The 72,089-nt window shown below is 43.7% G+C and overlaps 1 protein-coding gene across 1 annotated transcript; it reads right to left on the bottom strand.

Annotated features, from left to right (window-relative positions):
• Positions 1–37,817: 37,817 nt before the first annotated feature.
• REST (RE1 silencing transcription factor) lies at positions 37,818–63,884 on the bottom strand. Its single transcript, XM_075862737.1, has 4 exons — positions 63,747–63,884; positions 50,568–51,443; positions 47,788–47,871; positions 37,818–41,027 (listed from the first exon to the last, which is right to left on the bottom strand). The coding sequence occupies exons 2-4, from the start codon at positions 51,433–51,435 to the stop codon at positions 39,289–39,291; spliced, it is 2,691 nt and encodes an 896-aa protein (XP_075718852.1). The 5' UTR covers positions 51,436–51,443; positions 63,747–63,884; the 3' UTR covers positions 37,818–39,288.
• Between the last annotated feature and the right edge of the window lie 8,205 nt (positions 63,885–72,089).

The raw sequence follows: 72,089 nt of genomic DNA, 5'->3' as shown, positions 1-72,089 counted from the left end.
CCTCTGAGGGCTTTATATATTAGAAACCCCGAATAAGTCACCCTATTTTAGAAACGTCACCCCTCAAAGTATTCAAAACAGCATTTAGAAAGTTTCTTAACCCTTTAGACGTTTCACACGAATTAAAGCAAAGTAGAGGTGAAATTTACAAATTTCCTGTTTTTTTTGCAGAAATTCATTTTTAATCCATTTTTTTTGTAACACAGAAGGTTTTACCAGAGAAATACAACTCAATATTGAGTCTATAATCAATATATAGACTCCAAACAAGTGTGTAATAAGGGCTGGGCACTGCAAATAACAGAACGTACCCCCCATGTCACAAAAGCAGCTCCATAACAAATTCACATACCATAAAGAAACAACCAGAGCTTATGACGCCAATGTATATATAAAAGTAGTAAATTTTATTAGACAAATAACATGGACAATTAAAATACAGAAATCCCAGAACTTTCTCAGTTAGAGGTATCGATCGAGTTCACGGTGGCATCAGGGGGGGCAATGTGAAGAGGGTTTTAGCACAGAAAGAATGTAAGTGGATAGTCATGTTGGGATCCATGAAACCACAGGGACTGAATGAGAACCTCAGTTTTGTTCCTTTTCTGTAATTTTGATCTCTACCGTTCTCTTGCTTTTTAATATTTTGTGTACTAATTATGTGTTTTAAATGTCCTCTCTATTAGGTTCTATGTGCGATACATCAAGCACCCTATATGATCTTTCCCGGGATCGGCCTGAAATGCAGTGAATTTTTGTATTAAACACAGTAACTGGACTATGTGTGCTTCAATAATATAAAGTATATTTGTCAGAATTGGGCTATGTTTAAATGGTATATTTGACTATGGAATTTGATGTCTTGGGGTTGGTACACATTGGGTATCATCTTGAGAATTTCTGGTCTATGAGTATGTGTATAAAAATGTATATAAAAAATATAATCTTGAGTATATAATTAATGTGATAATCACACATGGGTTTTATTTAAGAATTTTACATTATTGTAATCCTTCTTTTGCGTGTTTATGGTTCCAAAGGTATCTCGTTTTTCCCCCTTTATTAGGGGGTGTACGGGGGGGTTTCTTTATATATATATATTGGGTCATTATGTACCCCTTAAAATGTCTGTTGTAATGTTTTTTTCACATTGTATCTGTATGTGTTTCTTTGCACACACACAAAAAAAGTGTTTTATTTATTTCGATAAATTCTCAGTTTTCACTCTTTTTATATTATTCGTACTTTCACTTTATTTCATCATTTGTGGCACTTTCTTTATTTGTCACTGACTCTGATAGACTTTTTCACTTATTTTTTAATTTAGGCACTCATTATCATGATTATACATTCTCTCTAGACCATACACTAATTTTCCCATAGAGGGTTATAAATTGGGTGACCATCTAACTACAATCCCCATAGATAGGCTGGTCCCATAGTTGCGAGCAAAGCAGGACCTTGTGGTCTCTGGGTTAACTTTCCCGACATAGCCCCAGTATAGTGTGATGATATATGATAGGGCACATAATCTCTGCATAACACACTGGCCGATGTTCTCACAAACCTTTGTTGTGATGTGGTGCGCATGTCCGCTGCGGCGGCTGTCTCCGATGCATCCCCCCTCCGCCTTCATGAGCGCATTGCGCATGCCCGGAACTCCCATGACGCGTCGGGAATCCGGGCACGTGCTGCCGCGCTTGGGGCCGGATGTGGGGCATGCCTCGTTTCCGGCTGCATCGGCGGAGATGCGCCGCGGCACATCCAACGAACTACACCATTTAGGGAATATAAAAGGGTAGCGACAGGACGTACATAACTACACATCCCCCTGAGGAAGCATACGTGGCGAAACGCGCGTCGGGGTTCATGTAGCGGAGCTGACACCACTTACCATTTCTTGCTGCTATCTATGGGTGAGTTCATGACTTGACATATGACTCGTTTGACAGCAATGTCACTTGGATTATACCCTCTTCTGGTATTCACTAGTTATTAGATCTGTATTTCACAGCTATTTCTTCTAAGAGAACTTTTCCTTCCTATGAGGGAGGGTATATTGGTGTCAAAAGTGTCTCGATCATTTTAGTTACTTATATGTACACCCATATATTTGAGCTAGCAACAAATATTGATATTGTCTCCGCAATTCACACTAGAGTTGTATCTTTCTGTATTTTAATTGTCCATGTTATTTGTCTAATAAAATTTACTACTTTTATATATACATTGGCGTCATAAGCTCTGGTTGTTTCTTTATGGTATGTCAATATTGAGTCTGCAGTTTTTAGAAATATCCCGCATGTGGCCCTAGTGTGTTTATGGACGGAGTCTTGGGGCCTCCTTTTTATTAGAAAATATTTTAGGCATGTCAGGTTTGAAGGGCTCTTGCGGTGCCAAAACAGTTGAAACCCCCCAAAGTGACCCCATTTGGGAAACTAGACCCCTCAGGGAAATTATCTAGGGGTATAGTGAGCATTTTGACCCCACAGGTTTATTGCATAAATTATTGTAAGTAGGCCATGAAAATTAAAATCTACATTCTTTCAAAGAAATGTAGGTTTAGCTAATTTTTTTTCTAATTTCCACAAGGACTAAAGGAGAAAAAGCACTGCCACATTTGTAAAGCAATTTCTCCTTATTAAAACAACACCCCACATGTAGTCCTAAATGGCTGTTTGGACACACGGCAGGGCTTAGAAGGGAAAGAGCGCAATTTGGCTTTTGGAGCTCAAATTTAGCAGGAATGGTTGTGGAGGCCATGTCACATTTGCAAAGCCCCCGAAGGAACAAAATAGTGGAAACCTCCCAAAAGTGACCCCATTTTGGAAAAAAACACCGGAATTCATCTACGGGTGTAGTGAGCATTTTAACCCCACAGGGGTTTTATACATTTTATTAGGATTGGGCAGTGAAAATAAAAAAAATCATTTTTCTTCAATAAGACGTAGCTTTAGCTAAATTTTTTTCATTTTCTCAATAAATAAAGGAAAAAAAAAAGAACCACAACGTTTGTAAAGCAATTTCTCCTGAGTATGGCAATACCCCATATGTGGTCATAAACTGCTGTTTGGGCACACAGTAGGGCTCATAAAGGGAAGGAGTGCCATTTGGTTTTTGGAGTACACGTTTTGCTGGATTGGTTTCTGGTTGCTGTGTCGCATTTGCAAAGCCCCCTGTGGGACTAAAACAGTGGAAACCCCCCACAAGTGACCCCATTTTGGAAACTAAACCGCTCAAGGTATTCACCTAGGGGTGTAGTGAGAAATTTGGCTCAACAGATGTTTCATAGGTTTTTGTTAGGATTGGGCAGGGAAAATAAAAAAAAATCATTTTTCTTCAATAAGACGTAGCTTTAGCTCAAATCTTTTCATTTTGTCAATAAATAAAGGAAAAACAGAACCACAACGTTTGTAAAGCAATTTCTCCTGAGTACTGCAATACCCGATATGTGGTCATAAACTGCTGTTTGGGCACACGGTGGGGCTCAGAAGGGAAGGAGTGCCATTTGGCTTTTGGGGTGCAGATTTTGCTGGATTGCTTTCAGGGCATTATATCGCATATGCAAAACCCCTGTGGGACCAAAACAGGGGAAACCCCCCACAAGTGATCCCATTTTTGAAACTACACCCCTCAAGGTATTCACCTAGGGGTGTAGCGAGCATTTTAACCCTGCAGGTTTTTTGCAGAAATTAGTGTGCATTCGACGTTGCAGAGTGAAAATTGTATTTTTTCCATAGATATGCCAATATGTGGTGCCCACCTTGTGCCACCATAACAAGACAGCTCTCTAATTATTATGCTGTGTTTCCCGGTTTTAGAAACACCCTATATGTGGCCCTAATCTTTTGCCTGTACTATCGACAGGGCTCAGGAGTAGTGAGAGAGTACCATGCGAAATTGAGGCCTAATTTGGCAACTTACACAGTATTGGTTCACAATTGCAGAGGCTCTGATGTGAAATAATAAAAGAAGTGACCCCATTTTGGAAACTACACCCTTCAAGGCATTTATTAAGGGGTGTAGTGAGCATTTTCACCCCAGAGGTCTTTTCCATAAATGATTGCGCTGCGGATGGTGCAAAGTAAAAATAACAATTTTTCCCTAGATGTGACCTTTCAGTGGGAAATATGTCGTGCCACTGGAGACACACACCCCAAAAATTGTTAAAAGGATTCTCTCAGGTATGGCGATGCCATATATGTGGAAGAAAACAGCTGTTTGGGCACGCTGTAGGGCTCAGAAGGGAAGGAGCGCCATTTAGCTTTTGGAGCGTGGATTTTGATTGGTAGTAGATTTGTTTGGAGTTTCACTGGTGTTTCAGTTTATAATGTGGGGGCACATGTAAGCCGGGCAGAGTACATCAGGGGCATAGTCAGGTGGTATAATAATGGGGTAAACAATGAAATGATCCATAGATGTGACATAGATAGTTCTGCACAGGCCAGTGTCGCACTGATAAATGGTGTCCTTACTTATCTCCCATTTGGTCCACACTCCGCACCTTTGCAGTCTGAGGAATTTTGCTGGGAAGTGTTGTCCTGATATAACACGGGTGCCCTCGCCTCCAGCAGATATGTTTGGGCCCTTCCCTTTCTGGTTCCCTAATTTTAGTGACTTGATAATTCGCCTCTTGAAACAGAAGAAATGTTCCCCTCGGGCTGGCACAACTGCATATTTTTCTTTCCTGACTTATTGGAGCCTTAACTTATTTTTTTTTTTCATAGACAAAGTGGTAGGTTGGCTGTTTTTTTTGCGGGACAAGCTTTAGTTATTATTGGTACCATTTTGGGGTACATGCAACTTTTTGATCACTTGTTATCCTTTTTTTTGGGAGGCAAGGTAATAAAAAAACAGCAATTCTGCCATGTTTTAAAACTTTTTGCACAATACGCCAAGTTGCAAGAGCCATAACTTTTTAATCGACGGAGCTGTCTGAGGGCTTGTTTTTTGCGAGACGAGTAATAGTTTTTATAGGTACCATTTTTGGATACATGCAACTTTTATTTTTACTTTTTTTTTACACTTTTCTTTAGTCCCACTAGGGGACTTGAAGGTCCAACTGTTTTATTGATATTCTAATACATTGCACTACCTATATAGTGCAATGTATTAGAACTGTCAGTTATTCACTGACAGCAAGCCGATCAGGCTCCGGTTGGGGCCTAATTGGCTTCTGTAATGGCAGACAGGAGGCCATTGTTAGGCCTCCTGTTGCCATAGTAGCAATCGCCAGCCTTGCCATTGCATGGCAGCCTGCCGATTTGCTACAAACCACTTTGATGCAGCGATCGCATTGGATCGCTGCATCGAAGGGGTTAATGGCAGGAATCGGAGCTAGCTGATGACTCCGGCTTAGCTTCTGAGCCGGGAGCTGAGCCGGCACCATCTTGCCGATGGTGCCGGAAGCCTTTTAGGCCCCGTCGCCGAGCGGGGCATAGGAGGCTCCCGTTGCTGGCAGACCGGGAGGTAAGTATTAGGCCTCCGATTGCCTTTGCAGCCACCAGCAACCCAGCGATCACGTTGCTGGGGTGCCTGTGTCTAAAAACTCCTCACATGCTGCGATCACTATTGAAAGCAGCATCTGAGGGGTTAATCGGCCGGATCGGATGCTAGCTCCGGTCCTGTCCGATACCTCCGTGTGCCAGCTGTAACATACAGTTGTCACCCGGCGGTGATGGTGCGGGCTCAGCTCCTGAGCCCGCACTATCACCGCCACGTAATGGTACTGCGCTTTGCGGGAAGACTTTCTCGATTGCGCCGTATATATACGGCGCATGTCGGGAAGGGGTTAAAGAGGCTCTGTCACCACATTATAAGTGCCCTATCTCCTACATAATCTGATCGGCGCTGTGATGTAGATAACAGTGGTTTTTATTTTGAAAAACGATAATTTTTTTAGCAAGTTATGAGCAATTTTAGATTTATTATAATTCGTTTCTTAATAGACAACTGGCCGTTTTTTTTAGCTTTTGACCAAGTGGGCGTTGTAAAGAGAAGTGTATGAGGCTGACCAATCAGCGTCATACACTTCTCTCCATTCATGTCAATTTGTACTCAGCACAGCGTGACACTTCGGTAAAGTTTGTGTGGGACTTAGATCACGCTGTGAATGACAGCACTGCGTGATCTCACGAGATCACGCTGTGCTGTGTGAGTAAGTCCCACAAAAACTTTACTGATAATGCACTATTGAGCTCCTGTAGTGTGAATGGGGATATCAGAGTGGCTTTCCGTGAGAGTTGGTAACACAAGTGAATCTAGGAAAGAGGTGACCAAAGAAGCCCTCTCTTGGAATGTAGGGGGAGTTTCTTGTGGCCTCAAGTCATATAATGACTGATAAAAGGAGCAAAACTCGTTGGCAATGTCTGCCGTATCTTTAATACGAGTACCAGATGTAGTTTGTATTTTGGTAATAAAGCTATTTTGTTGTCTCTTTTTTGCTAAACATGCCATAAGTTTGCTACTCTTATTGCCATGCATATAATATTTGTGTGATGAGGTAACGTACGCCTTTGCCGTACGAAGATTCAGACATTGTCTTAATTTTTCTCTACACAGGATTAGGTCAGAGAGGGCTCCCTGGGCTAGAGAGTGTTTGTGTCTACTCTCCAAATCAGCAATTTGGGACAACAGGGTATCCACTTCTCTATTGCGTTCTCGTTTCATGTGTGACCCTATGCTAATCAGATCTCCCCTAAGCACAGATTTATGTGCTTCCCATATGGTGCCAAGTGAGACATCTGTCGTGTTATTTTCAGTAAAATAGGAAATCAAAGTTCTATTTGTTGCCTTGTTTTTTGAGAGTTAAAGAGGCTCTGTCACCAGATTATAAGTGCCCTATCTTCTACATAATGTGATCGGCGCTGTAATGTAGATAACAGTGGTTTTTATTTTGAAAAACGATCATTTTTGGAGAAAGTTATGTGCAATTTTAGATTTATGCTAATGAGTTTCTTAAAGACCAACTGGGCGTGTTTTTACTTTTGACCAAGTGGGTGTTGTAAAGGGGAGTGTATGACGCTGACCAATCAGCGTCATACAATTCTCATTGTTCCAGCCCAGCTTCTTTCACTGCACAATCACACTGTGCTGTGCACCATGCTGGGCTGGAACAATGAGAAGTGTATGACGCTGATTGGTCACTGATTGGTCAGCGTCATACACTCCTCTTTACAGCGCCCACTTGGTCAAAAGTAAAAACACGCCCAGTTGGTCTTTAAGAAACTCATTAGCATAAATCTAAAATTGCTCATAACTTGCTCAAAAATGATAGTTTTTCAAAATAAAAACCACTGTTGTTATCTACATTACAGCACCGATCAGATTATGTAGGAGATAGGGCACTTATAATGTGGTGACAGAGCCTCTTTAAGGAGTGTCTCATTTAGCTTCCAGTTGTATTGTCTGGGTGGAAGAGTGTGTATACATAAGTATAGAGATATTGGTGCATGGTCGGATAAGGAGATATTACCAATAGAAGGGCCATCCACACATTGTAAATGGGTATTAGTAATAAAAAGGTAGTCTAAACTTTAATAAGACTTATGGGGGTGGGAGTAAAAGGTGTAATCCTTTACTGAGGGGAAAAAACACCTCCAGACGTCTACCTAGCGGTGGGATGTAAGAAGTTTCTGAATCATCCTAAGGGCCGAATGTCTGTGAACTGAGGTCCCCCTGGAGGAATCCAACAGCGGCTCCAGCGTAATATTGAAGTCCCCTCCTAAAAGTACTAGACCCTCTGAGAAATTAAAAAAGGTTTCCAACGTGTCAGATAACCAAACCACGCTATTTGCCTAGTGTTCAGAGCATATATGTTCTCTATAGATATCAGTGTTTGCAATTTTCCCTTTGAGGAATATAAATCTACCCTCACCATCTACTACTTGAGACAGCAGTTCAAAAGGGACGTCAGATCTAAACTCTATGCTGACAAGCATGATACCAAGCAGTGTAGAGAGACTTGGGCAAGTTTGGCACTTTACCTTTCATGAAGTGGGTTTCCTGGAGAAGCAGCACGGATGACTCCACACTCTTGAGGGAATGGATAACCTGGGAACGCTTGTCTTGAGAGTTAAGACATTCAAAGATATTATCTTAATTCGTGACATAAGTACAGAAAACACAAATTAAAAAATATAAAACACAATATATGCTTAATAGAAGAAGTGATGTCGATTGTAGTCGGGAACACCACATGCACTGATCAACAGTGCTAGGATAGTTCGTTTTTAAACCAACTATAGGTATATGGGGAGGGTTAAGTTGTCAAAGCTTTAAAGTAACATTTTACATGCGAGAACATACTTTTTTCCGGCTCAGGGAAATTCAAGTTTAGTATAATCTTGCATAGTAATAAATCAACTGGTCGTTTAGAACAGATAACAGAGGTAACACAGTAATGAAAAAAAAATTGTAGAAATACCTTCAGTCAAAAACAGGTCAGCCATGACCACAGCATCGTTTACAATACCTAGTTGGTGTCAAATGTAAGCTGGCGAGTCAAAACCCATCAGTAGCTTACAGTCAGCAAGCAAACATCATGGACAGTAATGAGCAAAAACAGTGATATCAGGGTGGAATATCAGCCAATTTCTTCTTAGGTGTGCGGCTTCTAGCCTTCTGCCAGGGTTCTGGTCTCGGTAATGGGGGAAGAGAATCAACATCCGTATATGGGAGCCACGAGGGTATAGTAGTGAGGTCCAGCTGCAGTTGTGGGCACACCTTTTGTAGCTCTTCAGGTGAACGAATGTTGCACATCCTTCCTTGATGATGAAACGAAATGCCAAACGGAAAGAGCCATTTGTAAGGAATTTTCAGGCTACGCAACCTATCTGTCAGGGCACCCAATGCTCTGCGTTTGATCAGTATTTGGAGAGATATCCTAAAAGAATGTCAAAATAGAGAAAGAGAGCAGCACAGTAGTACAACAACCTCCAGGGTAGCAGGGTGCAATCCTCCAGGAATCCGACTTTAGAATCCTCAGATATCAGGCAAAGAATAGAAATAGAGGTAGCACTCCAAAAGTAAAAAAAAATTCATTTTTATTCACCCATCTGTGTGATAGGCTGCATTGAGCAGCTGAAACGCTGCATTCTTTGTCAAGCAATGTGTAAACAGACATATTAGTGTATTTATACACCCCCATTGTGGGAGTAGTTTAACATAGTATAAAAAAATATATATAAATATAGAAATTCCAATATTATGAGTATTTACTCAAATGATCACAATCGTCATATGTGGATAATCGTGACAGCATCATAAAGTTAATAAAAGTACGCGGTGCAAATGTGATAAAGACAGATCAAATATTCACATTAGGGAACACCTGTGATCAAGAGAACAGGTGTATGTAATCATATACATTGTAGAGGAAACGAACATGAAACAGAGGCACTCCCCCAAAACGCTATACTAGCATCACTGTTATGGCGCCTAGGAAAGCCCATTGCACATGACCGCTAGCAACCAGATGAGGTCTGCGCATGAAGTGATCGTATATCTCAACAAAGGACATTATTATGTAATTACAGTGTTATCCCCTCTATCCTGGGGTTCATTTGACCTAACCCAAGCAGCCAATAAAAGGCATGCAAGATGGTTTGTTACAGCAGTGGGTTGCAATGAAACATCGCAATACAACCGCTAGTACCCTATAAGGTTCCACTGACCCAACATTGAAAGAGGAGGATAGATATCAGATTAAACAAAAGTCTTTATTATATATATCACATGTATGTAATTTCACATATAGAATCTAAAAATGTTGTTGAGTCCCTCGGTTTGGGTGAGTGTCCAATGTAGTAGTTCATATTCAGTTCAATGAAGATACCTAAAGAATACAAAAAGAAGAGAATGAATTCTCAATATAAAAACAACAATTAATAATCTGTCATAATATAAAAGTGAAAAATTCAAGTGTATAAAACTCAATAAAATTTAAGAAACCTTACTACATAAGAGGACAATACAATAGTATCTTTATTCCATATCACTCCAGGAACTCATGAAAAAGCTCTAAGATTGTACTCAAAGTTGAGGCCATTCGGTTGTAATGTGTTGAGTTTGTTAATCCATTCAAACCTCCTTTCTCTTAAGTAACTTTTCCCTATCCCCCCCCCTGTCCTGAGTGGTGGTATATGGTCAACAATCCAAAAACGGAGCTGATTAACTCTATGATGGGCTTCACAGGTAACGGTAATTCTATCTTTTTCGTATAAATCGTGGATTTATGTGTACTCAGTCTAGTTCTACATTCAGTCGTGGTCTCTCCTACATATAGAAGTTTACAAGGACACATAAGTATATAAATCACATAATCAGATCTACAAGTCAAAAAATGTTGTATCTTGTACATATTGCCTGTGACCAGATGCGTAAAAGGTGTCACCCTTACACATCAGTCCACAATTGACACAGCCGAGGCAGGGGTAACAACCCCTCCGAGTATGTGAAACATGTTTAGTAGATCTACCAGTACCCTTAGGGCCTATATCACTCTTCACTAATCTGTCTCTCAGATTCGTTGATCTCCTGTAGGAAAAAAGGGGTGGAAGTTTGAAAGAGGGGATATCATAGAAATTACCCAACATGGGCCAATGTTTCCGTATAGTACGCATAATAAGTGGACTATGTTCATCAAAGGTTGTAATGCAGGGAATATGTCTCTCTTTAGGGGTACATGTTATAGTTCTATCGCACCGTTCCATATCCTTCACTTTGGCGATATGAGATCTAACTAATTTGTTAGGGTAACCTCTTAAGCGGAACTTCTGGCCCATCTCTTCCAGACTATCATTCAAAATAGAATTGTCATTAATAATCCTTTTAACTCTCAGCATTTGGCTAAGTGGAAGGGACCTTACCATCTTCCTTGGGTGTTGGCTCTCATATTTCAAGAAACTATTACGGTCCGTAGTTTTTACAAAGATATAAACGGTAGTATCCAGAAATTGTATAGATTCCATAGAGTTGACCATAGTGAATTTAATGTCCTGATCCACCATATTGAGATTCGTAAAAAGGGCAAACTGTGACTCGGTCCAAATGAGGAAAATGTCGTCTGTGTATCACCACCACCCCAAAGACATTGGAAAAGTGGTGGGACACAGATGACAGATTCCTCAAGGTCTGCCATAACGATGTTCGCATACGTAGGGGCCACATTCGACCCCATAGCAGTGCCCCTAAGTTGAACAAAAAAGTCATCACCAAATAAAAAATAATTACATGTAAGTATCAGTTCTAATAGGTCAACTGCAAAACTCTTGCATTCAGAGGAATAATTTGTACTGTCTAACACTTTTTTAATACTAGACAGCCCTCTCTCAAGATTAATGGAGGTATATAATGAGACCACATCAAAGGATACTAAAATGGTACGGACAGATCACGGATCTTAGACAAAAAATCAGCTGTATCCCTGACATATGACCTGACTTGTGTAGCAAAACTCCTTAAAAGTTTATCTAAAAAGATAGCTGAAGGGCAAAATAGAGAATTTCTACCTGACACAATCGGGCGCCCTGGTGGATTGCACAAATTCTTGTGTATTTTTGGAAGACGATATATCAGAGGGGTAACCGGGTGTTTAGGTAATAAGAAATCATGTAACTCCCTGTCTATCACATCGAGAGCAAAGGCATTATCAACTAAATATTTAAGTTTACTCAAAAACACAAACTTAGGATCCCCATTAACTCTCCTATAGACATCAGTGTCGCCCAGTTGTCTTTCAAGTTCATTGACATATAATTGTCGGTCCATAACGACGATCCCACCGCCCTTGTTGGCGGGTTTGATGACAAGATCGCCATTATGGACCAATTCCTGCAGAGCCAAAAATTCATCATGTGTCAAATTAGGGTGTATCAAAGGTTCACCCTCACTGACAATATTAGATTTGAAAGTATTTATATTATTATTTACAGAAGGGATAAAACCCTCTAGTACATTAGAATTAGACGAAGGTGTAAAGTCACTCTTATTATAGAGACCAAAACTCTTCAGGTAAAGTTCAGATATCCCAGAGGTCACCGGTTCAGAAGAACAATCTTTTCCAGAAAACCATACTTTACGTTTAAGTGACCTAAAAAACGCATGTAAATCAATATCAAGTTGACACCAGTCAGTTGTAGATGCTGGGCAAAAAGAAAGACCTTCCCCAACAAAGAAATTTGTGTAGGGGAAAGGGTATATGTAGATATATTTAACACAAGTGACTGTTGTACAAGGTCTACTTTTTATGGATTCCCTCATTCTTGGGTTTTCCACTTCTTGTTCTTTGAATTTCGGTGATGGAGTCTCCCACCCCTCCTGGTAGGGAGTTTCTCTCTGTCAACTCCATCGTTGGTACTTCTAAAAAATCATCACCTGTAGCGGAGCAGATCACCTTTTTATTCCTATTGGATTTTTTATCATTATTTGGTTTCACACCTTTAGTATCATTAGCCTGCCAGCTATAGATATGTCCAGATTTGTAATCCTCCTGGTCACGATGCCACTTGTGCCTTTTAATTTCCTCCTGCTCAGTACGAAATTTGGACATCTGCAGTCCGACTTTATTCTTATAACTGAGTAATTCACTAGGTTCCATAAAAGACATCAATTTATGTTCGCTCTCACGGAGTTTACAAGTGATAAGTTCAATTTCTTTCTGCAAAAACTCTATATTCAAGAGTATAGTGTCCAAAGCATACTTATTAGATAATCCTTCAAAGCGAGAGCAAAATACAGCATTAATAGGAAAAAGATTGGGTCTCAGGTGTGATCGTAATTCACGTGGAATCATGTTGTGTTTGTAGTACTCCGCCAACTTTGACAAATGTAGGTTTAGATTAATCGTACGTTTTGACTCATATTCATAGCAGCGTTTGAGGTCTATCCTAGACGGGATACTAAGGAACGAGGTGTCGCCCAGAGAACCAGCCAAGATACTATTGATGTCCTCCACTGTGTAAGCAAACACATTGGGTTTGCGATGTTTCATTGCAACCCACTGCTGTAACAAACCGTCTTGCATGCCTTTATTGGCTGCTTGGGTTAGGTCAAATGAACCCCAGGATAGAGGGGATTACACAGTAATTACATAATAATGTACTTTGTTGCGATATATGATCACTTCGTGCGCATGCGCAGACCTCATCTGGTTGCTAGCTGTCTCGAGGGACACTAGACCGGGCTGGTCATGCGATTTGTTATCACGTGATCAGCTAGCGGTCATGCGCAATGGGCTTTCCTAGACGCCATAACAGTGATGCTAGTATGGCGTGTTCCTTCAGCGTTTTTGGTGAGTGCCTCTGTTTCATGTTCGTTTCCTCTACGATGTATACGATTACATACACCTGTTCTCTTGATCACAGGTGTTGCCTAATGGGAATATTTGATCTGTCTTTGTATCACATTTACACTGCGTACTTTTATTAACTTTATGATGCCGTCACGATTTTCCACATATGACGATTGTGATCACTTGAGTAAATACGCATAAAATTGGAATTTCTATATATTTTTTTTATACTATGTTAAACTCCTCCCACAATGGGGGTGTATAAATACACTGATATGTCTGTTTACACATTGCTTGACAAAGGCTGCATTGAGCAGCTGAAACGTTGCATTCTATCACACAGATGAGTGAATAATAATCCCTTTTTTGACTTTTGGAGTGCTGTCTCTATTTTTATTCTTTGCCTAAAAGAATGTCAGATTGTGACCTTCAAAAATAAATTCTGCCATTGCTCTTGCTTTCCGGAGAATCGCTTCCTTGGTAGTGAAAGAGAGCAATTTGCAGATTATATCACGTTCATCTTCTTTCGGTTTAGGGCGAAGAGCTCTGTGTGCTCTTTCAATATGCAAGTCAGGCGGCGAATCTTGACACAGAACAAATTCAAGGATTCTTTTTGTTACTGCAATAGTTTTAGCTGGTGGATAACTCTCTGGAACCCCTCTAATTCTAATGTTATTTCACTGTCAGCGATGGTCTTGGTTTTCTACGTAAGCATAGAGGGAATTCAGATGTATTCAGGGCCGAAGCTGTGTGTTAGGATAGCAAACTGCGTTTCCCCTAGGAGCTCTACTCTGGCTCCAACCTGTCGTACTTATTATTTAATATCAGCCAGTTCTCTTATGACAGATCTGAGAGCCTTCTCTATGATCTTTTGGAGGCCTGAGGAGGAAACCAAGACCATTGACGATGCACTTGGAGACACCTCATTGTCTATGTTGCTTTTAGCATCTGAGGTTTCAGTCTGGTCCCCAGTTTGTCGGTTGCGTTTAGTTACTGCAGCCGATTTTCGCGGCAAGTATTTTTGTAGGTATTTTTTCATATCTGGCTGTGATTTCCCCTGTTTAGATGTAGTTTGGGATTCCACACACTTTTGCTTGTCCAATTTTCAAAATGTTTGCAACTCTGATATGATAGAAGAACCAGGTGCAATATGCGCTCACATCAGCACACTAGATCACATAGTCAGTATATTAGCGGCCTGTAGCCAGTGTAGCAGCGAATGAAGTGAGGGGTTGCAAAATGGGCTTTGGATCGTAGGTATGGGAGTATCCCGGACGAGTACAGAATCGCAGTCCAAATTCAAGGTATAAATAAAGCTACTCAGAGACAAATGATGACGAGGCTCTATTGAACACGCCTAAAATTGGAAATTGTTTGTCCTTTCCTCTGGCAATATAATAGGAAAAGTCACAGTAAAGGAGGGAAGCCAAGGAGTATATGTGTGTAAATGAGTATTAGGAACCTCACCTCGAGCAGGGAATGAGAGATAGTAGGCTGGAGTAGCTGGAGCTCTACCTTCCTGCATCCTTCTGGTGTTCCTGGGCTGTAAGAAGGTGGCCGGTGACATGCAGTATGAGACAGTTCTGCTGGGCCAAATCCAAGATGGCGGCTGCGACTGTAAACTAACGTTTTTACAATAAAAAAAATGTAGTCCCACGTTGAAGCCAGGGGACAGGGCACATGGGGGACCCCAGCTCTAGATGGTAGGACCAGTGGTTTTGCGGTCCACTAAGGCACCGAAGCGCTATGCGGCCCAGAAACAGCACGATGGCCGTCAGAAATCTATGCCGCGGCTTCAAGCTGAAAAGTAGGCCACGATCCTAAACTGCGGCAAATACGGCCAGGGATGGGGCGAAACTGTGCCAGGTGTAGCAGGGGGTGTCTAAGAGAGCACTAGGGCCAGTTATTGGTGCTAGAAGAGGGTGGATTGCACCAGATTGGGCTCAATGGTGCGGAGCTCTCTCCAAGTGCGTCCTCGTCATCAAGCCCCCACGTCTCTGGTTTTTGAGAGGGATTTTGGGAAGTACTGCTCGCCTGACCCTTACAAAAACTGCAAGATGTCAGTGAATAGTAAAATAGTCACTGGGCTGATTGACAGTACGGGATCCCTGAGGAGGTCCAGATCAAGGTTCCCGGAGGTTGGCAGATCCTTTTACTCATCTCTTGAGTAGGAAGGAGCTAGATCGGAAAAGATGGCGGCTTTCTTGGCTGAAACCGTTCCTGAGCAAGGGGTAGACCCTTCTTTTGACCTTTTGACAGAGCCAATCAAGGAAGAGAAAGTTGGACTGGGAATTGACAGGCTTGACCAAAAAAAAAAAAAAATCGCCAGGTGTGGATGGCTTAACATCCGAGTATTATCGGACCTTTAAGAAGAGTTTGACTCCTCTGTTGACCATGGTAGTTAATAAATTTCTTTCCTCGGGCACCTTGCCTAGGTCAATGAGAAGGTTGGCCTTGATTGTCTTGTCGAAGTGTAAAGATCCGTCATGTATTGAGAATTAGCGACCCATAGCACTTCTCAATATTTTGGCGAAGATTTTGGCGAAGATACTGTTTAACCGGTTGGTCAAGGTTGCACCCCGGCTCCTTTCGGTGGCTCAGCACTGCTCTGTTCCAGGTCGCAGTACGTTTAGTACTTGGTGTCCGGGAAGCTGTGGAGCAGGGAAGGGCAGGCCACTGGAAGGGGTATTTACGGTCTTTGGATCTGGCAAAAGCATTTGATAGAGTTGACCACAAGTACCTCTAGTCTATCCTCTCGAGGTACGGCCTGCCGAGGGGGTTCGTTGATTGGCTTAAGGCCTTATATGCAGGGGCTGAGAGTTTCCCGCTTGTTAACGGTTGGTTAGGCCGCCCTTTTGAGGATGGGTCTGGTGTTCGTCAAGATTGTCCCCCCAGCCCTCTTCTATATGTGTTCGCGATTGACCCCTTTCTTAGGAGGGTTGATTGTGAATTGTTGGTCGGGGTGAGTGTCGACTCGGTGGCACCAGATAAGACTCTAAGGGTAGTGGCATACGCGGACGATGTCACGCTCTTTGTCTCTTCGAGAGAGGTGGTGGACTGTGTGATGTCTGAAGTTTAATGATACTCTGAGTTATCCGGGTCTAGTATCAATCGTGACAAGTGTGAGAGTTTCTGGGTGGGAGACGGAGAGCCTAGTTTTCATCTCCCAGACACCCTCCCTGTGTCCTTAGACGCAGCAAAAATTCTCGGCATCGAATTTGGCCATAAGGATTAGCCTACTTTAAATTGGGAGAGCAGGCTCAAGATCACTGCTCAGAAGGTAGGTCACTAGAAGTGTTGATCCTTAACCCTCAGGGAAAGGGTCAATTTGATCAAAACATACCTGATTCCTATTTTGAGTTATGTAGGTAGTGTATGTATCTTGCCAGAATCTCTCTGGACCCGGGTCTATGGCCTGTTTTTCCAGATGTTGTGGGGGGGGGGGGGGGCGGACTTAACCTAGTCAAAAGGGAGGATACTTAACATACAAGGAGACTGGGGGGTTGGATATGGTCAACAGCGTGGTATTCCTAATGAATACCTTTGTTAAGATCAATCTTGCAAACCTCTGGCAAGAGAGGGCTCCTTTGTGGGTAGTCTCCTGTAAGGGTTGGTTTCAGCCTTTCTTTCAGGAATGGGAGATAGGAGGGCAAGTGAAAGATCTTCACACACCATCTCCCGGATTATCTTACCCTAGCACTGAAGGTCATCCGCCAGTGGGGTTTGGTGTGTGGGAGATAAGGACCCTGTCAAGGTAACTCCTTGACTAGAGGGTCTTTTCGACCCATTTCCAAACACTGCTAGCTCTCAAGGATTGCCCAAGCAGGGTCCTAGAGGTTGGCTTGGGTTTATTTAACTGCAAAAGAATTCCCGTAAAGTTTTGGGACTTTGCTTGGCGCTGCTTCCAGTGGAAGCTGTATGTTAGGGGTAACTTGTGACTATTCTGGCATCACAATAGTAACCATTGTTACATTATAATAGTAATGATTGTGATATCACAATTTCGACCATTATAACATCACGATAGTAACCTTTGTTACATCACAATGGTAGTAACTGTGACATCACAATAACGACCATTGTTACATCACAATAGAAACCATTGACACATCACAATAGTGAACTTATGTTATGGAATCACTGGTTGAGCAATTCCCAGTATGGAAGTTTATGGAGTTGCTAGGTGAGCGATTCCGCAAAGGCTGCTGGAGACTGTCAGGACTGAGCATGCAAATAAATCCCCAACGCCAAATCCGTCACAACTCTGATCAACTGAGTCTAAGGCTACTCTATGGTTTTCGCTCGAGCCCACCGCAAGGCAGGATGGTTTTTGCTGCGTAGAACCCAGGTTGTATTTAACAGAGTTCAGTGTTGAATAAGAGGTGCAATGCAGGGAATACCAGAACAGGAAACAAGACAGCCAGAGGGTAAACAGAAAGTCCAAATCACAAAGCTAGGGGATGTCAGGAATAGCAGAGGTCAGTACCAGCCAGAAGCAGAAAGTCCAAATCTGTAAGCAAGAGGTAATCCAGAGACAAGCGACGGTCCAGTTCCAAGGAGTCAAAATAGCCAAAAGGTACATGATATAGTCAGTAGCTTGATCAAACACATGGAAACCAGGAAATTCACAAGCAAAGAACACAGAAGCAACCCAGGTTTAAGTACTCCACCCTTACACCTGATAGGAAGAAAGACAGAGAAAAGGGATAGGCTGAACAACTAAAACCAGAACCGCCCAGAAGCTAGACTAGTAGTCATGGTAATCTTAAAAGGGACGGACGTTTTCTAACACATTTGTGACATCACATAAATGACCATTGTGATATCACATTAGTATTGATTGTAACATCACAATAGTGACCATTGTGACATCAATGACATTAGGGCTACATTCACACGACAGTAAAAAACGTTTTTATTAACGGCCGTAACACAGCCGTTTTCAGAACAATGAAATTCTGTGTGTATTCAGATGGCCGTTTTTTTAACGGCCCTTGAATACCAGCCGTCAAAAAATAGGACGTGTCCTATTTCTGGCCGTTTCATGGCCAGACGGCTCCCACAGTTTTTACCGGCTGTTTTTCAGGAATCAATCCTTGTTAGGGTATGTTCACACGGCTTATTTTCAGCCAAACATCTGCCCATTGATTTCAATGGGAAAAACGCAGTTCTGTTCCGACGGGGCGTTTTCTTTGCGCAGCCGTTTTTCAAAACGGCCGCGTAAAAAAACAGCCGCGAAAAAGAAGTGCAGGTCACTTCTTGGGACATTTTTGGAGCCGTTTTTCATAGACTATTGAAAACAGCTCCAAAAACGGCTGTAAAAAACACTGCGAAAAACGTGAGTGGCTTCAAAAACGTCTGAAAATCAGGAGCTGTTTTCCCTTGAAAACGGCTCCGTATTTTCAGAAGTTTGTGTTTGCATGTGAACATACCCTAATAGTCCGTAAAAACTGATCCTGGCCGAGGACTCCCCGCACACAGCGCTACTTTGAGCTCTGAGCCCAGGGAAGCCCCTGACAGCACTGTGCATGTATGGACAGTGAAGTCAGGGCTTTCAAATATGGAGTCTCCATTCAGAGAAACGCAAGATCTCTGGCCGGAGACTCCTGTCTTGGGAAAGCCCTTGACGTCACATATATGGACAGTCACGTCAGGGGCTCCCTCTGACCCCCCTCTAGATAGCGCACCCCCAATAGATAGCAAACCCCCCTCCGGAAAAGAGCGCCACATTAGCTCTCTGGCGGCAGGGGATTCCGCTCTTAGAGGTAGCCTCTGACTTCACTGTCCATATATGCAGACAAGAACAGGAGGAAGCACTGCAAGTTGAAAGTATCAAATAGATACAGTGGCATAACTACCACTGTAGCAGCCATAGCGGCTGCTTCGGGGGCCCGTGCTACAGTGGTAGAGACACCACATTCAATAGTATCTGCGTCCTTGGGACGCAAATACTATTGTACTCGATGACAGAGCATGGAGGTATCTCCCTGCTTTGCCATAGGCTGAAGCCACATTGGGTCTGCAGCCTATCAGGCGCAGGGTCAGGATCCCTGCGCAGGCCAGCGTGATTATGTCACTGGATCATGAAGGATCGCGTCGGTGTTGAGGAGCTGCTCTGTACTAGGTGAGCATAAATGGGTGCGATATATCGTACTATATACAAGGGAGGTGGGAGCTGTAAAGCACGGTCTACAGGGGGGGCTGTATAGAACAGTCTACAGGGGGGGCTATATAGAACAGTCTACAGGGGGGCTGTATAGAACAGTCTACAGGGGGGCTGTATAGAACAGTCTACAGGGGGGCTGTATAGAACAGTCTACAGGGGGGCTGTATAGAACAGTCTACAGGGGGGCTGTATAGAACAGTCTACAGGGGGGCTGTATAGAACAGTCTACAGGGGGGGCTGTATAGAACAGTCTACAGGGGGGCTGTATAGAACAGTCTACAGGGGGGCTGTATAGAACAGTCTACAGGGGGGCTGTATAGAACAGTCTACAGGGGGGCTGTATAGAACAGTCTACAGGGGGGCTGTATAGAACAGTCTACAGGGGGGCTGTATAGAACAGTCTACAGGGGGGCTGTATAGAACAGTCCACAGGGGGGGCTGTATAGAACAGTCCACAGGGGGAGCTGTATAGAACAGTCCACAGGGGGGGCTGTATAGAACAGTCCACAGGGGGGGCTGTATAGAACAGTCCACAGAGGGGGCTGTATAGAACAGTCCACAGAGGGGGCTGTACAGAACAGTCCACAGGGGGGGCTGTACAGAACAGTCCACAGGGGGGGGGCTGTACAGAACAGTCCACAGGGGGGGGCTGTACAGAACAGTCCACAGGGGGGGGGCTGTACAGAACAGTCTACAGGGGGGCGGGCCTGCATAGCACCGTCTACAGGGGGGCGGGGCCTGCATAGCACCGTCTACAGGGGGGCGGGGCCTGCATAGCACCGTCTACAGGGGGGCGGGGCCTGCATAGCACCGTCTACAGGGGGCGGGGCCTGCATAGCACCGTCTACAGGGGGCGGGGCCTGCATAGCACCGTCTACAGGGGGCGGGGCCTGCATAGCACCGTCTACAGGGGGCGGGGCCTGCATAGCACCGTCTACAGGGGGCGGGGCCTGCATAGCACCGTCTACAGGGGGCGGGGCCTGCATAGCACCGTCTACAGGGGGCGGGGCCTGCATAGCACCGTCTACAGGGGGCGGGGCCTGCATAGCACCGTCTACAGGGGGCGGGGCCTGCATAGCACCGTCTACAGGGGGCGGGGCCTGCATAGCACCGTCTACAGGGGGGGCGCCTGCATGGCACCGTCTACAGGGGGCGGGGCCTGCATGGCACCGTCTACAGGGGGCGGGGCCTGCATGGCACCGTCTACAGGGGGCGGGGCCTGCATGGCACCGTCTACAGGGGGCGGGGCCTGCATGGCACCGTCTACAGGGGGGGCGCCTGCATGGCACCGTCTACAGGGGGGGCGCCTGCATGGCACCGTCTACAGGGGGGGCGCCTGCATGGCACCGTCTACAGGGGGGGCGCCTGCATGGCACCGTCTACAGGGGGGGCGCCTGCATGGCACCGTCTACAGGGGGGGCGCCTGCATGGCACCGTCTACAGGGGGGGCGCCTGCATGGCACCGTCTACAGGGGGGGGCGCCTGCATGGCACCGTCTACAGGGGGGGCGCCTGCATGGCACCGTCTACATGGCACCGTCTACAGGGGGGGCGCCTGCATGGCACCGTCTACAGGGGGGGGGCGCCTGCATGGCACCGTCTACAGGGGGGGCGCCTGCATGGCACCGTCTTCAGGGGGGGCGCCTGCATGGCACCGTCTTCAGGGGGGGCGCCTGCATGGCACCGTCTACAGGGGGGGCGCCTGCATGGCACCGTCTACAGGGGGGCGCCTGTATGGCACGGTCTTCAGAGGGGGGGTCGCCTGCATAGCACTGTCTACAGGGGGGGCGCCTGCATAGCACTGTCTACAGGGGGGGTGCCTGCATAGCACTGTCTACAGGGGGGGTGCCTGCATAGCACTGTCTATAGGGGGGGTGCCTGTATAGCACTGTCTACAGGGGGGCGCCTGTATAGCACTATCTACAGGGGGGGTGCCTGTATAGCACTGTCTACAGGGGGGCGCCTGTATAGCACGGTCTACACAGGGGGCGCCTGTATAGCACGGTCTACACAGGGGGCGCCTGTATAGCACGGTCTACACAGGGGGCGCCTGTATAGCACGGTCTACAGGGAGGGCGCCTGTATAGCACGATCTACAGGGGGGGGCGCCTGTAAAGCACTGTCTACAGGGGGGGGGCGCCTGTATAGCACTGTCTACAACAGGGGCTGTGTGTGGCACCCAGGGGAGGGGTGCCCCAGTCAAATGTTTGCTATGGGGCCCAGTGTTTCCTAGTTACGCCCCTCCCTGTATATGATGCCACACACCTCCCTGTATAGGATTCTACACACCTCCTGTATAGGATGCCACACACCTCCTGTATAGGATGCCACACACCTCCCTGTAGATGCCACAAACATCCTGTATATAATGCCACACACCTCCCTGTTTAGGATGCCACGCACCTCCTGTATAGGATGCCACGCACCTCCCTGTATAGGATGCCACACAACTTCCTGTATATGCCACACACCTCCCTGTATATGATGCCACACAACTCCCTGTAGATGACACAGCCCCGATGTATATGATGCCACACACTTCCCTGTAGATGATGCCACACAACTCCCTGTAGATGATGCTACACCCCTCCCTGTATACGGTGCCACACAACTCCCTGTAGATGACACACAGCCCCAATGTATATGATGCCACACACATTCCTATAGAGGATGCCACACAGCCCGACATGAATGCCCTACATACTCACCGATGGAACTGCGAAGGTGACGCAATGACACTCACCATTGCAGCTCGTCTTCACGGGATCTGCGAAGGCGGCGCGATTACGTCATCGCGACGCCTTCGCAGAACCCATGAAGACGAGAGAGCACACGTGAAGAGGTCGGTGCTGCATCGGTGAGTGTGTGTGTCATCGAGCCGCCGATAGACAGCAAGGGAACTAGTAGTTCCCTTGCCAATCCCCATCTTTTTAACGGTTGTTACTTGTATTGGCAGCCGTTAAAAACAGATCCATTGACTTCTATGGAGGCTGAAATGTCCTATTTTTTGCCGCCCATTATTCACGGGCAGTTAAAAAAACCTGCCATGTCAATACACCCATAGAACATCATTGTTCTGAAAACGGCTGACACACGGACCGTTTTTCACAGCCCTATCATGGTCGTGTGAATCCATCATGAAAAACGGCCTGTAAAAACGAATCTATTGACTTCTATGGGAGCCGTCTGGCCGTGAAAACGGCCAAAAATAGGACAGGTCCTATTTTTTTGACAGCCGGTATTCATGGGCCATTTAAGAAAACGGCCCTGTGAAAACACCCATAGAACTTCGTTGTTCTGAAAACGGCGATGCGACGGCCGTTTTTCACGGTCGTGTGAATATAGCCTTACTGTTAAATCAACAGCTTATTCGTGAGTGCAGGTCAGATAACCACACTGACGTGAGCCACTGTGGCTCAATTGGAGAGAGCACCTTAATGATCAGCCTCTCCTCAAAGGGAGTCTGTCACCCGATGTCCGTATTGAACTACCGACAGGCTATTATGGATTAGGCTCACCTGATTCTGACGTGTATTATGTTTTTCCACAGAATGCCGTTTCGAGGAGAAAAAGCTTTTATTACATTTATGCAAATGATCATTTTGTAGCAACGAGGGTGTGAGCGTTGCTCCAAAATGCTCTCTCGTCATTCCTCAGTTCTATAACCTAGAACAGCCTGTTGGTAGTTTAATACGGACATCTGGTGACAGACTCCCTTTAAGAATCCCCGGTCTCAGCATTATGGTGTCTGATCGCGTATGCTATGCGGGTTTGCTTTGTGTTTCACGGTTACCAGCCTAGTCTTGTGTTTTTCTGCTCTCTCTGGTATTTCATTGTTCCTGGTTTTTGCCTCACAGTTTAGTAGTTCAGTTTTATACGTTCTCAATTGTTCTTAGTTCTGCCTGCCTTGTTTCATTGGGTATGGATGTTTAGTTTTGTTATTTTTGCCTCTGTTCCTAAGACAACACCTGGAAACTAGGAACCAGGGTCTGCAAATTAAGGACAGTGTAAGTTAGTAGTGTCTGGTGTTAGGGTCAGTGCTTAGGGGGGTAGATATAGGGCGAGGTAGAGGGTCAGCTTGCTACCATCACTAATTAGTTACTATCGCTCTACTCTTATCACCGATTATCCATTTGACATTATCTTGCTATCATTCCTGCTTTCATGTATTCCAGTTGCCTGCTAGAGTTGTAATACTGCTCCGTATTTCCCTGTGACTATCCGGTTGGCTCACAATTTGGCTCTATCGTAAGGGGCCTTTTACACAGGCCAATATGGGCCATGAAAACAAGCGCCGATCCACGAGACAGCTTGTTGATCAGTGCTCATTTGTTCCTTTTACAAGGAGCAATGACTGGTTTTATATGGGGACGAGTGATCGTTACACAGGGAGATGTGCTGCCGACAACAATGTTTAGTGCTGCGTAAAAACATGTGATCAGCCGATGAATGAGTCAAAAACGTCTGACAATACGGAGCAGTTTTCAAGGGAAGACAGCTCCTGACTTCCAGACGTTTTTTTTAAGCCACTCGTGATTTTCGCTGCGTTTTTTACGGTCGTTTTTGGAACTTTTTTCAATAGAGTCTATGAAAAACGGCTCCAAAAACGTCCCAAGAAGTGAACTTCACTTCTTTTTCACAGGCGTTTTTTTTACGCAGCCGTTTTTCAAAACAGGGCATCGATTGGGAACAAGCGTTCATACATACGTACGTTTGTTTGCCCGATCATTGGCCCATGTAAAAAGGGCCTTAAAGAGGCTCTGTCACCAGATTTTGCAACCCCTATCTGCTATTGCAGCAGATCGGCGCTGCAATGTAGATTACAGTAACGTTTTTATTTTTAAGTTATGATCATTTTCGTATTTATGCAAATGAGGCTTGCAAAAGTACAAGTGGGCGTGTTGAAAAGTAAAAGTACAACTGGGCGTGTATTATGTGTGTTACATCTGGGCGTGTTTACTACTTTTACTAGCTGGGCTTTCTGATGAGAAGTATCATCCACTTCTCTTCAGAACGCCCAGCTTCTGGCAGTGCAGATCTGTGACGTCACTCACAGGTCCTGCATCGTGTCGGCACCAGAGGCTACAGTTGATTCTGCAGCAGCATCAGCATTTGCAGGTAAGTAGCTACATCGACTTACCTGCAAAACGTCGATGCTGCTGCAGAATCATCTGTAGCCTCTGGTGTCGATGTGTCCTCGCTCGTCTGACACGATGCAGGACCTGTGAGTGACGACACAGCGTGATCTCTGGAGAACACGGCTGTGTCTGCACTGCCAGAAGCTGGGCGTTGTGAAGAGAAGTGGATGATACTTCTATGCACAACGCCCAGCTAGTAAAAGCAGTAAACACGCCCCGATGTACGCACATAATACACACCCAGTTGTACTTTTACTTTTCAACACGCCCAGTTGTACTTTTGCAAGCCTCATTTGCATAAATACGAAAATGGTCATAACTTGGCCAAAAATGCTCGTTTTTTAAAAATAAAAATGTTACTGTAATCTACATTGCAGCGCCGATCTGCTGCAATAGCAGATAGGGGCTGCAAAATCTGGTGACAGAGCCTCTTTAAGTCCTGGGGATAACTAACTACTGGGAGACATGTTAATCTTCTAGAAAGGAGATTGCTATAGGTAAAGCCTAGTTCTGCCATCATGTGGCAACCCAGCATTGCTGCAATAAATGTCACAGGGGAAAAGATTTGTCAGATGAGTAAAATACTCTAGCTGCAAGTGGTAGAGAGAGTATTGGAATTCACATTTACCAGGGCCTCCCGGAGTATGAGGGTATGTTCACATGGCTTATTTTGGCCGTTTTAACATCTGCCCATTGATTTCAATGGGAAAACGGCGTTCTGTTTAGACGGGCCGTTTTTTTAACATGGCCGCGTTAAAAAATGCCCACGAAAAAGAAGTGCATGTCACCTCTTGAGACGTTTTTAGAACAGTTTTTCATTGACTCTATAGAAAAACCGCTCCAAAAACGGCCGTAAAAAAATGTAGCGAAAAACGCGAGTCGCTAAAAAAACAAAAAACTGCTGAAAACCAGGAGTGGTTTTGCCTTTAAAACAGCTCCGTATTTTCAGAAGTTTTTTGCTAAGAGTATGAACATACCCTTAGACCTACCGACAAATTATAGTTTACCAGCGGCTATGTTGATTGCTGCTGCTTTCATACCCTGCCTTAAAAGGGGTGGTCTGGGCATAGGGCGGTTTTTCATACTGATTACCTATCCAATAAAGAACTTTGAGAAACCGAATGCACAGATCCAGTTAAAAAGGAGACAGTGGGGAGGACCCTTCATTTATCTTTTGGATTCGAAGAGTGGGGAAATCTCCTAAAAGATCCCTGCAGCACCATGCATATCAGAGCAAGCAGTTGCTAGAAAACGGGACCAAAATGAAGTAGAACAGTTTGTCGTGAGAAGGAGAAACATAATAATTAGAAAGCGATCCTTTCATGGTGACACAAGCTTGGCACCACATATTGGCATATCTATGAAAAAAAAATTCAATTTTCACTCTGCAACATCGAATTTCTGGAAAACACCTGCTGGGTTAACATGCTCACTACACCCCTAGGTGAATATCTTGATGGGTTTAGTTTCCAAAATGTTTCCAAAGTTTCACTTCTGGGGCAACATAGCACCCAGAAACCAATACAGCAAAATCTGCACTCCAAAAACCAAATGGAGCTCCTTTCCTTCTGAGCCCTGCCATGTGCCAAAACAGCAGTTTATGACCACATGCGGGTCATTGCTATACTCGGGAAAAATTGCTTTACAAATATTGGGGTGCTTTTTCTCATTTATTAGTTGAGAAAATGCAAAATGTTGCCTTAATGAAAAATGTCTTAATGAAAAGAATCTATGAAACTCCTTGTGGGGCCTAGTTTCCAAAATAGGGTCTTTGTTGGGGTGTTTCCTTTGTTTTGCCATCACAAGACCTCTTTAAACCGGACATGGTGCCTAAAATATAATTTAATAAAAAGAAAGCCCCAAAAACCCACTAGGCGCTTCTTTGCTTCGGAGGCCTGTGTTTCAGTCCCTTAGCACAATAGGGCCACATGTGGGATATTTCCAAAAACTGCAGAATCTGGGCAATAAATATGGTGTTGCGGTTCTCTGGTAAAAACCGGTGTTAGAGAATTTTTTTTTTATTAAAATGTAATTTTTGAAAAAAATTAAATTTGTAAATTTCACCCCGACATTGCTTTAGTCTTGAGAAGAGGCTAAAGGGTTAAGAAACTTTCTAAATGCGGTTTTGAATACTTTGAGGGGTGCAGTTTTTAAAGTGGGGTGATTTATGGGGGTGTGTATTGTATGGGCCCCTCAAAGCCCCTTCACAACTGAACTAGTCCCTGTAAAAATAGCCTTTTGACATTTTCTTGAAAATGTGAGAAATTGCTGCTAACGTTCTAAGCCTTGTAACATCCTAGAAAAATAAAAGGATGTTCAAAAAACGATGCCAACATAAAAGTAGACATATGGGAAATGTCAATTAGAAAATATTTTGTGTGGTATAACGGTCTTAGGATTCTCTCACGCTATCGTTAATATACATTTACCTCTCTTCCGTCAGAGGAAGAGAGGATCAAAAGATTAACAAGTGCCCGACCGCTAGCTGTTTTTACGGCCAGGGTCTCTGAAGTCCGCCGTATAGACTAATTACGGCAGCACTTCAGAGAGTGTGCACACGCGATCTCGTGCACACAGCCCTGTGCCCTGTTGCGAACAGCCCTGGGCACAGGGCAGAGTGTCAGGGGCCAATCGTTTGATCCCTGAACATGTGATCTCTGTGACAACTAGCGATGTCAGGATACCAGAATTTGGACTTGGACACCGATACTTTGTGTAGTATTGCGATTTTGATACCAAAACGATACTTTGCCAACAGTAATAAAAAAAAAGGAAAAAAAAAAAGTTCTTCCATTTTCTGATCTGAGGCGCGCGAGGTGTGATGATGAATTTAACCTCCACGTGCCTCACATTTAGGGCTTATTTACACGAACGTGATATACGCCCATGCAAAGCGCGTGATTTTCACGTGAGTCGTACGGACCTATGTTAGTCTATGGGCCGTGGAGACAGTCCGTGATTTTTGCGCAGCGTGAGTCCGTTGCGTAAAACTCACGACATGTCCTATATTTGTGCGTTTCTCGCGCATCACGCACCCATTGAAGTCAATGGGTGCGTGAAAATCACGCATGCCACACGGAGGCACCTCCGTGGGACGTGCGTTTTCCACGCAACACATGTTAAGTGAATGTAAATTACTTTGAAAACTTGTCCAAACAAGCACAAACCAGGAAGTGCTTTAGAACGTGTTTGGCCCATACATAGCTACACACAGAGAAGTGCAGGCATGCCTCGAGGTATGGATGTAGAGAAATTAATCTGCCTTGTGTCCTAACACGACCGGTCGGCAAAAGAAGTGGCATGGGACAACATAGCCCAGTCGCTATTCAGGAACGAATGGGCTAAAAGCAGCATGCGCGACCATCAGAGAATTGGTGAGTACATGTATTTCTAGATGAAATGTCATCCATAGTCAGTAGTGTGTCCATGTGCTAACATTTTCCCAAATGGCCAACGTTTCTTTTGTATCGCTGCATCATCACCTTGTGGAATGTATTTTTCTGTGTAAGGACCGGAAATTTGTTTGAAGTATAGCGGTGTGTGCTGTAACACAATGAGTGACCATCTTTTTGTGGTTCATTCTACAGTACATGATGTTAAGACCCGGTGGAGGAGCTGCAGGGATCAATTCCGTAGGGAGTATGGCGACAGAGGCAGAAGTGGTGATGGTGCCTCAAAAATAAAAAAGGAGGTACCTCTACACAGAGCAGCTCATGTTTCTGAAAGATATTATGGAGATGCGAGCGTAAGTAATCCTACTGTCGCATGAACAAATGTTTGTTTTCACACGTCATGTTTGTTAGTTGTCGAAAAGTTGTTTCTCATTATGCATTTCTACTCTAGAACCAGCGACAATCTGAACGAAATCGGAAGAGGAGCCTGACCATGGGGAGTCCCAAGCGCAACTTAACCCCAGTCGCCTGCTGCCCCTAACCCTGGAGCCTACACCTCAGGACCCTGCGCCACTATTGTCCGGCCCAGCACATGTCCCAACGGATGAAATGCCACAACATCCTGCACCAGCCAGACGCCGACGCACTCACATGGCTTCCGCTGGTGCGCAAGTGGACGGCAGGGTCCTGGAACACCTGCGTCGTGCGGCAGATGAGGACGGCTACAACTTTTTTGCCCGCAGCATCGTGCCACTACTTCGCAAGGTACCGGACAATAGGCTGCCGCGCCTCCAGTCGGCAATTATCTTGTTGATTGACAGTGCCACACCACCCAACAATCCTCGCCACGGCTTCTACGCAATAGAGCATTGGCGAGGATTACCGGAGCCTTCAGTCGGCTCCAATTTACCAGGGCCATCCCAACCGCCCACCCCAGCGCACGGCAACACCAGTACAGGCCATGGCCTGCCCACTTTTCCCCTGGTCCTGTGGCTGGCCGTGTATGCAATTTTCCGCCCTAGAGCAGCGGAAACATATCCACCTCCTTTCCAAAGCCACGGCTGCCAGGCGCAGCATCAGCACTACTATGCTATTGAGGAACATCCACTGCAGGCCCGTGGACAGCATAGTGGTGCTGAAATGGGCGCCTACACTTCCCCCACCTCATTAATAACAGGACTTGTAGGAGTGCGTGGGATGAAGAAGTGTCTTTTGTTTCCGGACTTCAGTGTGGGGTTATTATTGTTGTCGCATCATGTTGGCGCCAAGTTAACTATTGTGTTTACATATGTTCGCACTTGGGGTTCTGTGTGGCGTGAACATAAACTCTGGTGTTTATATTTGCTATTTATTGTGGGCATTCTTTTGTACTCCTCATTTTCACAATCGTCATGTTATTGTACATTCACACACTGTTTCCAGGGCCCAACATTGTAGCATGCGTTCATTAAGGTATTAATTCATCTGTTGGGGGTTTGGCTTTATTCAAAAGATATTTAAAAAGTTGCCGTTAAGTGTTTTCACATTTGACGCACAAAGGACAGTTGTGATTGGATGAGAAATCAGTGGTAGAGCCTATGTGTTTCTGATCCAATTACTTGTTTGCCTGATAAATGCCAAGTCCAAACCCAAACAGATCTAAGCTCGCAACCCACGTCAAGGGTCCTCATGTATTGCGAGTCCAACACTACAAGCCCCGAACATAAAAGAGAAAACACGGGTCACTAAGGACCTTTGTACACAATACTAATAACTATGGCACCCTTTAAGTGGCATCGTGCTGCCATGGTACGGCTCCAAAATATCAAATATCAAAATATGCGGCAAATCTTTCCCGCACTCAGAGTTCAGATGTTACAGCTCTCCCTAGTGGAATTGGCGGCACAGTGTTGGTGGTGGTTGCATTTGTTTGGATATATTCTGCATCAAAACTAGCATCATGTATGCAGCTAAAGTTATGCAGAACTACATCCGCTTGGATGATACGTGTCACATTCTGCGGTGACATTTGCATTGTTGACAAACACCTGCCACCTGTTAGACATAATGCCAAAGGCGCATTCGACACGTCTTCGCGCTCTGCATAGGCGGTAATTGAAGATGCGTCTACGCTCATCCAAGCCCCTTCTTGCAAATGGACGCATTACTTGCCTTGTCAGGGCAAAACCCTCATCTGCAACAATGACTTATGGGATTGGTGGGCTGCTGGAGTCAGGGAGGATGGTAGGTTCAGGCACAGCAAGTTGATTATTCAGAAGACATTTACCCATTCTGGATAAGCTAAATATGCGTGCATCAACAGAGCTTCCATACGACCCAATGTCTACTATGGTAAAACAATAATTACTGTCCGCCAAGGCCAACAAGACTATAGAAAAAAAACTGCTTGTAGTTATAGTATCTGGAGCCAGAGTGAGGGGGCTTCTTCACACGAATGTGCTTCCCGTCTACAGCACCAATACAATGAGGAAATTGTGTTGCAGTAAGAAAATCGTCCGAAATACTAAGCCACTGTTCTGCCGTGGGCTGATGCAGGACCGTGGTTTTTAATCTCTGCCACAGCACGGCACAGGTGGATGTCACAATGAAGGAAATGGTGGTCACTCCCAGAAGAAATTCAAAATGTAAAGAATGGTAACTATTGCCTGTGGCCAGAAATCTACATGACGGGAGAAACAACAAAGAACACATGTTATGTGTGATATGAAACCCACAAAGCATCCTGTAAGCACAAATTACAGAAGCTCACATACCTCAAGGTCACAAGCAGTCGCTCCTCTGGAGAAATGCAGCGCCGCATGTTTGTATCCTGGTAGGGGATTCCTGTACCAATCTGCGCAAGCAGCATATCAAACGTGGCCACAGACATGCTGCAAAAGGCTAGAAATTTCTCTGGGTGACGCTGGAGGTCCTCAGAGGGTATGAAAGTGCCCTTTGGAGGTACGTTGGGCCACAAGAGGATGAACCTAAATCCTCCCACTTCTACGCGGGTGGTCCTGTAGCATGGGACGCGGTTCGCCAAATTGCTGAGAAATCATCCACGCTAGCAGCACACGGGCCAGCGACGGACAAGGCATACAAGTGGATTGGAAAACAATTCGCCTGTCAACTGTGTGAGGAAACACTCTTTTTGCTCAAGATGAAAAAAGGCTCAGAACATGTGCACCCAGCAGGCAGGTGTGTAGCACGGGTGCATTTTTGTAGGCTGGCCTCGCATTAACGGCTCCCTGCGTTTTTTTTTACGCACGTTAAAAACACAGGGCGCACGCGCGTGAAAAATGCAGAAACGCAGCATATACGCATGCAAACCGCATGTGCAACTCGCGCAAAACGCAGCGTCTTTTGCACACGCAAACGCACGTGTAAATCTTGCCTTAGGGCCTGGATTCCCCCCTGATCTTTCCAACAGCAGCAAAATTTTGTGGGAGGTAATGCAGCCTCTGCTTCACAAGGGGTACCACCTCTACTGCAACAATTTTTATTCTAGTGTGCCCCTGTTTAGGCATTTGCATGCTGCAAAGACCGGGGCATGTGGTACCATGTTTGCATACTTTCTGAAGTTAATCTGCTGGGGAGCACCATTTGCATAAACCTGCAAATTCTTATTTTAGGAAAGTCAAAAAAATGTATTCCCATTATACCCCTAGATGAATATTTTGTGATCGCTTCAAGAGCAGATATTTTGGAAGTGTTATAGAAACACTGTTGAGTTTTGTAAAACCAGCTTTGAAAAAAGGCGATTTGTGAAATAAGCTTCTTCTATCATCCGCCCTCCTACATCTCTATGTGATAAATAAGGCCCACATATTTGGTATCCCCATGCACAGGAAAAGTGGCAGAACGTGAAAGGAGATGAATTTTGTCCGTGGTCTATACCATGTGTGAAAAATGCTAGCATAAACTGACGCATTTGCCAAAAAAAATGCAAAATTTTATTTTGTTCCATCTTATTCAAGAAACTTTCAGAAGAAAACTGGACTGTCTAAAAATATGATAAACCCCTTGAAGAAAACCTTGTGGGGTCTACTTGTGTGAATGGAGTAATTTATGGGGTGATTCTAATGTTTCAGCAGCATTACGCCCCCCCAGAAAACAGTATGCTGCTATAAAATCTAGTGCAGAATTCCTGGACCGAAAAGGCAAAAAATGGCTCCTTTTATGGCAAGCCCTGGCACATGCCCGTACAGTGAATAAAGCACAGATATTTGGTATCCTCATGCACGGGAGAAGTGGAAGAATGTTAAAGGAGATTCATTTTGTCCGTGGTCTATACGGTGTGTGAAAAATGCGAGCATAAACTGCCGCAATTGCTAAATTCTTGAATAGTTTCCAATTTTGCCCACTTTAGAGAAAAAAAATTACGTATACTGACAAATGCCATTAAAACAAAGCCCTATCTGTCCTTTGAATTTTACACTCTTTTTAAAGATTAACTTTATTCACCTGCAGAGTTCTAGTCATCTAAAGAAGCTGTAAAACAGCCTAGTCCTTAACTGGTTAAACGGAAAGCAAATGGTAGCGATAGAATTACCATGGATTTCAATGGTAACTTTTGTTTCAGTTGCTTTCCGTTTGTCTCCGTTCGCTAGGTTTCCATTTTCTTTCATGGAAACAAAAAGTTCCACAGACCGAACTTTTGCTTCAGTCATAAAAAAAAAATACGGAAAACAATCAAAAACAAAAGATTTACTATTGAAATCAATGGTAATTCTAACAAAACCGTTGCTTTTAGTTTAATCTTTCAATCCGCTCTTCCTCCGAGAGGAGAGGTAAACGTATACTAACAGCAGTGTGAACTTAGCCTTACAAGCAGAGATACGTTTAAACTTTTTAAAATGATAATTTTTGCAATTTTTCCACAATTAAAATACTGAATGCGTCGAGCAAATTTGACCAGTAACAAAGTCCAATGCGTCACGAGAAAATCTCAAAAATCGCTTGGATAGGTAAAAGCATTCCAAAGTTATTACCACATGAAGTGCCATGTCAGATTTGAAAAATTAAGCTCTGTCAGGAAGGTCAAAAGTCGCTGCAGCGGGAAGGGGTTATTAATGAAAAATGAAATGCATTAGGCACCAATACTGAAAATTTGAGTAGTGATGTACGAGGGGGCATAGACTGGTCGTTAAGAGGCCCGATCAGCTACGGAGTTTGTGTCTCCATACACTTTGTTTTGAAAGTGTTGCTGCTAGAACATGTTGGGTCACTACCCAATCTCTGCAGGACCAGTTATAGCTCTGAAAGATTAGCATCAATTTCAGAGGCAATACAGGTGAGGGTGGTGGAGGATGTTTATGGAGTTGGGAGAGGATAAATATTAGCAGGCATGTGAAGGACTACCTTTAGACTAATAATACAACTTTTCTTCAGTAATCACATAGATTTATGTTATCCTACGGTTCATGTTTCCAACATTTGATGATTCAGTAATTTATTGAAGATACTGTAGAAAGAGAAATATATTCCTCTTAATAAAACACTTCCATGGCTTGGACAGTGGATTTAATTCTTTGTACTAAAGGTCATCAGAAAAAGAAAAAAAAAAAAAAGAAGAGAAAAAAAAAAAGAAGAAGAAAAAGATGAATAGGGTGTCAGCCATGTATTAATCAAGGGGAGACAAACTTTGACTGAAACGCGTTAAAAAAAAAAACCAAAAAAAAAAAACACCCATTCAAACGTGTAAATAACACAAAACAATGATGTACTTTTAGGAATCCTTTATTGACTATGTAAATGCACACAATCATTTAAACACTTGTGCTACAAGAAACCAGAATGGTTTCAATCTCTGCTAATGCAAATCGTGTTTTCCCTAACATGATTACATGGACAGTATTATAGACTGTACCAATACTTTTGCTTTGCACAGAAGGCTACAAAGTGTAATTACCTTTGGTTTGTTAAGAAAAAAAAATAAAATAAAAAGCATATATATTGCACTCAGTATAATTTACAAAGCAAAGGAGGGGGGGGGGGGGGGGACAGAACAAAACACATGCACAACTAAAATCACTATACAATGGAACATCTGCATGCATAGAAATAAATATACTTACAAAAGGTAGCTGCATAATGGATACATTTAGATCATAAAACTATGAAAAGAAACGTATAAAAGGCAGAATGCAAAGAGTGGCACCACAGTGATCAATAAGTTGTAAAAAAATTTACATAAGGACACTTGCCGCACACCTAAAACAAAAAAACCTGCCGTCCCCCACAAACGTAGTAAGACATTTTGTGCACCAAATTTTACATATACCTAGTTAGAATTAGATGTAGGTGCAATTGATGCAATCTGTTCCAGGATTCATTTTTCTGAAATACTACTTGATTTATTAAACCAATAGAAAATGTAACCAACCAATAAACATTACAGAATAGAAAACTAATTATTACCAGCTACAAGGCAAAGTCTATCGTCTGGTTACATTACCACTTCGTGAAATTGATACTTAAACACTAGAAATGAAATAAAAAAGTAAAAAAAAAAAATCTTACTGGTTTACAATGATTATTTTAATCCGCTGGTAAATGCTATTTCCAATTCATCTTTTTTCCTCTTTCACGTATGGAACAAGTGTATTAAAAAAAAAAAAAAAAAAAAAATTCACACAAAAAGGTTGCACCTAAAATATACACGAAGAACATTCTAACTTTTCTACACTTCTTTGGATAAGGTTTGAAGCATCTCTACAAAAAACAAAAAACAATCTACGCCTAACTCCTTTGTACACAGTATTTTATTCCATTGCTCTGGTCTGCCAGGAGCACTTCTGAAAAAAAAAGGAAGTGCCAACATGAAGGAGTTTTACGTATACAAATAAAGTATATTAAAAAAAAGGGAACTTTTTACCTGAAGTAGAAGAAGTGCCTGACATTAAAGCATAAGTGCACAATCATCTATTTTCTTTCTGGTGTAAATCCTGTGAAAAAAAACAACTATCCTACAGAGTGCTGTGTTCAGGAGTTGTGTAGAGCCATGTTAGGACTTGGCATGCATTTTCATATGAACATTTTCTAGGTAGAAGTTCTAGTGTCTTTTTAATCTATACTGGCTAAAACACTGTAAACAATAAGGTTTTGTTACTCGATGATTGTCGGAGCAGTTTTTGTTTTGTTTTTTTTAAATAAAAAAAGTACACATTTTGAGAATAATTGTCTGCAATAACTGTCCCTAACTCATTAATGCTAACATCTAAGTGTCATGTACTGATAATGAAAAGGATGATGGAGAAATAAAAAATGAATGACTAATAATTAAAGGGGTCCATAAATACACTGAAGCAAGGAGCCACTTAGAAAAATGTTAAGAATATAAGCCTGCAAAGAACATGGATACTGTAACTGTCAACCTATACACAAAAAAAAAACAGTATGAATGCAGCCATATCAATGCAACGCAGACAAACTTCTGCAAGGGAGAAAAGTGGTTTGCCTGGCTGCTGTTTTAGTATGGTCTGCATATTTAAAGCGGATTTATTACTTTTAATACACATGCACAAATAGTCAGCCCTACCTGCCAATACTCACAAAAACTATTCAAAATTCAACTTCTACAGTGCCCCCTGTGGTTAAACTGGAGATTGTATGCCTACAATTTAAATATACAGTGCCCACCAAAAGTTCCGGAACACCCTCATAACTTTTGAACGGCTCGAGGTAGAGGGTTGAAATTTGGTGGGATTTAACTGGGTCACAAAATCTACCAGTTAACTCCAAAAAAAAAAAAAAAAAACCCCACGGGGACAGCAAACTCTTAAATGGCACGGGGGTGTTGGGGGCTCATTTGAAAGCTCTTTTCAATATGAAAACAATGCCGCAAATCGATTTTGAGATAAGATATTGAAGTTTAAAGTGATCTTCATTATAGTGTTCGCATTATCCAAAATGTACCACGCAGGCAAAATCCTAAATCTGTGTGAGCTTGGGAATGTCACATCAAGGGGACTTTCAATTACGTATTATTACAAAATCGTCTCGGCGATACAAAATGGACCTGGTCTACGATTGTAACATGATGTCATGTGTACACATTTCGGTAGGCGCTTGTGAATTTCAGAGCGCTAATTCAGAGAGTAATTTTCAGATCACAAAATGCATTTGACCAAAACGGAAAGGATCACTTTATTGATGAGAGGGTATGACGAAGAAAAAATAAGATCCTATCGAGAAGTAGCGGCTTTATTCAATGCCACTTATCCTATCCGTGATCCAATCTCATTGTCAACTGTTAAAAGAACTGTTCATCGTTTCGAAATAACCGGTTCAATTAAAGACGCACCAAGATCCGGAAGACCCAAACATGCGAGTAATGATGAAAACGCTTTAGATGTTCTGCTCACTGTACATGATAATCCTCATACATCTGTCTCGAGTGGAGCACAACAAGCGACTACCGAAATGTGTACACATGAAATCATGTTACAATCGTAGACAAGGCCCAGTTTGTATCGCCGAGGCCGATTGTAATAATATGTCATTTAAAGTCACCTTGATGTGACATTCCCAAGCTCACACACATTTAGGATTTTACACGCACGGTACATTTTGGGTAATGCGAACACCGATGGTAGCCGATAATGAAGATAATTTTAACGTTAAATATCTCAGCGGAAAAAAATCCTATCTCAAAATAGTTTGCAGCATCGTTTTTGTATTGAAAAGAGCTTTCAAATTAGCCCCCACTCGACCCCCCCCGTGCCATTTTGTTGCCCCGCCCCCAAGGGAGTGGGGGTGTTTTTCTTTGGCGTTAACTGGTAGATTTTATGACCCATTAAATCCCACCAAATTTCAACCCTCTACCTTGAGCCGTTCAATAGTTATGAGGGTGTTCCGGAACTTTTGGTGGGCACTGTATACAGCAGGGTAGAGTAAACAGAATAAATGGACTTTGGCCTCAGTGAGCTAAACACACAAGGACTAGAAAATCTGTACAGACTGCATAGGTAAAATAGTAATGTGCAACATTATATAGCATTATAATGAATATTTCTAAATTGAAACCATGACAAATGCAATAAAGGTGTTTTCTCATTATGATAAATCATCACCTATGCACAGGATAGGTGCTAAACGTCTGATCGGTGGGGGAGCGACCACTGGGACCCACACTGCTCCTGAGAAGGGGTGTTCCGGGACTGCGCATGCTAAATTATCATGAGAAAACACATTTAACTTAAGGCCCTTTTACACCGGCCGATGCAGCGAGCGCCGAGACATCTTTGATCGGCGCTCGTTTGCTCCTGTCATACGGAGCTATGGATGGGGATAAGCAGTCGTTACTCCGATCGTTCGTCCCCATACATTATTATCATGTCGGCAGCGCGTCTCCCTGTTCCCACAGGGAGATGTGTTGCAGACAACGATAATATTAAACTTTTTTTTAAACCTATACGACCAGCAGATCGAGCGTTTGCTCGTTCATCTGCTGATCGCTGCCCTGTTTACACAGGACAATTATCGACAACAAGCAATATATGAACGCGCGTCTGCCCGATAATCGTCCTGTGTAAAACCCCTTTTAGTCACGGTCAGGATGCAAGTTGCACCCTCAACATTTTTATATAAATAGGACTGCTATAAATCCCATTTCCGGTATTAGTACAATGCAAACAAATCCAAAACACCAAGATGTATATGTTATAACAGTATAAAAGTGCAAAAAAAATAAAATAAAATCCCTATATCCAGTCTGTTATGCCAACTATCCATTAAGTGGCATGTTCATAGACTCCAGAAGACCTGCTATAAGACGGCCTTACATCCGGACACCCCGCGCTAGCCAGCTAGGGAAAAATATTATATTCACAATCAATACACCTCACATGATTTTTTTACTGACGCTCACTTATCAGCTTTTGAGCAGGACTAGTGAAATTTTGCATCTAAATACATTATCGTTAGACCACGGTTGGAATGCCTCATTTTAAATAAACCATAACTATTTTCATAACTTATTCCATAATAGGTTTGTGTATTTTTCATATATAATGCATTAACATTAAAACTAATTTTATGGACTATAACACCATATCCAGCTACTAAATGTCAAATATTTTTCTGAAAAGGTTTACTATATTTATTCCACATGCAATCAAATAAAAAGTGACTGTGGTGGTGTAGACAGTCCTCTCTGTGATCTCAACAATCCTTAGCAGTCCATTCATAGATCACAGGCTGCTATAAATGGCACTTTCATTCTGATGATGGGGAGTTTGATTTCTCTGCTGAGTTATTTCTGTAAAAGGACCAAATCGGACCGAAAACATACCAGCCCAGAAGGGGACTTTAGCCAAGACATATAGTAACCAACATAGTGAGCTGCTAATGGACATACTGGAAAATTACTGCCTTCACCAGCAAGTCATATTACAGAGACGTCTCGCTGACAATTTTGTAAGCGGCTTATACTCCCTTTAGTTTGATTACACTTCAAAACAAAAAAGTACGAAGAGTTCCAGGGTAATGTATTCACTGCTGCCATGTGCTTTTGACGAAGGGATTTTTCACATATCAAATGAGGCAATCGGGTCCCTCTCCTTCCAGCAGGACCTTGGCTTTACTGTCCCACACGTAGGAAAGGAATACACAATGTTACTTCAGGAAAGTCTGAGGACTCTTAAAAACTCGTCAGGCATTAATTCTGGACACTTGGTAAAAAAAGGGGCACAAGTGAACCCATAGAAAACAGGATCGGTTGTTACATTAGCTTCCCCGCAAAACATTTATATAAAAGCCAAAAGGGAACGGAGCCGGAGCACTGGACACAAGTGAACAAGCCCTCCGAGAAAAAAATAAATCATGATCTGAACAAAACAGTGCTTCCATTCATAAGCCTTTGTTTCATAGCCTACTGTATATTATATACATTTCAGAAATGCTGCTGCCGTTTATCATTGAACCCAACATCATATATTCGCTCTTTTAGGTCTTTAATTTAGTAATCAAAAGTGGGAATTGAGAAAAGATATATGATCCCCTTACATACTGTCAAGGATATTGTATTGAGTTTTTATGGTTGAAAAAAAACAAAACCTTACATACTAATATATATATATATATATATATACACACATATACACATACATACACACACTAAAAAGCTTACTTTGTGCTAACAGTACTGCCTAAAATTAAACTAGTTCAAAAGTACAAACAAAAAAAAAAAAAGTGTTAACTGGTACACGTCTTTCACAAGGGAATCCTGTAGAACTCGTGTTATAAAGGTAACATTTTGGAAGAAGTCATTAAATATGGGTTTCTGATACTAGTTCATTTGGATTTATTTATTTTTTTAAACCTATAGTCCATCTTGTGCTGCTTTCTCAAGGTAATAAACATTGACCAAATGGCGCTTCAGATGCTTTGTATATTCTTCTGCTTTTTTGAATACACGATCACAAAATATGCAGACAAAACTTTCATTGGAGACGCTGGTGGACACAGAAGGCACTTCAAGGAGAGGCTGGGATTCTTGGGTCTCTTGAGGGGACTGTAAGCCATTTAAACCAGAGTCATCACTCCTTTCTGAAACATTATCACTGATATCGCTGCCTTCATGGCTATGGATTCCCTCGTCCTCCTCAATATCAGGAGTATCAGGATTAGTAGCCTCGCATGGTGTATGCACCGTTTCTTTTGTGTCACAATCATTTATATTTTGAGTAACGCTTGTGGAGAGAAATTGTTCTGTGTCACTTGGCTTTGTTTGCTCCGGTTCTTCACACTTTTCCAAACTACTATTATCGGATGCAGAATCGTTACAATTCTCAAGTTCCTCATTTGCAGAGTCATTGCAATGTAAGCCACTCACCTCATGGCTACAGTCTATTTCTGGAATGGATACAGATATTTCTGCAGGTGAAGTAATGGTTAAGGGCTCTCTATCCGGTGAGCTTAGAGTCTCCAAAACTGGTTCGTCAGTAACTGGGCTTATTACAGAGTTAGGTTCAAGCTCCTCATCTTTATTAAATCCAGAGTCCTTCTCAGAGAGCAACCCATGGGACTCCGGTGTTATTTCCATAGTAGATAAACTGAGATTAATGTTGAGGTCCGGCACAGATACATCACTAACTGTGCTTTCTTCTGTCCTGCTCTCTGCATCCAGGTCGCTGCCCTCTATTGCTGTTGTGGGCGCAGTCACTTCTTCCGGTTTAGGCTCTGGAGCAGATTCGAGACAATTTTCTGTCTGTGGTACATCAGTGTTCTGATCTTTAGGTTTCTGCAACTTAATAGACTCAGAATCCTTATCCTTTTTTGACTTACTAGATTTATTTTTTGAAATAGCAGTTTTCTGTGATCCAATGGTCTTCTTGAGTTTATTTTTTACAAGTTTCTTAAGGTTGTTTTTTTTAATGGAAACTTTCTGTTTCTCAGATTTTTTAGCTCGGATTGCTTTTCTAGGAACGTCATGGGTATGCTTACTTTTCTCTGCCAACCTCCTCTTCTTCATCTTAAGTGGCTTCTCAGATACCAAACTTGACTTCCTTTTAGCACATTTACCTTCATCAGGGTTTGCATCGTCTTCTGTCTTAGAGGAAGTGGGTTTGTGACTTCGCGTGGTGATCGGACCAACAGGAGGACTGGCAACTTGATTAACCTCAACATATTTCTCCTTATCCACTATAGGTGGTACTTCAGAAAATAAATCTGGAGGCTCACCTTGAACATCAGCATTTTCTTTTTCTTCTTGCTCAGTTGACTTGACATCTGAACCTCCTACATCCCCTTTTTTTGTCCTCAGTTTGACATTGGAAACATCCATCGTGATGTCAGCACAGCTAGAATGTCTGGATTTGATGTGATACTGCAAGTTACACTTCTTTGATGCAGCATAATTACAAACAGGGCAAAGGAATTGTCTTGGATTAACATGTAACTCCACGTGTTTCTTGAAGTTGCTGCGGTCAGCAGTTTTGTAGTTACAGTGTGGACATGTTAAAGGTTTTGGTCCATTGTGGACTTGTCTGGCATGTCGGGTCACTTCATGTTGATTTGATGCAACATAACTGCACTGCTCACATTTAAATGGCTTTTCACCTAAATAAACATAATACAAAAATATATTAAGTCAAATAAAACACAATATTAAAACAAATCTGTAACACAAACACATTAAACGTTATGACTAAGGCCAGGGACAAATATCCGATCCCGTTAGGAAGGCATTGTGGTAGACTAACACAATGTAAGGCCCCATGCACACAACCGTAAGAAATTGACCACAATTACGGTTCGCAATTACGGACGCATTCACGTCTATTGTTCACAGACACCTGCCGGTTTATTTACGGGAAGGTGTCCGTGCCGTAGAAGTGTACCGCAGAAGATAGGACATGTCATATCTTATGCTTTTTATGGTCCGTGCTCCCATACTTTGTATGGGAGCACGGGCCGAAAATGGGGGTGGTTGGCCGCAGCCGTCGTCCATGCACGCAATCGGAAGAAGGGCCGTAATTACGGGCCTATTCAGTGCTATTGGCCGCGGACACCTTTCCGTATCTCTACGGATGGGTGTCTGTGCCGGGAATTATGGAGCATGTCAGTTTTTTTGTGTTTTACGGGCCGTGCTCCCATACTTTGTGGTTTCGGCCATGTGCATGGGGCCTAAAATTTCTACTTGGAAGGAATGCAAGAATGGTCATCCCAACACTTGTATCTGGGACAACTCAAAATAGCAGGAGTTGTTTTACTGCTCTGGAAACATCAGAAAAACTTCAGAGAGATACAACTACTTGTGCTACACAAAACAGTGTGCCATATATGTATAGCCATAGCCTAAAGCCAGAACAAAAACAAAACAAAAAAAAGTCAAAAAGGCAATAAATTAGATTGACAAAGAACAAAAAAACATGCACACATCACAGGAATAAAAAAAATCCATACCCAACTGCTCCAATGAAGGCGTTGTTAAGAAGAAAGAAAATATAGATTTACTGTTAAAGACAGTTTGAGGACACAGCATTCATGACCATTATCTAATATTTTGTTCAAGTGGTAAAAACTAGATCTTTCAGCAGTACCGAGATATGGTATAAATGCATGAGATACATCACAGCAAAGTATCTGAATTGCAAAAAAGTTCTAAAAGGATCAAACAAGCAGGTAAATTCCAAAGTGCGGCCATTCCTGTTCTCCTAGAGAAAATTACTTATAGAATTATTCACGGGGATAATAAACAAGGAAATTGAAATAACAAAGATGATGAAAAATGTAGGTTCTTAAATCTGGTATGATGCGCCTATTCTTTTCACACACATTAATCCAAAAGTAGAGGTAGAAATAGAAAATCTGCCAACCTACATGTATAGCACAGTTTGATACAGAATACAATATTTAACTAAGGCTTCGCTCACATCAGCGCTACCCTTCCGTTTAATTGTTTTATCAGACCTTTCCCGCAGGGAAACCAAACCTTTCCGCTTGCATTAGCATTGATTTCAATGGTAATATTTCCGTTACTAATGGTTTCCGTTTCTCTCCGTTCAATATGGTTTCCGTTTTTGGTTTTTTTGCGGAATCAATAACGTAGTCGACTACAATCTCTGGTACAAATTGCTCGGACTAATAAAAAGTGTAAAGAAAGTTAACGTTTGCACTAGTGAAAATATATATTTAGATCCCTGCCATTAACCCCTTAGATGCCGCAATCAAGCGATCTCGGCATCTTAGTGGTTTGCAGCCGATCGGCATCCCTGCTACGCTATCGCAGGGGTGCCGATGGTTGTTATGGCAACTAGAGGCCTAACAATGGCCTCCTGGTCTGCTACGTACGAAACTGCATTATGCCCCGACCAGAGGCGGAGCCTGATAGGCTTGCTGTCAGTGTACGACTGACAGCTCAAATGCATTGCACTACGTGGGTAGCGCAATGTATTGGAATAAAGATCAGAGGTGCAGGCTGTCAAGTCCCCTAGTGGGGCAAAAAAAAAAAGAGTTAATAAAAATGTTGTACGAAAGAATATAACTAAAGCTTATACGTTAAAAAAACGAAACGCTCCTTTTTTCCTACAAGTAGTCTTTTATTATAGGAAAAAAATAAAAAAACATTTAAAATAAAAAGTACACATTTAGTATCACCGTGCTCGTAACGGTCGAAACTATGTTACTTTTCCCACACGATGAACACTGCAAAAATTTTTTTTTTAAATTGCGATTCTGCCATTATTTTTAGTCACCACCCATACAATAAAAAGTGATCAAAAAGTCACATGTACCCCAAAATTGCATCAATAAAAACGATAACCCATCCCGCAGAATACAAGCCCTTAAACAGCTTGGACTAAAAATGTAAAAAAAAAAGTTATGGCTCTCAGAATAATGGTGACACAAAAAGTTACATTGGGAATAAAATAAATATTTTTTTTTTAATTTTTTTTTAAAATGCTGCAAAACAAACTATATTACATACGGTATCGCCGTAATCGTATTGAATAAAGTAAAAAGGTTGTTTATTGCCTACGGTGACAACTAAAGAAAAAAAGAACAAAAAGCACAAACATTGTCAGAATTGCCGGTTTTTGGTCACCCTGCTTGCCAAAAAAAATTGAATAAAATTGATCAAAAAATAAATATATACTACCGTTCAAAAGTTTGGTGTCACCCAGACAATTCTGTGTTTTCCATGAAAACTCACACTTATATTTATCAAATGAGTTGCAAAATGACTAGAAAATAGGTTAGAAATAATGATCTTTATTTCAAATAATAATTTTCTCCTTCAAACTTTACTTTCGTCAAAGAATGCTCCATTTGCAGCAATTACAGCATTGCAGACCTTTGGCATTCTAGCTGTTAATTTGCTGAGGTAATCGGGAGAAATTCCACCCCATGCTTCCAGAAGCCCCTCCCACAAGTTGGATTGGCTTGATGGGCACTTATTGCGTACCATACGGTCAAGCTGCTCCCACAACAGCTCTATGCGGTTGAGATCTGGTGACTGCGCTGGCCACTCCATTACAGATAGAATACCAGCTGCCTGCTTCTTCCCTAAATAGTTCTTGCATAATTTGGAGGTGTGATTTGGGTCATTGTCCTGTTGTAGGATGAAATTGGCTCCAATCAAGCACGATCCACAGGGTATGGCATGGCGTTGCAAAATGGAGTGATAGCCTTCCTTATTCAAAATCCCTTTTACCTTGTACAAATCTCGCACTTTACCAGCACCAAAGCCACCCCAGACCATCACATTACCTCCACCATGCTTGACAGATGGCGTCAGGCACTCTTCCAGCATCTTTTCAGTTGTTCTGCATCTCACAAATGTTCTTCTGTGTGATCCAAACACCTCAAACTTCGATTCGTCTGTCCATAACACTTTTTTCCAATCTTCCTCTGTCCAATGTCTGTGTGCTTTTGCCAATATTAATCTTTTCCTTTTATTAGCCAGTCTCAGATATGGCTTTTTCTTTGCCACTCTGCCCTGAAGGCCAGCATCCCGGAGTCGCCTCTTCACTGTAGGACGTTGACACTGGCGTTTTGCGGGTACTATTTAATGAAGCTGCCAGTTGAGGACCTGTGAGGCATCCATTTCTCAAACTAGAGACTCTAATGTACTTGTCTTGTTGCTCAGTTGTGCCGCGGGGCCTCCCACTTATCTTTCTACTCTTTGTAGAGCCGGTTTGTGCTGTCCTCTGAAGGGAGTAGTACACACCGTTGTAGGAAATCTTCAGTTTCTTGGCAATTTTTCGCATTGAATAGCCTTCATTTCTAAGAACAAGAATAGACTGTCGAGTTTCACATGAAAGCTCTCTTTTTCTAGCCATTTGGAGAGTTTAATCGAACCCACAAAATGTAATGCTCCAGATTCTCAACTAGCTCAAACGAAGGTCAGTTTTATAGCTCCTCTAAACCGCAAAACTGTTTACAGCGGTGCTAACATAATTGCACAAAGGTTTTCAAGTGTTTTCTAATCATCCATTAGCCTTCTAACACAGTTAGCAAACACAATGTACCATTAGAAAACTGGAGTGATGGTTGCTGGAAATGGGCCTCTATACACCTATGTAGACATTGCATTAAAAACCAGACGTTTGCAGCTAGAATAGTCATTTAGCACATTAACAATGTATAGAGTGTATTTCTGATTAATTTAATGTTATCTTCATTGAAAAAAACGGCTTTTCATTCAAAAATAAGGAAATTTCGAAGTGACCCTAAACTTTTGACCGGTAGTGTATATGTACCCCAAAATGGCACCAATGAATGTTAGATTGTCCTGCAACAAACAAGCCCTCACATAGCTCCGACCGGAGATAACATAAAAAAAGTTCTGGCTCTCAGAATATGGTGACGCAAAATGTGCAGAGTTCCAAAAGTGAATAAGATTGGGCACCATTTATCAGTGCGACACTGGCCACACATCTGCGGATAATTATTTATGTACTGCATTATTATATCCTAATGTACTGCGCACAGATTACATATGCCACCATATTATAAACTGAAATACCAGCAAAACCCCAAAACAGAACTACTACCAAGAAAAATCTGCACGCCAAAAGCCAAAGCGCTCCCTCCTTTCTGAGCCCTACATCGTGCCCAAACAGCAGTTTACTAACACGTATATGGACTCGCCATACCCGGTAGAACCTGCTTAACATTTTGGGCTATTTGTCTTCAGTGGCACAAACTGGGCACAACATTTTGTGCACTAAAATAGCATATCAGTGGAAACTTGCTATTTTCACTTTGCACCATCCGCTGCACATTAATTTCTGATGAAAAAACACGTGGAGTCAAAATTAGGGTTGCACGATGCATCAAAACTTCGATGCTATTTCGATACTGCGCACCCTCAAACAGTTCAATACCGTTAATTCATGCACTTCGATGCTAAGCTGTGCAGCCGCACAGCTTAGTATTGTAACACAAGAATATAGTTAGAGCGGGGCTGTGTAATACAGCCATTGCCCCGCTACGGATTCCTGACAAGTGCGCGGTCAGCATGATCCGTTGCGACCAGCGCTGCACTAATGAGTGCCGGGACTGAACACAGACTTCTGAGCCCTGTCATATGTCAAGGCAAATGATAAATGACTTGAGGTGTGTAGTTTCCAAAATGGGGTCACTTCTTGGGGCCTTCCACTGTACTCTGGTACCTCAGGGGTTTGCAAATGCTACGTGGTGCCGAGAAACCAATCCAGCAAAATCTGCATGCCAAATAGCGCTCACACCTTTCTGAGCCCTACTAGGTGTCCAAACAGCAGTTTATGACCCCATGTGGGGTATTACCGTAATCAGGAGAGATTGGTTTACAAATGTTGGAGTCTTTTTCTCCTTTATTCCTTGTGAAAATGAAAAAATTCAATATTTCAGTGGAAAAAAATAATTTTCACGGCCTAATTCCCATAAATTCAGCAAAAGATGAATTCTTTCAGGGGTGCAGTTTCCCAATTGGGGTTACTATTTGGGGCGTTTCCACCGATTTGGTCCTGCAGGGGCTGTGCAAATGTGACATGGTGCCGCAAACCATTCCAGAAAAATTGAGCTCCAAAAGCCAAATAGCGCTCCTTCCCCTCTAAGCCCTGCCATGGGTCCAAACAGAAGTTTATTACCACATTTTGGGTATTGCCGTGCTCAGAAGAGTTTGCTTTACAAACTTTGGGGTGCTTTTTCTCCATCTATTGTGAAAATGGAAAAAAGTGTGATTTTTCATTTTCACGGTCTGATTCCGCTAAATTCAGCAAAGAACCTGTGGGGTCAAGTTCCTCACCATACCCCTCGATAAATCCCTTGAGGGGTGTAGTTTGCCAAAGTGTCTTTTTGGGGAAGTTCCACTATTTTGGCACCATAAGACCTCTTCAAACCTGACATGGCGCCTAAAATATATTCTAGAAGGATCCAAAATGTACTAGGTGCTCCTTTGCTTCTGAGGCCAGTGTTTCAGTCCATTAGCGGACTAGGGCAACGTGTGGGATATTTATAAAAACGGCATAATCTGGGCAATAAACATGGAGTTGCGTTTCTCTGGTAAAACCTTCTGTATTACAGAAAAAAATTGATTCAACAGATTTTCTACAAAAAAGAATAAAATGAAATTTGTACATTTCACCTCCACTTTTGCTTGAATTGCTGTGAAACGCCTAAAGCGTAGAGAAACGAAAACGGTTTTGAATACTTTGAGGGGAGCAGTTTTTAAAACGGGGTGGTTTATAAAGGGGTTTTCCAATATATAGGGCCCTCAAAGCCACTTCAAAACTGGTACCAAAAAAAATACAAAAAAACAATAGTTCGGCCCTCAAACAGCTTACACGTCGGCAGCACATCCCCGTTTACACAGGGAGATGTGCTGCGGACAATGATGATTTTCACGGCAGCATAAGATATTAAATTAGAAACCTCACACACAAAGTTGGCAGTGTGGTAGCCACTTAGCAGTGACACAGTGCCCTCTCCCCATACTGTAGCCAAGCTTGCCCCTTTTCCTCACTACAGTACTCCAGTAGCCACAGCAGTCACCCTTCCTTTATATAGTCTCCTCCAGAACACCCCTGCAATGTGCCCTCTGCTGCCCAGTTTCTGCATTGATCCCTACCAACAGATCTGTTATTACCGGCTCCACCACAGGAAGAACCCAGTAGATATATTCATAGAGGTCTGGTAAAAAGGACCGTTCACCCGGATTTTGAAATAATTTTCAAGAAAGGAAAAAAAAAAAAAAGAAAGTGTCTAGATCTCTTCCTTGTTTTGCACTTTTTACACGCTCTAAAATAGAAATCAGTACTACTGCTGTGTAAAATGCTACTTTTAATGTAAAAAAATGCACAAATAATATAGTAAAACCAAATCGGTAACAAACCTGAGTGAGTCCGCATGTGTCTGGTTAAATGAGTTTTTTGTGAGCTTGTATATGGACACATAAGACACTGATAAGGTCGTTCACCTAAAAATAAAAAGGATATATAATTCAGTTGCAGATATAAAAACCATCAAAAAAGTAATTGGAAAAATTCAATGACACAATGCACACACAGAAACCAGTGTAGAAATAGAAATAAATAAAATAAAAAAAAGGGGAAAAAAAGCAACCAAACTGCATTCATATTTACGTTTTTAAAAGGGCAATAAGAAATGAAATATGTCTGCTGGCTATGAGCAGCAAGGTCACTTTTTCTCTGAAAGGGACTTCATCGTTTTCTGCAAAATAAAGCTTAGGCTATGTTCGCATCACCGTTCGTTTCCGCTGAGTTCTGTCGGGTTAACCCCTCAGCGGAAAGTCAAACGGAAACCTTAGCAACAAGGTTTCATTGTTCTTAACAGAACCAATAGCGCAGTCGACTGCGCTATTGATTCCGTCAAAACGACGGAACCCTGTCACAACGGTGATAAACAGAAACCATTAGCTAGGTTACTATCCAAGCTCAAACTTAACTGAGCAAGTATGGATTAACAGTAGGGATGCACGATGCGTCAAAATTTCAATACCATTTCCATGCTGTGCTGGGGCAAACTGTTCAATACCGTCAATTTATGTATTTCGATACGAAGCTATGCCGGCCGCACAGCTTAGTATTGAATCAATGAAGAGAACATGGTGCGCGCACAGTGTAAAGTGCTCACGATGTTCTCTTTTTACAGTGACCCTTTCCCTGCCCCTTTCTCACATTCTCAGATTATCACCGGTGGCAGTAGAGAAAGGAAGGAGGAGCGTTCCATCCTCCTACTGTGACTCCCCGCTCGTCATTAGAAAGGGGCTAGGAGGGGTCTGTCACGAGCGGCTCAGGTTTCTTGATGACATGCCTGTGTCTTGCAGTGTAGTGACAGATCGGCCCCAGGCAGGTACCCACATTAACCCCAATGTTGCCATTATGTGAGGGAAATTATGGAGTCACTTATTAATGTAAGGCACAGGGTGTTATGAATTTTGAACCTACTGCGAGTCACTGCCTCCCTGCAGGAATACGGTCCTGTAGTGTAATCATGTTTGGAGTACGGGTGCCTGGCTTTCTGAACTATGTTGGATCCAGGAAAAGCGGGCGACATACGGTCTTTATCTCGCGCACCGAATACAGCCATGTGAATTAATCACATAATTTCCCCCACACATTAACCCAATGGTGCCTATTATAATCATTATAGTAAGTGATCCCATCAAGTACCTCGCTCACAGTTCTAATGGGCAACATCGGGTTAATGTGAGGGACACGATAAGGTTAATTCACATGGCCGTGTTCTGTGCTTGAGATACAGGCCGTATGAGGCACACGGAGGTTCAAAATGGGAGGACTTTAGATTTTTGAGTTTTGTTTTTTTTTTGGCAAAGTTCGTTTTGATATATAGTATTGCAATACTACTCGAAGTATCGGTATCGAAATCCAGATTCTGGTATCGTGACAACCCTAATTAACAGAGAATGATGTTCCTAGACACAGGTTGGAGTGGGTCATTATGCATTTTAGTAAAAAAATAAAATTTGAGATATTTAGTTAGTAAAACCAGCAATAAAATGTAAAAAGTTTCTTTAGATAGTATACTTCCGTCTTACATGGAATGTGCAGCTGTGTGGACACCTGTTCCATGTACAAGAGAAGTGTACTGCATTGGCGGGGAAGAAAGCCAGTCAGCAAAGATGCAACAGTCCAATCTGAATGGAGCTGCATACTGCTTACCATTTGTCCCCTAAAGGGAATCGGTCACCAGGTTTATGCTGCCCTGCCTGAGGGCAGCATAAAGTAGTTTGAGACCCCGATTGCAACGCTTTAGCGTAGTGTTGTTTTTGTAAAAATACCTTTTTCTCAAGAAGCACATATTGATGAGCTATAGCTAGCCCCACCAACTGGCCGCCGAATGACCGCTTTCTCCCCATACTGTGCATAGGGAGAAAGCGGATAACCAGCGGCGGGTGGGCAGGGCTAGCTGCAGTTCATGAATATCGAGGACTCCATAATATACATGAGCTGCAGCTGGACCCACCCCACTGCATGTATTTTGCAAATATTTCACTGGCTTTACCACTATTGCACTACATGTCAATATACCGCAAGTATATCAGAGCTGCAATGTAACAAGCTGTGCACCTGAACAAGCAGCGCACCTTTAGGACAGTTTTTTTCATCCTCTGAATATAAACAGTCTATTCACTAACAGCAAACAGAGACCTTTAAACCGTATTGGATTAAAACACAAAGGGCAAGATGTCCCAAGACTTGCATTTCATACCCCAGTCTTAGTCAGTAGCAGAAAGATGTGAGTATTTTATTAAAAGGCACACGTTAAGAAAGAAGTCGCATCTTGTGTGGTCCGTGTGCCTGACAAATCTAGGCAGCCCCTTTTAAAGCCTCACATCCTTTGTAAAAGTGCCAGACGGGTAAAAATGAAAAAAAAAAAGTCTCAAATTTGTGCGCATATAAAGCTGTGCGCCTAAGTTTGCTACTTTTTCCCACCAATAACATAAAATCAACACCTTAATAAATGAAGGCTAAAGTATATTAGACAATTGCAAAACTTTATACAATGAATGAACTATTATTTACACAAAAGCCCTTTAAATATCATTAGTACCCAGCAATACAAAGTAAATGGTGTGAGCCAACATTTACAATGACAGGTTCAAGTTATTTACCAACTTTGAAACATTACCTGTATGTGTTCTTATATGCTGAATATAGTTATTTTTCCGATCAGAAAAATAAGAGCACTGTGAGCATGTATAAACAATCCTTGGAAAATGATTTCGGAGATGTTTCTTCCAGTGGTACTCGCTGACTGTCGTATAGTTACATATGGTGCACTTGTAAACCCTCTCGTTGTCAGCAACTTTGCTGTGGTGCTTTAAATGGGCCAAATAGTGATCAAAGCGGTTGGTGTTATAGCCACATCGGTCACATCGGATAGGTCCTTTTGATAAATCCACTTCCTCAGGTGAGCAAGAACTTGAATCTTGTGCATCCTTGTTGGAGTCCTGATCAATGAACCTCTTGATGCTATGGTCCTTAATATGATGTACAAAGTCTTCCTCAGATTCTGCCTTATACTGGCAAGGTTTGCACCTAAAAGGCTTGCTTTTCACACATTTTGTTTTGTCTTCAGTTATGAAAGGAGCGGTCTCTATTTCTTCTGGTTCCGCTTCCAACCCAGTTTCATGGTTTGTTGGTTGTTGGTCACATAGTTGGTCTTGGACTTCAGATGGTTCCATGGTATAAAACATGCTTGGCTCACTTACGATGCTTGACTCTTCCAATTCCATTCTTTCCCCATCACTGTCTAAAAAACTATTTTCATAGACAGTTGTCAATTCAGCCATTTGTCTGTCCTCGTCTATGACATAATCACAGCAGCCATTATTAGCTTCTCCAGTCAGAGCAACATTTGCTAGCATGATAAGCCTAGGCGCTGCCAGCTCTGCTTTAGAAAGGTCATGCAAGCTATACATGTCGCCAATTCCAAAGCTGACACTGTTACAAAATAAATTGGTGCCATTAGGTTGGCTAACCATTTGTGTTGCCATGGTGAATGCTAAAAGAAAAAAAACAAACAATAAAAATCGTGTTAGAAAAAAAATTCGGTAAATTAAAACAGTACATATATTACAACGCATTGAAGAAAGCAAAAAGACATATTGCAGAAAACGCTTAAGAATCCACATTATATGCTTTGGTTTTGTTTGTTTTTTTAAATAATCCCAGGCGTTCATGAAAAAAAACAGTCTTTACGCACTCGCATAAATGCAGACAGGGTAAAGGGAACCTGCATATTATATGTATCAAATAATTGACATACATACAGTAAATCTTTTTTCCATCATCCATGGCCTTGGGCTCCGTACACTGGCACAGTTTGCTATGAGAGTCTTTAGCACAGCACACTTCGTATCAAGCTGGTATACCATATTATTTTTTTGCTGTATAGGAAAGCGGCCTGCTGTGCTTCCATATACAGTCGGCACCATGCGGTAATAGTTATTTTTTTTTCTTTTTACAAAAGGGGTCTATGGGCAAGGTATATAACTGCTTCTTCCTCCGGAGGCATCCTCTGGAGAATGTCAAATGGATGCTTTAATGGCTATGTACACCTTCGAAAGCATTTTTTTTAAATTAATAAAAACGTCTATCAGTGTGTTTGGTGCAAGTTCATACTTATATTTTATTAGAAAATAATTTTTACATTTTGAGATACAGCTGCATTGTATTCGGTTTACAGAGCGGCTGTATCTTGCATTGACGGGCTTAGTGTCAGCAGTTCCTGCGTTTTTCTGACACAAAGAATCCACCTGTAATAGATCACATCTAAGTTATGAACTTAGATGTGATCGGTAACAGCGTGATCCTGCATGTCAGAGAAACACTGAACCCGTTAGGGTATGTGCACACGTAGTGACCAAAAACGTCTGAAAATACAGAGCTGTTTTCAAGGGAAAACAGCCCCTGATTTTCAGACGTTTTTTGAGCAACTCGCGTTTTTCGCGGCGTTTTTGGAGCGGTTTTCATTGGAGTCTATGAGAAAACAGCTCCAAAAACGTCCAAAGAAGTGTCCTGCACTTGTTTTGACGAGGCTGTATTTTTACGCGTCGTCGTTTGACAGTTGTCAAACGACGACGCGTAAATGACAGGTCGTCTGCACAGTATGTCGGCAAACCCATTCAAATGAATGGGCAGATGTTTGCCGACGTATTGTAGCCCTATTTTCAGACGTAAAACGAGGCATATTACGCCTCGTTTACGTCTGAAAATAGGTCGTGTGAACCCAGCCTTAGGCTGGGTTCACACGACCTATTTTCAGACGTAATTGAGCCGTTTTACGCCTCGAATTACGTCTGAAAAACGGCTCCAATACGTCGGCAAACATCTGCCCATTACTTTCAATGGGCTTTACGATGTACTGTGCCGACGACCTGTCATTTTACGCGTCACTGTCAAAAGACGGCACGTAAAAATACAGCCTCGTCAAAAGTGCAGGACACTTCTTGGGACGTAATTGGAGTCGTTTTTCATTGACTATTGAAAACAGCTCCAAAAACGCCTGAAAAGAAGCCTCAAAAGAAGCTCCAAATTTCATTTTCAGCTTCAAAAACGCCTGAAAATCAGAGGCTGTTTTCTCTAAAATCAGCTCCGTATTTTCAGACGTTTTTTGTTAAGCCTGTGAACATACCCTAAGTGCAAGATACAGCCGCTCTGCATACAGAATACAATGCAGCTGTATCTCAAAAAGTAAAAATTATTTTTAAATAAAATATAGGTACAGAGTTGCATCAAACACACTGATATACATTTTTATATATAAAATAACAAAAACACCTTTCGAAGGTGTACATAACCTGTAAATGCAAAGAGAATTAAGCCTTAAAAGGGGTATTCCAGCCTCCAGCATTTTATTACCAATCCACTGAATAGATGAAAAATGCTAGATTGGAGGGGATCCAACCGCTGGAACCCCCACCAATCGCCTGAACAGGGGGACCCCCTTATTCCCCTTGGCCCCAGGCGGCTAGTAGCAATTTGAAGGGAGTGGAAGCCAGGCATGCACCATGCCGCTCCATTCAAAGTCTATAGGGCTGACTGAAACAGGCAAGCACAGCTTAGATGTGATCCATATAATGTTATAGACACACACAGGACCTGCTCTTAGCTAAACCATCAGTTCAGCTGAACTAAATGAATTGGCTCATAACGAACGATACAGCTTATATGCATAGAGTATAGGGATGCACGATGCATCGAAACTTCGATACGGTTTTGATACTCTGCATCCCCAAACGGTTCGATACAGTTACGTCATGTATTTCAATACTTAGCTGTGCGTCCGCACAGCTAAGTATAGTAAAACATTAATGTACGAGAGCGGGGCTATGGCTGTGTAATACAGCTCCTAAATCCTGCCACGTGTGCGCGGTCAGCATGAAGTGATGCGGCCAGCGCTGCACTAATGAGCGCCGGCACTGAAGAAAGAACATGGCGGGCGCACTGCAAAGCACCCCCATGTTCTGTCCTCACTGCCTGCGTCGCCGCTTATTATAGTGCAGCGCCGGCCGCATCACCTTATGCTGACCGCGCGCGCACTTACTGTCAGGAGCGGGGCACTGGCTGTATTACACAGCCGCAGCCCCGCTCTATAACGGCGGAAATCAGAGAAACCTCTCATCTCCGCCGCTATTCCCCTGAATGCTGCGATCAAAGCAGACTGCAGCGTTCTTGAGGAAGTGAGAAGGGGGGGGATGCCCCTTGGATCGAGGGCCATACCATATATGGTCAGACAGCCCAGGGTCCATTTAAGGACCCCAGGGCTGTCTTACCATATTTCCTGTTAGGGCATACTTCTGTATTTCCTAACAACTGCCTGTGTACTATCCGTACACAGGCTAATGTACTGGCATATAGATATATGCCAGTACATTAAAGTTTAAAAATCAAAACAAAGTAATGTTAAATAAAAGAAAAATACACATACACCTTTTTTACAATAAACATTAAAATAAGTCTCAATACATAAAATATACATATTCAGTATTGGCGCAGCCGTAATAACCATAACAATTTTTTTGCTTCATTTATGATGTGTACACTGTAAAAAAAATAAAATAAAAACTGCTTTCTATCACTTATTGTGAGGCACAAGGTGTGATGAATTTAACCTCCATGTGCCTCACACTAATAGTAATTAACCCCATCATGTACCTTACACATTAACCCATTATGACTGAGCAACATGATGGGATTAATTACTATTAATGTGAGGCACATTCAAAATTCATTACACCTCACATCAGAAAACGGAAGAACTTTTTTTTTTATTATTACTGTTAGCAAAGTATCGAAATCGCAATACTAAACGAAGTATCGGTATCGAAGTACAAATTCTGGTATCGTGGCATCCCTAATAGAGTATAGATAGAAGCTATATTGGAAAAACTAGACAAAACTTTTAATAAAAGTCCATTTAAAAAGATGTTCATAAGCAGCAAAGACATTGATTTAAAGTGTAACTATACTTTCATAAAAATTTGGTCACGTCATAGTAACATGTCAGAAGTTTTGACCAGTTGGGGTTCAAGCACTGAGACCCCCACTGATAGTTTCTCCTCGGAAAGCTCGAGCGAGCAGTGTACAGGCTTGAAAGAAAGTCTATTAGTCCATACTCCACTCGTTCAGCTATCCGAGGAAAGTCTAGCAGAGTGGCACAGCGCTGCTTAGTTTGAGCAATCAGTGGGAGTCTCAGCACTCGGATCCCCACTGATCAAAACTGGTTTTACGGAAGATTAGTTACACATTAAAAAATATAGCTTGCAAAAGTGTGCATAGCCTTTGTAGCCTCTAGGAAAATAATGGAGCGAGAATATCTGGTTTATTTTGCTACCCATGGTCTTCTAGGATTTTTAAAGTGGAGTATTCATAGAACAACAATTGCACAATTTCCCATGTGGGTCAGTGCAGAAAAGCTATGTTTACACCACATATTTTTCATGAGGAAAAATCAGACGTGGATTTTGTTGAGATTGCAGTAAAAAACAGCCACGTTTCTGCACCCAGATTAGGGTCATTCCATGTGAATAATCTCTGTGTGACTACGAGATACTGTTATTGTGGTGGAATACATTGCGGAAGCCACGTAAAGCAATGAAGTCACTTTTTTAGCGAGGCGGTTTGAATTTACTCCCCATCTACACAAAAGGGCGGTTTCCCATTAGAAGCAGGAGGCTTTTTACAAGCAGAATTCACGCAGATTCTGATGCGGAAAATGCATCGGCATCAGCATGAATTTTCCATCATGTTAACAAGGCCATCCACTTGTGCTGATTCTTGTTACAATCAAAAGGCTTTTCCATGGAAAAAAAATCACTTTGACCAAAGGAAAATCTCTTTGTACTTTGGTGGGAATTTATGAAGCCCTCAACGACAGTTTTCTGGCATTAAAAAAAAAAAAAGTTTAACTACGCGCAAAATCTTGCATTTGCACAAAAATGTTGTGACTTTTGCAGAAAAAAAAGTGGGTGGGAACTTAGTGGGAGGGGCGGGGCCTTTACGGACCAATCAATTTACTAACATTTACGACAGAAAACTGGAGTAAATTAGTGTAAATCTACTCCAACTCATGATAGATTTGATTTTCTGGCGCACGGAGGGTCAGGTGCGCCTAGTTTATTAAAAAACCGTGCGCCTCGTAATAAATTAGGCGTGTCTTACTTCTTTATTCTCATGAAGCACTTCGGTGGACTTTCGCTCATCGCTGGGCGTCTCATCTGTCAGACCCCCAACGATCACACATGTATCTCCCCCATCCTGTGGATAGGGGATACATGTGTTTGTGGGAAATGTGAAGAGGTGAAATCTGCAGCGACTTTTTGGCAGCAAGCAAAGTGCTAAATGCCTAATATCAACTAGGGATGTCACGATACCAGAATTTGGACTTCGATACCGATACTTCGTTTAGTATTGCGATTTCGATACCAATTTCGATACTTTTGCCAACAGTAATAAAAAAAAAAATTCTTCCGTTTTCTGATGTGAGGCGCAGCGTGTGATGAATTTTGAACGCGCCTCACATTAATAGTAATTAATCCCATCATGTTTCTCTGTCATAATGGGTTAATGTGCGAGGTACATGATGGGGTTAATTACTATTAATGTGAGGAACATGGAGGTTAAATTCATCGCACCTCGCGCCTCACATTAATAAGTGAATGAAAGCCGTGTTTATTTCATTTTTTTTACAGCGCACACATCATAAATGATGCAAAAAAATTGTTGTGCGCGCCATTACTGAATGTGTATATTTTATGTATTGAGACTTATTTTAATGTTTATTGTAAAAAAGGTGAATGTGTATTTTTTTTTAAATTTTAACAATACTTTGTTTTTACTTTATTTTTAAACTTTAATGTACTGACATATATCAGATATGTGCCAGTACATTAGCCGGTGTATGTATAGCACACAGGCAGTTGTTAGGACATACTTGGGTATGTCCTAACAACATGAAATATGGTAAGACAGCCCTGGGGTCCGTCAATAGACCCTGGGCTGTCTGCCCATATATGGTATGGCCCTCGATCGCGTCACAGGAATTCCCTGTGACGCGATCCAGGGGCATCCCCCCTTCTCACTTTCCCCTGAATGCTGCAGTCAGCTGTGATCGTAGCATTCAGGGTAATAACGGCGGAGATGAGAGGTTTCTCTGATCTCCACCGTTATAGAGCGGGGCCCTGGCTGTGTAATACAGCCATTGCCCCGCTCCTGACAGGAAGTGCGCATGAGGTGATGCGGCCGAGCTGCACTAATGAGCGGCGGTTCAGGCATTGAGGACAGAACATGGGGGTGTTTTGCAGTGCGCCCGCCATGTTCTGTCTTCAGTGCCGCCGCTCATTAGTGCAGCGCTGGCCGTATCGCATCATCCTGACCCCGCGAACTTATCATGACTCAGGAGCGGGGCTGTGGCTGAATTACACAGCCGCAGCCGCGCTCCCATACATTCATGTATTACTATACTGAGCTGTGCGGCTGCGCAGCTCAGTATCGAAATACAGGAAATAGCGGTATCGAACCGTTTAGGGATGCACAGTATCGAAACAGTATCGAAGTTTCGATGCACCGTGCATCCCTAATATCAACGTAGCCTGCATAACGACGGATGGCTTTTTTTCTCATATATATATATATATATATATATATATATATATATATATATATATATATATATATATATATGAAAATACTTCTGGAGTCAGAAAAACACTTCTTGTAGAATGGCCGTTTTTCACGTCCGAGATGTGCAACACCCGTGTGAATCTAGCCTAAGGCTACACTACACACTACAAAAACATTGCTGTGATATCGGTGTTCATAAGAATGCATGGAGTAGCTTGAAAATCTCTTTAGCAAATCTCTTGACTGGAGCAATTTTAGTGATTTTTTGTCTTCTTCCAATTGTGTATTTTTTAAAGAAAAAAAGGAGGTACATAACATAATGATCCATTAGCAAAAGGAACAGAAGTTGTATCACATGAATACAGAGTATAATTCAAGATAACAACGATAGGAAGTTATGACATCTTTAAATCCAATATATTGCATATTTTGCAAGGGTTCTATGTAGCAAGCAGATACTGATGCAGAAACAGTCGGTGGAGGACAAGTTCTGAAGGAACATGAACTCCATGTATTACAGTATTGTATAGACAAACAGTCAACAAAAAGTAGTGAACACATAAAACATATAAGACAAAAGAGGGGGGGGGGGAGCAAAGAGATATCTTAGTCGTACATGGGTAGCTAAGAGGTTAGTATAGGTATTGCGTAAGCTCAGGGTGGTCTAAAAGAGTCATACATATCCCATAGTGACCAAACAGTATGGAAGCGATCCAGTTGATTGTTCATGGAGGCTGTCAGAGACTCCATTCTCCTAACCTCCCTAATTCTATTATGTAGATCTGTCCGCGTAGGAGGGTTAGCTCTTTTCCAATGGGCCGCTATAAGACATTTAGCAGCAGTAAGAACATGTAATAATCGGGACTGCACTTTCTTCAAGCCTTTAGGTGGTACATTGAGGAGAAAAGTCAGCTGTCAGAGGGAGTCGGACATCCAGTAGTCTATGGACTAGATCACTGACCTCTCTCCAAAAGGGACGAAGCAATCGACAATCCCAGAAGATATGAGGGAGTGTCCCCCTATCACTGCGGCATCTCCAACACCTGTCGGAGACTAGAGGGTAAATTCGATGAAGGAATTCCGGGGTATGGCACCAGTGCATCAGAATCTAGCGATTTATTTTTAATCATTTCATGTGGAGATTTCAGAGCTACACACTTGTCTGGAGAGATTTTGAAGAGGTTTTCAAGCTACTCAATGAATTCCTTTGGACAGCGATTTATCACAGCGATTTTTTGTAGTGAGATAAATACAGTGTGTCTAGCCCCAACCTTAGGCCGGTTTCACACGGGACAGATACACTGCGTAACAACCACGTAGCATATCCAACCTGGAACCCGCAGTACATGCCGTGCGTTTTTCGGACAAAATTTCCGCTGCAGAAAGCAGGGGTAAAAAACACTCATACTTACGTAAGCTGTTGTTATGGCAATGCGTCCCTCCTGTGCAGTCCAATCCAGCCTCCTTGAATGACACTGCAGCCCATGTGACTGCTGCAGCGACGGCCACATGGGCTGTAACGTCATCCTAGGAGGCCGGCCCTCTGACATCATCTGGAACGGCCTCCTGGGATGACGTATCATCCCATGTGACCGCCGCTGCCGCCTGCGATTGGCTGCAGCAGTCACATGGGATGCAGCGTTGCCCAGGAGGCTGGACTGCAGGAAGAAGCAGGGTGTTCTGGGCAAGCATGATTTTTTTTTCTCCGTAGTTGCGATTTTTGCGGCATAATCGCTGTGAATACGCCGCAAAAGTCGCAACACATGGCTTTCTGTTGCAGGTTTTGCATCCCCATCGAATTCAGTGGGGAAAGCCTGCAACTGAAAAAAAATCAACAAAAACGTAGCATAAATGGACATGCTGCGGAATTTAAGTTCCACACCGCAGGTCAATTTATTAACGTTTAGGGTATGTGCACACGGTGAGAGGCTTTTACGGCTGAAATGACAGACTGTTTTCAGGAGAAAACAGCTGCCTCGTTTCAGCCGTAAAAGCTCCTCCTCGAATTATGCGAGGCGTCTGTGACGCTCGTAAATCTTGAGCTGCTCTTCATTGAGTTCAATGAAGAACGGCTCAAATTACATTGCAAAAAAGTGCCCTGCACCTGGATGATGAAGTCACATGACCAGTGGATGACATCAACCGTGCAGAATTCTATACACATGACCAGGGCAGCATCTACCATGAGGCGAGTTGAGCCTCTTGCTTCAGGCGGCACACTGCAGAGTCTCAGAGCACTTCTCACCCGAGCACTTCTGCTGTTTCGTTTTAGCAATCAGGGGGTGCTAAGTGCTCAGACCCCCAATGATCAAAACTTCTGCCATTTTACTATGGCATGTTAAAGTTTTTGTTTTTTTTTAAGTTTAATTACACTTTAAAGGGAAGTGAATTTTTTTTAATGTGTTTTAAGTTATGAGCCTATTTTTTCTAACTATTTTAATATGTTCCCTAATGTATTTATTCATATATTTGTACTAATAAAGATGGGGGCAGCCATCTTTATTAGCACCTGTGTATATGTCTCTGCATGACACATACACAGGTGCTATATGGCGCAGCCCGGGCATAGGGTTGGCTCCTGTCCCTACTTTCCTATTTCCTGCTGGAGTCGTTCTAGCTTTGAACTGTGCATGATCTGTGGCATATACGGTTCACAGGGACCCACAGCGACCATCGCTTCTAGGGGGGGGGGGAGACAGGCGCCATTTTATGTGAGAGATAGCCACTGCAGTCATCGCAGGAGTTGTCTGTCAATTGAAGTGAGTTGCCAGGCCCTGCCTGCTGTGAATGCAGGACCGCCCGTCAATTCATTTGAATTGCCACCTTCTCCTACCCCACGCCCTTATTCACACGACAGTGAAAAATGGCCATGTGACGGATGTTCTTTTAACGGCCGTCACACGGCCATTTTCAGAACAATGATGTTCTATGTGTGTATTCACACGGCCGTTTTTTAACAGCCCGTGAATAATGCCCATCAAAAAATAGGACATGTCCTATTTCTGGCAGTTTTAACGGCCTTACAGCCCCCACAGAAGTCAATGGATCAGTATTTAACGGCTGTCAATACATGTAACAACCGTTAAAAACGGATCTGTGACATGGCAATTTGCAAGGGAACTACTAGTTCCCTTGCTGGCTATCGGCGGCGCGATGACATACTCACCGATGTCTTCTTCTGGTGTGGTCGCTAGTCTCACGGGTTCTGCGAAGGTGGCGCGATGAAGTCATCGCGTCGCCTTCGCAGAACCCGTGACACTAGCGACCACACCAGAAGAAGACATCGATACATCGTTAAGTGTCTGCAACGGTGAGTATGTCGTCGCGCCGCCTTCACAGATCCTGTGAAGACGAGAGACCTTACCTGAAGAGGACAGCGCAGCATCAGTGAGTATGTACGGCACTCATGTCGGGCTGCATGGCATCATATACAGGGGGGATGTGTGGCATCATATACAGGGGGCTGTAAATAGTGTCTAGGTCAATATGTGACCTTTTGGGTGTTTTCAGGGTGTTGGAACAAAAAAGCCTGACCAATGAAATTCATTAGTGGTTTTTTTAACGGCCATTAAAAACGAACAGACAGACTGGAAATGGATGAAAATTTGGAAACACTGACAGTTGATCAGTTTTTAATGGACACTAACATTTCAATGTGACGGCTAGTAACCCCGGTCACGTAGCTAATATAGGGACTCTTCTGTCACTTTAGGAGTCCATGCATTAGTATTTTCTGGTGCACGGGACCTCCCAGATGCGTCAGAATTATTAATAACGATTAAAATTTCTGCCGGATCTCAAGTTCCTGTGTGCCACATTAGGAACTACAGTTCATTGACCTCTAGTTTCTATTGCAGCGCAGGGGAGAAGAAAGAAGACTGCAGTAGGTGAGTATAAGTATTTTTATTTTTCATACTGGTTATGTTTTTTTTGCAGATTCCACTGGACCATTTGGACAATGTTGTAGATTCGTTGAATTACTTCGATGATCTACTTTTTTTTTTTTATAAAATGGTCAGACGGTTATGTGTTGGAGTTTTTATTTTAATTAAAAAATAGTTTTTTATATTTTATTACCGTCTTCGTAATAGCTGCTGTCTGACAGCATCCATTACTAAGGCTGGGGCTTAGTGTTAGCCAGTAAAAAGGCTAGCACCAACCTCCCATTATTACCCCAGTACCCACCGCTATTAAGGGTACCAGGAAGAGCCGGGTACAATCCAGGACCCGACCATCTGAAGGTGCCCGGCCGTCACATCAGATGTTCAGGTATTGGATCGTAACCGGATCTTCCCGGTACCCCTGGCGGCGTTGGGTATCGGGGTAATAATGGGAAGTTGGTGCTAGCCTTTTTACTGGTTAACAGTAAGCCCCAGCCTTAGTAATGAATGCTGTCTATCAGATAGCGGCCATTACACTGGCGGTAATAATGTATTAAAAAAAACAGATGGACATAAGATTTTTTTTTTAAATTGAAATAAAAATTCCCTCACACAACCCACTTTCACCATTTTATTTAAAAAAACTAATAAAAAAAACATAGATCGTGAAAGTAGTCCAAACGGTCCATTGGAACCAACCGGGTTAAAAAAATAAAAAAATAAAAAGTATGAAAAATAAAAAAGTATACACTTTCCTTCTCCCCCTGCAATGCACTAGAAACTAGAGGTCAAAGAAAAATAATTCCCCATCATGTAAGTCTACTACCTGTCAACTGAAGTGTCATTCGCCAGAGGGGAAAATGTTTCCACATGGAGGAGTACAAGGTCCCAGGCGAAGCTTTATTTTAAGACTCCACCATTGGGAAACATTTTTTCCTCTGGTGGAAGATTTTTCCATTGACATGTAGCAGTTCTATAGCGGTGGTGCTAGGGAGGGCAAACTCAGCAATTGCACAGTGCCCCCAAAATGGGCCGCTACTCTTAGGCAAGTGCTGCGTGCCAGGATAAAATTTGCCAGCCAGCCCTGGGCCATTGGCTCCCTGCCCCACGTCTTCTCTCGTAGGCCTGCGGTCTACAACAGTCCAAGAACACGCTATTGACATCAGTGGCCTATCGCGATTATGTCACTGCATCATGCCATCCGCGCTGGGCCGCTGAACTCAGCAGAAAGTCAGAACGTTCGGCTGGGGTTACTTGGATATATGGGGGGGGGGGGGGGGGCACACCTTACTATAGTTTGCCTCAGGCAGCAAAGGGGCTAGGTTCACCCCTGCACAGGACTATGGCGTTTTGTGAATGGGGCTCCTGTGTAAAGTTAACACAAACCTATGGGTACGTGTATTCATTTTGTTAAAGGAGCAAAGCCCTGTATTTAGCTAAAAATGTTAAGAACACCGGAAACCCCCTTTAAGAACGGAAACAAGTATTTGACAAAACACAAAGCAGCCATTCAAGTAGAAGCTCCAGTATGAGGTAGTAACTTGGCTGCAGAGATCTTCATAGGGACACTAGTAAGTAAACTTAACACACGCCCATGTTCCCCTAGAACGTCCGACTATAGCTGAGGCCTCGTTTACGGCACGTACACAGAGGAAGTGCCAATACACAGAGCATACCCAGCACCGAACTAATGTGCCCGCTCCTGCAACCGAGAAACTACCAGAGAAGCGGGGGGGAGGGGCATCAATAGTGGCATATTCATAACTTTATACACACCCCTCCCGCACCAACACAAGGGGAGGAGGGAGCGCGGTAACAGGCGACATCCCCGGAGGCAGAAATCAGCACCACTAAACAGGGGCGGGAGAAGCCGGACTACACAAGTCATTACCTCGGCCTTATTACCGACTAGTTACTATTCGAGAACACACAGTAGATACAAGGCAGCCACCCCACCCCCACCACGGTCACACCCAATGTCAGCTCTTTCCAATGGGATAACTATAGAGTGAAGCAGTTGGGGGCCGAGATCAGCCCTGGACAGCGCCTTTCCCAGCGAGCACAGCGCTGCAGCTCACAAACAGCAAGGCCAGCAGCGGACAGCGACCATGGCACTAGATAGCAGTCAGGACCCTCACAACTATGTGCTGCTCGTAAACCGGGGGGAGGGGGGCAAAACAAGGGGCTCAGGCAAACTTGGCCTAGACTCCGTAGCCGCGCACACAAGTTGGAAGTTTCTTGCAGTTGTTACACATCGCCAATACGTACCCACCCTCCTTCTATGGGCACCGGGCACTCACCTCGCACTCAGCACAGCGTCCAGCGGAGAATGAATACGGCCTACTACTCGACGCTTCTAGTACGAGTCTACACTCTCACATTCCTACACACGCCGCACTCACACTCCCCCTCCCTTCTGTGCAAAGATGGCAGGGAGCGCGCACGTCTACAGCTCTTCTCTGCGTGCGCGTAACCAGCGCACGCCTACACCTGAGGCGCCCGAGCACTGCTATCCCACGGCCGGACGGGTAAAAATGCCGCTTGGGAAATTGTGTCCTTATAGAGTTATTCAGCCCTTTTCCTATTAGAGTGAATACAGTCCCTCACAACTATGTACTGGTGCCATCTTTGTATTTGTATGTGTTTTTAGGCATGTAAACATGTGGCGTCCAGATGTTAGGTTAGCAAAATGGAAAAAATATGTCTTTCAGACGCCTCCCGAAGACCCAAATCATCACATACCCTTCAGCATTTGAAAATGGCGGCAAATTTGCATCACGGATCAAGAACTCCAGCTGTATATGCTGATTTATGTGCAATTCCAGATTGCAAAAACATCTGACAATGTGGAGCCCCGTCCTTAGGGCTCATTCAGATGTGTAAATTCACGAAAAGATCAACAAAACAGTTTACAGTACCTATACTGAGGTGATTTTCACGTCTGGTGGTCCAATCCAAATGCTGAATTGGGATGAGACAAACACCTTGTATTCTCTATTTCATGGCTTTTAGGCCTCATGCACACGGCCGTGCCCGTAATCACGGGCCGCGATTGCGAGCACGGCCAGCCGCCGACACCCGCGGGCCGCATTTTCGTGCCGTGCTCCCATACAAAGTATGGGAGCACGGCCCATAAAATCAGGAAAGTAGGAAATGCTTCATATTTCCCGGCACGGTCCTACGGCACAGACACCTATCTGTAGCGCTAAAGAAAGGTGTCCGCGGCCAATAAAACCAGGGGGTCCGTAATTACGGAGTTTTTTTTACGGTCGTGTGCATGGGGCCTTATTAGGAGAGAGTCCAGGGGCATGAAGGTCCTTTTACACAGGACAATATGGGCGGCGAATACGAGTGTCGATCAATGAGACGGCTCGTTTGCGCCTTTCACAAGGATCTAGTATGGGGACAAGTGATTGTTATACCAATCGCTCATCCTCATACATTTCCATCATGTCGGCAGCACGTCTCCGTGTTTACACAGGAGGATGTGCTGCCAACAACGATAATATTTATTGCTGCATAACAGATGCGATCAGCGGGTGAACGAGCCTTTGCTCGTACATCGGCTGATCGTTGACAGGGCAAATATCGGGAACGAGCGTTCACATGAACACTCGTTTGCCCGATCATTGGCTCATGTAAAAGGGCCTTTAGACTCCCAGGTAAATATTCCCATATCCAAATTTACTAGCAACTACAAACATCTCTGGATATTCACAGCATATTTTTCATAAACAAGTGTCACAATCCAACAACACCGAGCCTATGCAATGTTCATACTACCATTCAGAGCTTTTGTCAAGGGTTCTGTCAGAGTTTCCATCACTTTTGGCAGCAAGAATAGTCAAAAAGATCCATAAGTGACAATTTGGATGACAGATCTGCCTCAGCGTTATGGCTAGTGTGAATAGAGGCTTAGAGATTAGGTTTGTTTGTATCTGAAAGGTTATGCATTACCTTTTTTTTTTCTCCTTTGGAAACTGACAAGTTAGCCATGTTTTTTAGTAGCATTTGTTTACACTTTTTTTTACATGGGTTTATGGTGCCACTTTTTATTTAGTGTCATTTTGTACATGCGTTTTTCCGGTCGTTTTTTTAAGTCCTGTAGAAGACCTACAGCATTTTTTGATAAAAACACCACTGACTCCAAAAACGCTACTAAAAGGCAGCTAACTTAGGCCTCATGCACACGACTGTAGCCGTGTGGACGGTCTGCATTTGCCGGCCGTGCTCCCATTATAAAGTATAGGAGCACGGTCCACAAAATCAAAAAATAGGACCACTTTACAGTGGTTATGTTCCAAAAAAGCTCCAGAAGGACAATTTTGGATCAGTTTTTTAGATCTGCTATGTAATGTCTATACCTCAGCCAAGCAATGTTATTATTTTTATCTGGGATGAACATGCAATGGGCTAGCTAATCCAATCTCTTGTAGATATTGATATTATAGCAGGCCCTAATAGAGGAAAGAAGCAATGAAGAGGTGCTGATCTAGTAGAGCCAATGATATGGGAAAGCTTTCCCTTTTTAGTTCAATTCCCATCAGCTGCCTAATGCTAATCTCTTGTCAACAATTTCTAAACATTTTTTAACATATTATTCTGGTCATGACACCTTTCACCCATAGTATGACCCATGGGCACTTCTGGAGACATATAGATAAACAAAGCCCTAACGTTTTGATGGTAAATTCTGGCAGCCACGATGTAAGCTGTGGGTGGCGGCGACTCGGATGCCAAGTATATAAAGGGAAGACCCCGCCCCCACCCCTGTGACACATTTGGAAACTCTCATCTGATTGGATTCACAGCTCCAATTAGACTGACTCAATCGGCGTCGTACTTAGGTACAGGGGGGGATTGACCAGCTTTTTTTTTCTCTTTTGGATGTAATTGAATCAAAAAACCTTGTGAATTGGAGCCAAATGTCTCAATACCGCAGACATCACCCACGCTTCGCAACTCCTGCTGTGCAGTGTGTTACTGCTTACTTTACTTCTTAGGCTACATTTACACGAACGTAGCCCCAGACTAGAGTATATGGAGGGATGCGTGACACGCAGTAAAATAGGACACGCTCAAATTGTGACAGATGCTCTTTTAGGTATAATCAGCAGGAGCATACACAGAGATCATAGGGTCCCATAGTAAAACAGAATGGGTCCCATTTCCCACTGAGTTCTCTGCCAAATATCCACCATAATTTTGTAATATATCTTTATAGAGATCAGAATTGCGTTCTTCACACATAGTACTCCAAATCACCTGCTTCCCTTCACACAGTCATAGTTAAATGTTAAACAACCACTAGGGGGGGCTAACTAAATTTAAATTTATGGAGTTTGTTGCACAAGTCGATATGAAGTGAGCTCCCCTAGAGTTGGCTGCTAGAAAACGCTGAGAGTGGACTGTGTGATGGGAATTAGTACTGGACCCATCTCACCATGAGCCCCATAGTAGTTGTGTAGGACACTTCTTGGGAAATAATTGGAGCCGTTTTTCATTGACTCCAATGAAGAACAGCTCCAATTACGTCCGTAAAAGACACAGCGAAAAACGCGAGTACATTCAATAACGTCTGAAATTCAGGAGCTGTTTTCTCCTGAAAACAGCTCCGTAATTTCAGACGTAATTGGCGTTGTCGTGTGAACATACCCTAACTCTAACGTAAATGACGGCGCGTAAATAGACGCCCGCGTCAAAGAAGTGACCTGTCACTTCTTTGGGCGTAATTGGAGCCGTTATTCATTGACTCCAATTGCTTAACCCCTTCCCGACCTATGACGTGCCGTCAGGTCTCAGCTTCTGATACGCTGCTCTAACGGCCAGGAACAGCAATTTCGCTGTTCCTGGCAGTTTAAAGGGCTTGTGCCATAAAACACATGCATTCCCTATCCACAGGATAGGAGATACATGTGTGATCGATAAGGAGAACAGGGACCGAACGTTACCAAGAGCGCTGCATGAGATGATGTGACTTCCGCGTTCTGTGTGTGGCAGCTTCATAGAGATCAATGGGATTCTTCTGCGCATGCGCAAGCGGCTCTCCATTAATCTCTATGGAGATGCGGAACAGATAAGACGGACACAGAACCCGGAAGTTCAGGCTTCTCATGTAGCGCTTTGGGTGACTTTCGGTCCCCTGTTCTCCTTATCGCTGGGACCCCCAGCGATCTCACATGTAGCCAGGGGCGTAACTAGGAATGACTGGGCCCCATAGCAAACTTTTGACTGGGACCCCCTCCCCTGGGTGTCACACAACCCCCCCCCCTTGTAGATAGTGCCTTTTTTACAGCCCCCCCTGTAGATAACGCCATACAGCCCCCCTGTAGATAACGCCATACAGCCCCCCCTGTAGATAGCGCCATACAGCCCCCCCTGTAGATAGCGCCATACAGCCCCCCTGTAGATAGCGCCATACAGTCCCCCCTGTAGATAGCGCCATACAGCCCCCCCTGTAGATAGCGCCATACAGCCCCCCCTGTAGATAGCACCATACAGCCCCCCAGTAGAGAGCGCTATACAGCCCACTCTGTAGATAGCGCCATACAGCCCCCTCTGTAGATAGCACCATACAGCCCCCTCTGTAGATAGCGCCATACAGCCCCCTCTGTAGATAGCGCCATACAGCCCCCTCTGTAGATAGCGCCATACAGCCCCCCCTGTAGGGAACGCCATACAGCCCCCCCTGTAGGGAACGCCATACAGCCCCCCCTGTATGGAACGCCATACAGCCCCCCCTGTAGGGAACGCCATACAGCCCCCCCCTGTATGGAACGCCATACAGCCCCCCCCTGTAGGGAACGCCATACAGCCCCCCCTGTAGGGAACGCCATACAGCCCCCCCTGTAGGGAACGCCATACAGCCCCCCTGTAGGGAACGCCATACAGCCCCACCTTGTATGGAACGCCATACAGCCCCCCCTGTATAGAACTAAATACAGCGTCCCCAACCCCCCCAAAAAATGCGACTTACAGTGTGTCCTACAAAAGACATGTATCCCCTATCCACAGGATAGGGGATACATGTGTGATCACTGGCAGCGATAGGGAGAACGGGGGACCGAAAGTCCCCTGAAGTTCTCCATGACTAACCTCTGACTTCCGGTGTCTGCGCAGCTCAATAAAAATGCCATACAGCCCCCCTCTGTAGATAGCGCCATACAGCCCCCTCTGTAGATAGCACCATACAGCCCCCTCTGTAGATAGCACCATACAGCCTCCTCTGTAGATAGCGCCATACAGCCCCCTCTGTAGATAGCGCCATACAGCCCCCTCTGTAGATAACGCCATACAGCCCCTTTGTAGATATCTACAGGGGGGACTGTATGGCGTTATCTAAAGAGGGGGCTGTATGGCGCTAACGCCATACAGCCCCCACTGTAGAGAACGCCATACAGCCCCCACTGTAGAGAACGCCATACAGCCCCCCTGTAGGGAACGCCATACAGCCCCCCCTGTAGGGAACGCCATACAGCCCCCCCCCCTGTAGGGAACACCATACAGTCCCCCTGTAGGGAACGCCATACAGCCCCCCCTGTAGGGAATGCCATACAGCCCCCCCTTTAGGGAACGCCATACAGCCCCCCTGTAGGGAACGCCATACAGCCCCCCCCTGTAGGGAACGCCATACAGCCCCCCTGTAGGGAACGCCATACAGCCCCCCCCTGTAGGGAACGCCATACAGCCCCCCCTGTATGGAACGCCATACAGCCCCCCCTGTATGGAACGCCATACAGCCCCCCCTGTAGGGAACGCCATACAGCCCCCCCTGTAGGGAATGCCATACAGCCCCCCCTGTAGGGAACGCCATACAGCCCCCCCTGTAGGGAACGCCATACAGCCCCCCCTGTAGGGAACGCCATACAGCCCCCCCTGTAGGGAACGCCATACTGCCCCCCTGTATGGAACGCCATACAGCGTCCCCAACCCCCCAAAAAAACGTGACTTACAGTGTGTCCTACAAAAGACATGTATCCCCTATCCACAGGATAGGGGATACATGTGTGATCACTGGCAGCGATAGGGAGAACGGGGGACCGAAAGTCCCCTGAAGTTCTCCATGACTAACCTCTGACTTCCGGTGTCTGCGCAGCTCAATGATAATGCCATACAGCCCCCCTCTGTAGATAGCGCCATACAGCCCCCTCTGTAGATAGCGCCATACAGCCCCCTCTGTAGATACCGCCATACAGCCCCCTCTGTAGATAGCGCCATACAGCCCCCTCTGTAGATAGCGCCATACAGCCCCCTCTGTAGATAGCGCCATACAGCCCCCTCTGTAGATAACGCCATACAGCCCCCTTTGTAGATATCTACAGGGGGGACTGTATGGCGTTATCTAAAGAGGGGGCTGTATGGCGCTAACGCCATACAGCCCCCACTGTAGAGAACGCCATACAGCCCCCACTGTAGAGAACGCCATACAGCCCCCCTGTAGGGAACGCCATACAGCCCCCCCTGTAGGGAACGCCATACAGCCCCCCCTGTAGGGAACGCCATACAGCCCCCCCCCTGTAGGGAACGCCATACAGCCCCCCCTGTAGGGAACGCCATACAGCCCCCCTGTAGGGAACGCCATACAGCCCCCCCTGTAGGGAACGCCATACAGCCCCCCCTGTAGGGAACGCCATACAGCCCCCCCTGTAGGGAATGCCATACAGCCCCCCCTTTAGGGAACGCCATACAGCCCCCCCTGTAGGGAACGCCATACAGCCCCCCCCTGTAGGGAACGCCATACAGCCCCCCCCTGTAGGGAACTCCAAACAGCCCCCCCTGTAGGGAACGCCATACAGCCCCCCCTGTATGGAACGCCATACAGCCCCCCTGTATGGAACGCCATACAGCCCCCCCTGTAGGGAACGCCATACAGCCCCCCCTGTAGGGAACGCCATACAGCCCCCCCCTGTAGGGAACGCCATACAGCCCCCCCTGTAGGGAACGCCATACAGCACCCCCCCTGTAGGGAACGCCATACAGCCCCCCCCTGTAGGGAATGCCATACAGCCCCCCCTGTAGGATAGGGGATACATGTCTTTTGTTTAATGGCAGAGCGGGGAGATACCTCCCTGCTCTGCCGTAGTGTTCAGTGGCGTCCCGCTGTAGCAGCCATAGCGGCTGCTAGCGGAGCCTCCGGCCATGGTGGGAGCCCGTTCCGGCGGGCGACACGGGCCCCCTTATGCCGCGGGCCCCGTTGCAGCCGCTAAATGTGTTTTATGGCAAACCCCTTTAACTAGTTAAATGCCATGGTCAATAGCGACCGCGGCATTTATAGGGGTTTTTCTATGAAGGACATTTATGACATATCCACAGGATATGTCATAAATGTCAGATAGATGCAGGTCCCACATCTGGGACCCGCACCTATCTCTAGAACGGGACCCCCTAAACCCCGTTCTAGCTTTCTATGCTCTCCCGGCCACTTGATTACATGTGGAGTTACTGAAACAGCGTAAATCGCGGAGCTATACTGTTTCCGGAACTCCCATAGAACTAAACAGTAGTTACGGAAACAGTGTAGCTCACATGCTACGCTGCTTCCGTAACTGTCATTCACTACTATGGCAGTTAGGGAAACAGCATAGTTATGCTGTTTCAGTAGCTCCACATGTAGCCAAGTGGCCGCTGGTTCAAGTCCCCTAGGGGAATTAATAAAGTGTGTAAAAAAAAAAAAAATGTTAGATACATTTTCAGGAGTGTAAAAAAATAAAAAAATCTTTTCCCATTTTTCCCCAAGCACAATGTAAAAAATAAAATAATTTGGTATCGCTGTGTCCGTAAAAGTCCGATCTATTACAATATACCATTATTTAACTCGCACGGTGAGTTTAAAAATGTAAAACATCAAAATAGTTTTTTGGTCACCTTAGTGCTTAAAATATGAAATAAAAACAAAAGTGATCAAAAGAATCGTATGTACCAAAAAATGGTGCCAATAAAACTACAGCTCGTCCCGCAAAAAGTAAGCCCTCACACCGCTCAATCGATGAAAAAAAAAAATTTGCCTCTCAGAATGTGGTGAAACAGAAATAAATTTATTTTTTAACAAATATTTTTTTTCCTATTCTCTGCTGTCTAAAACCTGGGTGTGTCTTATGGTCCGAAAAATATGGTACATCTGCTTTCCACATTTTCCTTTTTGTATTTTTCATTTTGTACATTAACCCCTTAATGACTGCCGATAAGCCTTTTCATGGCGGTCATTAGTGGGCTTTATTCTACAGCGCCGCCGTTCCACGGCGCTGCATCAGAATAAAGTAAACAGAGCAGGGAGCCGTCAAATCTCCCTGCTCTCAGCTGCCAGAGGTAGCTGAGGGCTGGGGGCATCCCTGCTCGAATGTGTGAAATCGATATTAGTATCGATCTCACCTGTTTAACCCCTCAGATGCGGTGCTCAATAGCGTGCACTGCATCTGAGTGGTTTTGGAGAGCTCCCTCTCATCCCACTGACACCTGGCGATAAGATCGCCGAGTGTCTGTGTCTCCGATGGCAGCCGGGGGCCTAATAAAGGCCCCCAGGTCTGCCCGTAGTAAATGCCTGCTAGGTCATGCCAGAGGCATGTCATAGCAGATGCCTGTTCGTTTTAAACGGACAGGCAGTAATACACTGCAATACGAAGTATTGCAGTGTATTATAATAGCGA

Source organism: Rhinoderma darwinii, chromosome 1 (genome assembly GCF_050947455.1).
Source record: "Rhinoderma darwinii isolate aRhiDar2 chromosome 1, aRhiDar2.hap1, whole genome shotgun sequence".
Classification (NCBI taxonomy): Eukaryota; Metazoa; Chordata; class Amphibia; order Anura; family Rhinodermatidae; genus Rhinoderma; species Rhinoderma darwinii.
This window is presented reverse-complemented; position numbering and strand designations above follow the sequence as displayed.

Bases quoted from the DNA above. Each gene is read 5' to 3' on its own strand.
- REST (XM_075862737.1), bottom strand. From the start codon at position 51,435: ATGGCAACACAAATGGTTAGCCAACCTAATGGCACCAATTTATTTTGT. The intron at 47,872-50,567 runs GTAATGTTTCAA...TTTTATTTTTAG, and splicing joins GCATATAAGAACACATACAG to GTGAACGACCTTATCAGTGT. The intron at 41,028-47,787 runs GTTTGTTACCGA...ATGTTTATTTAG, and splicing joins ACACATGCGGACTCACTCAG to GTGAAAAGCCATTTAAATGT.